Here is a 70,115-nt window from a genome sequence, read left to right as displayed (position 1 = left end):
GTATGCTAATATTAGTCAAATGTGCCTTCTATCAGGAGGATGAAGAGGACAAGACTGTCCTGGATCTTGCTGTCGTTTTGTTTGAAACAGCAACACTCCGGTCAGGGTATCTTCTACCAGACACCAAGGCATACGGAGACAGAATAGAAAGAATGCTTCGCCTCAGTTTAAACATTGACCCTGAAGCACAGGTTTGTACCCTGGGCTCTTCCACAAGTGTTAGGAACAATTGTCTCCCAATTAAGTGATACTGCTTTAGAAGTTTGTTTAGTTTTTACTCTTAGAAGTAACTTGTTCCATGTCTGAACCCCTAGAGTGACCTATAAAATGAAGGAGAAATCCCTGTCTTCCTTTCTGATAGTTTCCCGGCTTTACTACAGTTCTTATTAAAACACCCATTAGCATCTTAAACATTTTGAGAGCAAAATGAAAATAGACGGAAGGCATTTACCAGGGTCGTGGATGTCACCTTTAGGTAGAAGAAGAGCCGGAAGAAGAGCCAGAAGACACAGCAGAAGACACGGAGCAAGACGAAGAGGAAGAGGTGGATGCAGGCACAGAAGAAGAGGAGGAGGAGGAGGAAGAAACAGCAAAGGTCTGAGGGAGAGTGGGCCGACTGAGTTCTTCCCAGATGGGGCTGCGTGAGGCTAGTCACACAGGAGTAAATCCAGAGAAGTGGGCATCAGACACCAAGCTCAGAAGCTGGAGGAAATGTTTCATTCCTTTATTTTATCCAGCATTCACAAGATCTTTTTAAGCAGATTTGATACCCCACCCCACCCCCGTGCTGCTCACTGTGTGCAAACACTCGGGATGGAGCGGGATGTTGAGATCGGGTCTTTCTGTGTACTCCTGTGCTGCTGCCTCATTTTTAAAGTTTTCATTATTTAGATGTAGGCATTGATCTTGGTGGGTTCTGAATTATTTTGCCAATAAGCAACTACAAACAGAATAACAGAACAGTTTAAATGTGAGCTTTTCCATAAGGCAGGGTTAGTGGCTGGATTGTAAGTGTCTTCTGACGTTTGTTTTCACAGGAATCTACAGCAGAAAAGGATGAATTGTAAATTATCTTCTCACCACGGATCCTGTGTGGAGAGGGAATGTGAAATTTTAAAGTCCTTTCTTTTCGGAGAGACTTGTTTTGGATGCTCCCCCAAGCCACCACCTCCCCTGCACTGTAAAATGTTGGGATTATGGGTCACAGGAAGAAGTGGGTTTTTTTTAGTTGAGTTTGTTTTGTTTTGGTTTTTTTTAACATTCCTCATGAATGTAAATTTGTACTATTTAACTGACTCTTGGTGTAAAATCTTGTCATGTGTATAAAAATAAAAAAGGTCCCAAATACCCGCCGACTGTTTTCCTAACACAGCAGGATAACTTTTTTCTTCTCCCTGCCTGTTAGGTTCTTTAGAAAAAGAAGAGCTGGTTTGTTCAGGTCGGGTGGTTTGCTTTTCAGGTCATCTTTCTTACTAAACAAGTTGATACACATGCAAATAACTCCCCTTCCAGGATCAGAATATAAACTTTGAATGTGGGCTAGACTTGGTGGCAACCTTCTATAGTACACACAGGAGGGGGACACTGAATGTCATTCTTTAGAGGTCATAAAAACCTTAGACTGAGCAGTCCTCACAGGCTAGAGGAAGCTGACTGGAAACTTAGGGGAGGCCATTAACTGGGTGGTGGGGGTCAAGTGGGCACTCAGTAAGACACAGTGAGGGCCATGGGGTAATTAGAAGTAACTTGCCAGTGGTTTCTGTTTTGAAACATGCTCTCACAGCTATGTAATTCCAGCTGGCCTAGAACTCCACTTGCCTCCAGAGTGCTAGGATTAAAGGTATGCATACCATGGTAATTTTATGTTAGCTGAGCATGGTGGTGCACTTGGGAGACAGGAGTATCTATCTCTTGAGTTCAAAGCCAGCAAGACTTAGCCAGTGCCAGGAAGAAATAGACCCTGTCAAAAATTAAAAAATTGATGTGCATGAGTGTTTTGCTTTGCCTGCAAAGGCGGGCAGATCTTGAATTCAAGGTCAGCCTAATCTACTAGGACCAGCAAGGTTACATAGTGAGACCCTGTATCAAACAGAAAAAACTCAGCTTCAGAGCCACAGTCTGTTCATTAGGGTGGGCTTAAAAGATGTCGTCTGGGACTGGAGAAATGACTGCAGGCAACTTGTTGCTTACAGAAGACCTATGTTGAGTTCCCAGAGCCCACCTGATGGCTCAAAACTGTCTATAACTCATATTCTAGGCAATCTGACACCTGCCCTCCATGGCAATGCACACGTGTCCACACATTCATACAACTTGTGTAAATTAACCTTAAGGGGCTGGAGAGAGAGTCAACAGTTAAGAGTATGGCTACTCTTCCAGAGGACCCAGGTTCAGTCCTCAGTACCCACATGACCTCTCGCAAAGTTCAGGCTATCTGATGCCCTTTTCCTGGCTTCTGAGGGAACTAGGCATGCACACGCACACGGCACACAGACAAAAATACAGTCAGTGCATTCATACATAAAAGTCTTTAAAAAACAGGCCCATTGTATAAATTACTTTTTATTCTACATTTACAGAAGGGGCAAAATCTTGAAACAAGTTCACTTCCTGCAGCTGATGTAGGAAACTAGGTGGCAAGAGATGTGCTGTCACAGTTCTCTGAGGGACCAAAGTGGAGTCCAGGGTGAGCAGGGCCTTGTTCTGTGACTGCGGAATCCTTTCCTAAAGTACTTGTGTTCCTGGCTTGCGGTTCCGACACTCCAGTCCACCTCCACACAATGCCCTCCCTGCCTTTCCTCTTGTGGCATTAAGACTGGTCCCGTGCACCAGGCCCACCCTGTGGCCCGTCCTACAGTCGCAGGTACTGAGGGTTGAGGTCAACATTTTTTAGGGACGCATTTCAACTCAGCATATTCATTTAAGTTTTTATGCCATTTTTACGAAGAAATGCCCATTTTAATTTGCTTTCTCGAATTTGGGGGATGAAAGCACCTTGACAAGCTAAGTTGCTAATGCTGCAATTCCATTAGGCACACAATTCCAAAAGAACTTCAAACTTGAAATATTTTATACAGTTTGGTGCAAATATTACTTCTCAATGTTTAGACTCTAAGCATTATCACTGACTTATTGTATGTAATTTATAACAACATTAAAATCAAGCTCTTTCAGAGAAGTAAGTATCATAATGGCAGGAGACATTGCAAATACTCAGTCTCGTGTGATACTGAAGAGAAACATCTTCCCAGTCAAATGCAAGAAGCTGAAGCGGCGCTTAAGAGGCACTGGACCAAGTGTGTGGTCGTTTATACCTGTGACTCCACCATTTGGGAGGCGGAGCAGGGCTGTCTTGAGTTTGAGGTGAGCCTGGCCTACACAGCAAGACCCCGTTACAGAGGCCAGTCTGATCTCCACAGTGAGCTCCCGGTAAGCCAAGGATGCATAGTGAGACTTTAAAAAATTCTAACCGAATCATAATACAAGTCAACTTTATCAGCTCCTACCAACCAGCATTTGTCTTTGGATTAGACGTTTTAAGAAGTCGTTTTACCCAATATATGTAAAAATATATATGTAAAATATTATTCACAGAATTCTTGGCAGAGTTGTATTTTGAAGTTTCTACTGCTGTGAAACTTGAGGTTTGTGGTGTCTCTCTTTCAGTCCCAAAAGCTCCGTTTTGAGTTCTCCAGGCTTTGGTGGAATTTCAGGTATTGTCTACAACAACAAAAACAAGCCAAAAAACAGTTGCTACCACATCTGAGACAACAGGTCAATGAGATCTAAAAAGCATGAGAAAGAACAAAAAGCCTCGTGCATGCTACTCAACACCATCACCATTATGAGGACCCCTGGTTGATTTAAATTTCTTGCTGTCTGTATATTTACAGTTAAATCATCTAGATCTCGTAAGTCCACAGGGATAAATCCAATTGACTCACAATTTCAATGAGAATTTCAACACTTGGAAATTCATTCCTGCACTGTTTGCCGGCTCTCTACCATGCACCAGGCCCAGAAGATAACTAATGGTGGTTATTGTATTCAAAAGATATGAAGTGACCATCACGTGACATGCATAAAGCAATGAGCAAACATGTACAATTCTGCCTTTGAGGAAGGCAGAAAGAAATGCATGGGATGTGCAGCATGTGGATGGCTGAGTTTGATTCCCATACACAGTATGGTATAATCAAAACTATGAGTCTATCACAATAAAATTTTGGAATCTTTTCACTGCCCCCAAATAAACTCCTATCTTGTTCCCATATGATTCCCACTTTTGTCCACATATATTTGCCCATCATGTATCATGTAGTCTTTTGTGACTCGATCATTTCACTTAGCAGGTTTTCAAGGTTCATTAATGTAGGATCACTGAATGATATTCCCCTATATAGATGGTACTATGTTTTATACAGGTATTCATCAGATGTCTGCATTGTTCCCACCTATGAACATGTACAAGGTCAAACAAATTAGTATGATGACGTATGTCTTGGTGTTGGGTAGGAACCTAGAATGGGAATTGCTGGAACATAACACTGAGGAATTCTAGACTGGGTCTCAACGCAACTGCAGTTTTATAGTGTGAGCTGAGTCAAGGGTAAAAAGACGTGATGGAAGCTGTTGAGAAGAGACCAGGAAAAGCAAGAGTGGAGGGCAGAAGACAGTCAGGAAGCCACTGTCTTAACTGAGAAAGGAGCTAACTGATGGTGGCCTGAACAGGGTAGGTACAACAGTGGCTGGAGAAGTGGGCAGGATGTGGATGTATCTTGCAGATTCACAACAGATCCCAATGGGATCTGTTGAGGCATGCAGTGAGAGGAACAGGTTGACTCCGGGTCTTCAGTCTAAATAACTAAAAGAACACAGCTGTCGCTTCTGCTGTCCTTATGAGGCATGCTGGACAACTGAAATAGCATCCTTAACAGTTCTCCCTAAGTCGGCATTGTGTGCCAACCCTGGGCAGCCACCATGGTCTCTTCTGTGCTCTTTCCCTAAACCTTTTAGTTACTGTAACAGTGGTGGCTGGAATAATTCCAAAAGACTAGGTAGGCACAGGACATAAATTCCTTAAATACTAGGAACACGTCCAGCATCTGATAGCAGGCAGCCACCTTGGCCTGTAAGTCTATCAGTAAAGATGCCTGCTGCCAATGCTACCACCCAGCCAGACTGAGGTGGCCTAGGACCGTTGGTATGCCCATTTTTGAGACTGGTTTTGTGTTGCTTTCTCCCAAAGTACAGGTAGCTGCTGGTAACAAGCCCTGTACATCTCCAATAGCAATGAGATGAATCAAGTCAACCTCACAGGATCAAATTCTAGGCATTGTTTCCTTGGTATAGAGCTGCTGGTAAGTATGCCGGGAAAAGACAGACACAAAGCCGCATTTCCGGGCTGGAGAGATGGCTCAGAGGTTAAGAGCACTGACTGCTCTTCCAGAGGTCCTGAGTTCAATTCCCAGCAACCACATGGTGGCTCACAACCACCTGTAATGAGATCTGGCGCCCTCTTCTGTATACATAATAAATAAATACATCTTTAAAAAAAAAAAAAGCTGCATTTCCGTGGAAAGTTCTTGCCACTTTGTGTCTCCATTAAGTTTCTTGGCACTTCACTATGTGTCCCCCCGCCCCTCCGACAGGGATTCTCTTTGTAGCCCCAGCTGTCCTGGAACTCACTCTGTAGACCAGGCTCTAAATGTCAAGAGGGACTGAGCAAACGGACAGACAGAATGCTGGGGTGTAGCTGCGAGGATGGGCACGAGCCCCGCAGCACTCACCAGGTCAGGCTGGTAGTACCAGTGCACCATCTGGGCCCCGACGCACATGGCCAGGAGGCTGGAGGACAGCATTTTCAAGTAGGCGGACCAGGGCACGCCCCCGGGCATGGTGGAGAGCTGGCAGGGAAGGAAAGGGCACGGCGTTAGAGGGGTGGGTGGCTTTTAGACTGCCCGACAGCTGAGGCACTCGAGGTGCAATGCTGCCCTGGGGTACACGCGCAACTTCCTCCGCGGTGACCAGCGAGCGGCACAGCCGGCGACAACCGGGCAGGTGGGAGGTGGGCCCGGTGGTTCCTCGCCCCTTGAGCCTCTCGGGGAGCAGCTGCAGCCCCTCGCTCCTGCCCCCGACCCCGCGAGCGGATGACGGTACCGGGGAATGCACGAGCGCAGGACGACCCGGAGCTGACCGCCAGGGGGCCGGACCCAACGTGCAGGGGACCGGCGCCGCGCCGGAGCGGAAAGCCAGGGCAAGGCGCGCGCAGGCGCACTCGTGTGTTCCTGGCGGAAGTGAGGTGTTAGGTTACGTTTTTTCGGTTTTTGCTTTGTCTTGACTATTTCCACTCACTCCTTAGCCAGCCGGCTCCTGGTCACTGTCCCCATCCTGTCGTTTGCCGTCCCTGGCCATTGTGATGTTTACGGAATCGTTTCTCCTTTCACACAAAGGAAACGGCACGACCCCCCCCCTCCCGTGGTTAGGAGGAGGCGGGGTTTCGCAGCGCAACTCTTAGGTGCTCCTACCTGACTGAGGTCACGCTCTAGGACAGCGTTTCTCAACTTGTGGGTCGAGACCCCTTCGGGCCCACCTAAGGGTGCCATATCTGACATATCAGATGCTTACATTACAGTTCATAGCTGTAGCACAATTACAGATCAGAAGTAGCAAATGCAATTATTTTATTTATTTTACTTTTTGGTTTTTTGGAGATCATTGTTAGCATTCTCAGGCATCTGCACCGGCCTGCTCAACGGCTGTAGCCACTCAACTACAACATAACCTGAGGAATTATATTAAAGGGTCATAGCATTAGGAAGTCTGAGAACCACTGCTCTAGAAAGAGGCTCAAAGGTTTATTCTCCAGGATCCTGAGGGTCTTTGGTAATTTACGGAGAGCCACGCCCAAGCACCGTGCCTTTGAGACTCGGTGTTACCGAAAAGAGACAGCCAATCTATCTTAATCTGTGAGTGTTTTTAAAGATCGTGCTTTGATTGTGGATTCATCTTTTGTTAAGCACATTTCAAGAATTAATTCTGAAGTATTAAGGTTGCATTGTGTAACATCAAGCTTGAGAACATTTTTACAACTTTGGGCCTGAAAATGGCTGAACGGGTGAGGAGGTTTGTTGCTAAACCTGACCCCATTTTGCTCCTAGGGCCCTACATGGTTTAAGCAGAGAGCCAACTTTATGAATTGTTCTCTTCACACACACACACACACACACTTTGTGTGGTAGTTTTAAGGTCCTGTACTGGATCAGGACACCCCAAGATCAAGTTCTCAGCACCACGAAGGTTTCTCTGACGAGGAGGGACAGAAGGCAGAGAATAAGAAACAAAGACAGGAGACAGACGGTGAGGAAGAAAGATGGCAGAGGAGATGGCAGAGGGATATTTGTGGGGGAGGGAGAAGGGCAACACAGACTGACTGACTACAAAGGGCTGCCTCTCAATAGGCAAATGGAAGTTTATAAAGGTAAAAGGGGAAACCCAGTGCTAGGATGAGCTGGTTTGTTTTGATTGGGCATGTTAATTAGGTGAGCCAAAGGGGGCTTTGATGCTGGACATCAATACTTTGACAGCTGGACCTTGGTAGTAGCCTCAGGAGAAGGAAGTGTCCAAATAAGGGAATAGACCTTGGTGGCTAGCTTTAGGAATGTAATCTATCGGTTTAGGAATGTAATCTATTGGTTTTTAGCAAGGCAGAGGGGATGGGGGAAGGGCAGGGTCTGCCAGAGCCATGTTTGCTGTGCTCAGATTGGCTAGTCGATTCAGTAGGGAAAAAAAAATTATTTTTTCTTTTTTCTTTTTTTCAGTTTTAACTTCATGGTAGTATATTTGACATGATAATCTCACAAAGTATGCACAATTTTATGTGGTTTGCCATGTGGACGTTCCTAAAATCATTCCCGCAACTGAAGTAATCAACATTATGCCCAAGTTGTTTTGTGTGTGTGTTCATGTGTGTGCACATGTGCAATGTAGAGGTCAGAGGATGACTTCAGGGGCATCACACCTCAGGCACTGTCCATTCCTCTCCTTTTCCTTTCCTTTCTTATCTAGACTGGGTCTCTCATTGACCTGGAGTTCCCAAAGGAGGATGGGATAGCTGGCCGGTAAACCCAAGAGATCTGCTTGTCTCGGCTTCACTAGAGCTGGGATTATAGCCGAGACTAGTCGGTGACCTCCAGATTCCAGTCTCAAAAACAAATAGGTAAAGGAAGTGTGCAGTTTTGAATGGCCCCCAAAGACTCCTGTGATTAAATGCTTGGCCCATAGGGAGTGTCACCATTAGGAGATGTGGCCTTGTTGGAAGAGGTGTGTCTCTGGGCGTGGGTTTTGAAGTTTCATTCTCTTCCTGCTGCCTGCCAATCCAGATGTAGAACTCTCAGCTACCTCTCCAGCACCATGTCTGCCTGCGCGCCGCCAAGCTTCCCACCAAGATGATAATGGATTAAACCTCTAAACTGTAAGCCAGCTCCAATTGAATGTTTCCTCATAGGAGTTGCCGTGGTCATGGTGTCTCTTCACAGTAATAAAATCCTAACTAAGACAGTGTAAATAAACATAAGACACAGAGCAACTGAGAAGTTACTTGAGGTCAGTCTCTTGACTTCCACACACATCCACATGGGGACAAGCACACCCAAACAAACACATGTATACAACACACAGACAAAGCAAAATGCATCATAATAGCTCAAGCTGGCCTTGAACTTACAGTGATCCTCCTGCCTCAGCCTCTCAACTGCTAAGATTATAAGCATGTGCCCCCATCCCCTGCTCTGGATCATAGACTTTCATATACTTATGTTTCCTTCGGTGAATTATCTGTTCAAATCTCTTGCCCATATTTTTTTTAGATTTATTTAATTTTATGCATATGAGTGTTTTGCCTGTATATATATATATGCACCATGTGCATGCCTGTGCACTCAGAGGTCAGAAAAGGGTGTTGAACTCTGGAACTGGAGTTACCGATGACTGGGAACCATCTGTATGCTGGGAACCAAATCCCAATCCTCTGCAAGAACAACATGTGTTTTTTTTAAAAAATAACTTATTTATTTTTATTTTATGTGCATTGGTGTTTTGCCTGCATGTATGTTTGTGTGAGGGTGTCAGATCTTGGAGTTACAGACAGTTGTGAGCTGTCATGTGGGTGCTGGGAATTGAACCTGGGTCCTCTAGAAGAGCAGTAAGTGCTCTTAACCACTGAGCCATCTCTCTAGCTCTCAATGTGTGCTTTTAACTGCTAAACCAATTCTCCAGCTCAACTTACCCATCTGTTTATCGGAATGTTTCTTCAAAAGTGTGGAAATGTTCTTTATTTTGTATACGAGCCTTTTATCCCATACACTCTGCAAATATCTTCTTCCAGTCTATGTGTTGGGGAATATTATTTTAAGGTGTGTTACTTTTGTTTATGTTGCATTTGGTTAACTCTGTGAAGCTGTATTATTGTGTCTGTCTAAACACCTAATGGTCTAATAAAGAACTGAATGGCCAATAGCAAGGCAGGAGAAAGAATAGGTGGGGCTGTCAGAGAGAATTAATAGAAGGAGAAATCTGGGAGGAGAGAAGGAAGGGTCCAGAGAAGGAGGAGGACCCAAGGGGCCAGCCACCCAGCTACACAGCAAGCCACGGAGTAAGAAATAATGAAAGGCATACAGAAACAGAGAAAGGTAAAAACATAAAGGCAAAAGCTAGACAGAATAATTTAAGTAAAGCTGGCAAGAAACAAGCCAAGCTAAGGTCGGGCATTTACAATTAAAAATAAGCCTCCGTGTGTGCTTTATTTGGGAGCTGGGTGGCGGGCCCCCCAAAAGACCAAAGACCAACCAACATCTATGCTTTGTCCTTTCTTTAGTAAGCATACAGAAAAGTTTTTAATTTTAAATAAATTCAAAATTTATTAACCCCCCCACCCCCTTTTTGAGACAAGGTCCCTCTATGTAATCCTGGCTACATAGAAGCAGGAATTCGATATATAGAGCAGCTTGGCCTCAAAGTCACAGAGATCCCCTGCCCCTGCCTCCCTAGTACTAAGATTAAAAGTGTGTGCCACCATACCCAGCCTTTTTGAAAACTGATTTTTTTTTTATTTTTAATTACAAGCATATGAGGTATGTGCATGTGAGCACAGTTGCCTGTGGGATCCAGAAGTTTGGAGCTAGAGGTGGTTGTTGTTAGGGTCCTGGAAAAGTCCCACAAAAGACCACCATCCCACAAAAGACCACCATCCACATATGCAATCAACAAGAGCATTTATTATTCCAGCATGCTGGAGCCATCTATCCCACACAAAGACAAGATGGTGAAGACCCTGAGAGAGACATGTGAGCTCCTTTTAAGCATAGCCAAGAGGAGGTCCTAATGTAGTTAGGTCACTTTAGATATGATTGGCTCAAGCACGTTACAATCATATCAGTACGTTCTAATTGGCCAGGGCTAGTTAAAGGCTGGTCAGGGTACAGTTTTCCATTTTGAAGCAGGCTGGAAAAGTCCCTGGCTCTGTCCTTGAGCTGCTGTGGGGGCTGGCTGGCCTAGCACATACATACTGACTGTGAAGGCTGGCTGGCCTAGCACATGCTGACTGTAGGACTGGCTGGTCTAGCACATACTGACTGTAGGGCTGGCTCAGTGGCCCAGGTTTGGTGGGTCCTATCTCCCTTGTCCCTGTTGTCTGGGGCACCAGTGATTAATTGCCCTTTGTTTGTGGCTCTTCATCAGAAACTGCCTGCTCCATTCCATAAAGCAGGGACCAAGGCCTGATCTCTGAGAGAAGACCCAGCAGCCTATTATGGCGTCTGCTCAGTCCTCTCAGTTGTGAGCTGCTAAACTTCCTTATAGTCCTCGACAAGAGCCCTGCTCACTCTTAAAAAGCTGAACCATTTTGTAACAGGGCCCCAGACCTTAGCACAACTGACTCCATGATGGATGTACTGTTCAGGCTGTAAAACTCAGCACATGGACAGCACCACCTGCCAAAACTAAAACAAAGACCTAATCCATCAAAGTCCATAGTTTAGGGGAAAAACATCTCAAAACGAACTAACTTGCTTTTGGGCTTCTGTAGTTCTGCTTCTGGCTAACCGTTCTTGTTAACTGAAGTATGTGAACCTGGAACATGGTTTTTGTGCTTAAAAGCTCACACTGAGGAAGGCTCGGGGCTATACTGGGATTCTGAACATCCAGTATAGTTGTCAGCCTTTGTTTCTATTGGCTTGAACCCTTGTCCAAGCAGTGAATACCCCACAACAATTTCTCCAGCCCAAAAGGCCTTGCTGTTCTAAGCATGTATTTTATTATTTTATATGCATTTTACCTTACGTATGCATATGTTTTGACTTGAGGTTTGTATGTGCACTACTTTTGTGCTTAGTGTCCCTGGAAGTGAGAATGAGTGTCAAATTCTCCAGGACCTGGAGTAGGAGACACTTGTGAACCACCAGATGGGCACTGGGAACAGAAACCAGTATATCTGAAGAGCAGCTAGTACTCTGAAGCGCTGAGTTATTTCTCCGGTTGCCAACAGGCTTTTCTTTCTTTCTTTTTCTTTTTTTTTTTTTTAATTTTGTGTTGGTTTTTTTGTTTTTTGTTTTTTGTTTTTTCGAGACAGGGTTTCTCTGTGTAGCTTTGCGCCTTTCCTGGGACTCACTTGGTAGCCCAGGCTGGCCTTGAACTCACAGAGATCCACCTGGCTCTGCCTCCCGAGTGCTGGGATTAAAGGCGTGCGCCACCACCGCCCGGCTCTTTTTGTGTGTGTGTGTGTGTGTGTGTGTGTGTGTGTGTGTGTGTGTGTGTTGTTGTTGTTGTTTTTTATTTTGTTTTTGGAGACAGGGTTTCTCTGTGTTAACCGCCCTGGCTATCCTGGAACTCACTTTGTAGACCAGGCTGACCTCGAACTCAGAGAGATCCACCTGCTTCTGCTTCTTGCTGAGCGCTGAGATTAAAGGCCTGCACCACCACTGCCCATTGGCTTTTCTTTAAAATACCCTAGAATGAAAGACTCATGGAGCACAAAGCCATGGCCATCTCTGAGCTCACGTATCACAGGAGTGAGAAATTGTTGTAAGTTGACAAATGAACCTCTGTTGTGACTCAAACTAGACAAGTCTAATTCATAAGCCATGCTTTTCGTCATGTAACCTGAAGAATCAGGCAAGCCTATCACTAGAAGAGTTGTCTAACGGAGTCTCACATAAACACCCATGACAGACATCAAGAAACAAAAACCCACTCCGAGGACCACCAAAAACCAAGTGAGGTGGCACATGCCTGTAATCCCAGTCAGTACTCAAGAGACTGAAGCAGGAGGATTGCCTTAAATTGAGGCCAGCCTGGACTACAGCCGCCAAGTTCTAAGCCAGTCAGGGATACAATGAGATTGTCTCAAAAACCCAAGGAACCGCTGAGAAGTAAAAGCGGGATTGGTGTGTAAGACTGAGGGAGGCCGCGACGGACCTAGCCTCATGGATTTAAAAGGTTAGTGTGCGTCCATCTACAAAGAGCCTCTTTACAGATTAATAAACTGAGCCCCGAACGGTAGTGGCCCCCAACTTGTAGGTTTTCCAATTCCAAACGGAAATGCCCTAGTCCCCATCACAGGAAACTGACAATAAAGGCAGTTTTCTTGTTGTTTTGGTTAAGGTACAGTTTTAATTTATTTAACACTATGATATTATTATTATCACTATTATTATATTATTTTTGGTTTTTCGAGTCAGGGTTTCTGTGCTTAGCCCCGGCTGTGCAGAAACTCGCTCTGTAGATCAGGCCGGCATCGAACTCAGATCCACCTGCTTTTGCGCTTTTCCACGAAAGCGCGTGCGCCACCACGCGGGGCCACGACAGGGAGAGTTCCCGATCGGCACAAAACCCGGGGTGGAGAGACAATGCACTCGCCACCCGGCATGACCGACCGTCCACCTACAACATCCCCAAGGGCCGCCGCCTAGCCGGAAGCTCCAGAGCCCACCAAAGCTGACGTCAGCGGGGCGCTCCCCGGGCCACCTCCCGGTCCTCCACGTTTCCCGAAAGGCTAGGCGGCGGACGGGGCGCCCCCGGGAGCCGGGGAGGACCCCATTGGCACGGCCCGCGTCACGTGACGGCGAGCCTCCCCGGAGGGGGACGGAAGTGCGCCTGGTGATGTAGCGGCGAGGGAGGGGCCGAGGCCAGCGCCGTCCGTCCGCCGGCCGCCGCGATCGATCGTGCGGTGAGTCCGCGCGCCGAGCGGCAGAGCGGGGCCGCCCGTGGGCCCGGCAGCAGCGGCCGCTCCCCCCCTCCCGCTCCCGTCGGCGGCGCCGCCATGGACGCGGAGGGCGCGCGCAGGTAACGCGGACGCGGGCGGCCGGGGTCGGCCGGGGCCGCGGCCCCGCACAAAGGCCGGCCTGCGCGTGCGCGCTGGGGCCCGCGCTCCCTCCCCCCCCGTACCCTCCCCCCCCGCGCCCGCGCCGGTGCTCAGGCCCCGGTACCCGCGAGCTTTAAAAGGCGGTGTGCGCGGCCACAGCCTCGATCGCCGGGAACTGGAAAGATGGGGCGGGTGCCCGGGGGAGGGACCGGGGGCGGCTTCCTCCGCATCCTCTCGGGAAAGCTCCGTGAAGGTTCCCCGGGTGGATGCTCTTGCTGTGGGGTGTGTTTACGTGTACAAGGCGCAAGGAAGGCAATCTAGAGATTGTGCCTTTCTGGTGGCCCTGAGATGGTCTTTAACATTGTCCCTTAGGGGTGCTGAGGATGTCAGGGGGTGTTGCCAAAGTACAGGTTTGGAGATTTAAACTCTTGACAGAAAGCGAAATAAGAAAAACAAGATGGCAGGGCCTCCGCAGGTAAACGGAATGCTGACTTACTATTAGGCCTGGTGAACAATTAGCGTGCCTCTCAGTGGCGAATGGACACTGAACTTAGGGCAAGGCAACTGTCTTCAGCCCGCCTCCCTTTTCGACCACTGCGCGTCGTTCATCTCTGTGAGTGAGTTGATGGGGGCTGATGGCAGTTTGTGGGGGTGAAATGAAAGCCTGGTTTACAACTGAAAGATTCAAGGGCACTCTGCAGAGGGGTCTCTACTGACAGGGCTTGTAGATCTAACCCCCAGCTGTTCCTCAACAGTTTACCAATTGCAGGGTGCCAGTGGCCTGCTGGTGAAGAGTGTCCCAGCCCAACTTGCAGAGGGGTTTGTAGAACTGATTGAATGAGAGTCTACATAAATAAATGCTAAATGGATGGAGCAGTGAGTCATTAACAAAACGCGGCACAGTCTTATACGGAAGTTCAGAAAAAACTAAGACAGTAAGGCACGTCGGCAGTTTTCATATAATAGGTTGTGTAGTTTGTCTCTGGAAAGAACGTAACTAACTGCTCAATTTCATGCCTGGTTCAATTTCATGCTGATGCTGTATTTGATGTATTTGGTGTGTGTGTGTATGTGTGTGTGTGTGTGTGTGTGTGTGTGTGTGTGTGTGTGTGTGTGTGCAAGCACAGGCACACACACACACTCCTAACCAAGACCAAATAGTGGGAGAGAGGAGAACCTTGATGTCATACTGTTGAAGTGATATTTAAATGAACCAAAATAAAATAAAATTATTTTTATTTGGGAGGATGTGATTGGGGATTGAGTCCAGGGCCTCTAGTATTCGAGGTAAACACTTTACCACAGAGTCATGCCCCCAACCAAAATCTTGGTTTTTATTTTGAAACGTCTTGCTGTGTAACCTGGGCTAGCCTTGGATCAGTCTGTAAGCTTAGATGGACCTTAAAGTTATGGGCCTTCTGCCTCAGCCTCCCACATGGCTGGGATTATGGGCCTTTACTACTGGGCCTGGTTTGAACTGGAAATTCTGGTTGGTCCTAAGTCTTTATGCTCACTGCCTGTCGTAACTAATGCACAGTTATGTGCACACAAGCACAGTCAGCAGCAGACTTGTATGTGGTATCCCTTCGCAGTGCCCATTACCAGCTCCCCAGCCCATTAGCACAGGTCGTTGCTTTGTGAGCACTCAGTGTGATACGTATTTGTTCAAGTGAGATGACTAAAGGTATTTAGAAAATGGCAACCTGGACCCTTAAAATAGTGTAAAATAACTGAGAAGTAAAGGAGTTCCTCATTGTTTCTAGAGAAAGCCGTAAAGATTTAAGACACGGCAGATCTGAATTGTTTTAACTATCCTTTTTTTTTTTTTTTTTTTTTTTTTAAATCTTTGAGACAGTCTTGCTTTGTAGCCCCAGGCAGGCCTCAAGCTTATGTTCATCCTCCTGCCTCTGCTTTCTGAGTGCTGGGATTACAGGTGTACAATGTGGTGACTTTCTTAATCACCTGTGTGTGTGTGTGTGTGTGTGTGTGTGTGTATGTGAGTGTGTAGAGACCACGGACAGCAATGGGAACCAGTCCTGGGAACAGGAAGTAAATAGGAGGGGGTGGAGAAGGGGTCTAGGAGAAGCAGCATGAGAAGAAGGAAAGAGGCAGTGGGGGGTAGTTTAGACCAGCAGATAAGGGAAGAAAAGAGACTGGGACGTCTTCATCAAGCTTTGAAGTTTCACACAGAATGGAAGGTCTGGGACCTGTAATAGTTCATCACAACTTGACTTGGAGTCACCTAGAAGACACACTTCTGGATCTGTCTTTAGAGTGTTTCCAGAGACGTTCCCCTGAATGTGATGGTCCTGTCAGAGGACTTTCCATTTGCAGACCTCTGCTCAGTGAAGCTGGATCTTGGGCTGAACTACACAAAAGAATGTCAGGATGAGAAAGCGCAAAGCAGATTTCGTAAGCTTGTTAGGTAGTGGTAAGGGATTGTAAGTACGCACTTACTTATTATTTTATTTTTAGCATTTTACTGTGTGTGTGCACTCATTCACTCATGCATGTGTGTATATGGGGATGCCCATGTTTCACAGCCCCAACCAATATGGAGGTCAGAGGACAATTTTCTGGAGTTTATTTTCTCCTTCCCCTTGTGGGTTCCAGATGCCAGACTCAGACCATCAGTCTTGGTGGCAAGTACCTTTGCCTGCTGAACCATGTCACTGGCCCAAGCATGGCAGGGCGGAGCTTAGTTTAAAAGGACAGTACACACCTAAGACATGGAAGTCCACAGGTGTCTTCAGTGGCTATGTGTAAAATCTGTGTCTTTCTACTGCATTGCTCAAGGGATGTAATTTACAGCTAAGCTTAAAGACTAAATGAAAAAAAGATATATACATTTGTCTTAGTTACTGTTCGATTGCTGTGAAGGGACACCATGACCAACTTTCATAAAAGAAAGCATTTAATTGGGGGCTTGCTGACAGTGTCAGAGAGTTAGTCCAGGACGGCACTGGAACAGTGGCTAAGAGCTTTGTATCCTGACCTGAAAACAGCAGGCAGAGACAGACACTCGGCCTGGTGTGGGCTTTTGAAACTTCAGAGCCCACCCCCATTGACACACCTCCTCCAACAAGGCCACACCTCCTGATCCTTCCCAAACAGGTCATCGACTGGGAACTAAGCATGCAAATATACGAGCCCATGCAGACCGTTATCATTCAAACCATGGCACTGGTTTGTTTTCCTCTTAAAGAATTTCCCTTGTAGGTAAAATTGTAAGTGGTTTTATGAGGTGTGTGAAGGATGACTTAAGGTGATTTATAAGGATGTGAGAGGAGTCAAAACTTAAGGCCACAAACACTCTGGGCCTGATTAAGCTTAGTTTCTTGTTTTTAATACCCTTACTTGTGATGTACTTAGAAAGACAGGCAATCCCTGTAGGGAATTGTGATTTTTGTCAGTTGTGTTGACGTTCTGACTTATAGCCAAACTCTGGAATAAAAGACTTCCCCTTCTGGTGTTCTTTAATTTTTCTGTCCATCCTTCTCTGGGCTGGGTCCCAGACTGGGGAAAAGGAAAGAACCTGCTAAGTGCTGGCATTCCCCTTCCTCTGCTTCCTGATCAGCACCATGGACCAAGTGGCTCTGGCTGCCACGCCTTCCCCAGCCTGGTGGACTGTGTTCTTCTGAACTGGGCATAGGAACAAGCCACGCCTTCCCCAGCCTGGTGGACTGCGTTCTTCTGAACTGGCATAGAAATAAGCTCTTCTTCCATTAAGGTGCCTTTTTTCAGGTATTGGCCACACCGACCAGGAAAGGAGGAAATACAGGATCTGTTCAGATCTCAACAGATTTAGTCCTGCGTAGTGTAGAAGCTGCTAAATCTAATTCTTCATTAGCGTAGCGAGGGAGGGGAAGGTGGACAGTAGGTGTGACGACTCGGTTCTCCCTGAGGCTGCCCCTCTCCTGGAGACGTAACAGGAGCACTACAGAATTCTATCCCAGGGAGTGTGTGTGTGTGTGTGTGTGTGTGTGTGTGTGTGTGCACGTGTGAGACAAAGGTATTTCTGAAATCTTTTGAGCAGGGAGTTAGAGAGATGACTGAGCAGTTAGGAACACTTGCTGCTCTTGCAGAGGACGAGTTTCTCCCCCATCATGAGCATGGTGGCTCGTAACTGCCTTGCTCCAGTTATGGGGGCACTGACTCCCCTTCTCACCCCCACAGACATGCACATAGACTCACGTAGACAAGCATAGGTACAAATAAAACTCTGGTTTTCTAGCATTCAAGTTTAAGAAGGTTTTTCTGTACATGTACTGCTTTCTTCTGCCAAGTAACAATGTTACAGAGGCAGAAGCAGGCAGATCTCCGAGTTCAAGGCCAGCCTGGTCTACAGAGTGAGTTCCAGGACAGCCAGGGCTACACAGAGAAACAAACAAACAAAAAACCAGGAACAAAACCAAGAAACCAACCAAACAACAACAACAAAAGACTGTTATGGGACTGGGGAGATGGTTTACTTGGTAAGGTGTCTGCTGCAGTACCTATGTGAAAATCCGGGTGTGTGCCTGTTTTCCTTCCACAGGGGAGGAAGAGGCGATCTGTGGTTTGCTGGTTGGTTGGTCTGGGAGCCTCAGGTTCAGTGAGACCCTGTCTGAAAAACTAAGCTAGAGAGTCCTCGAGGGCACTACCTGATACTGACCTCTGGCCTCCACATGTTCCCACGTAAACAGTGTTACATTCCACCTTTTGTTTGGGGTGTTGGGAAGCTAGTCACATGGTACCACATTTAATTCTCATGGCCAGGCACGATCACACATGCCTATAATCCCAATACTTGGTAATAGAGGCAGGAGGTGTGTGTATGTGTTCCTATTTTTCCTCACTGGTGCCGATCCTCCTCTCCTGCATCCCTCCTTGAAGACAAAGTGCCTATTCGGTGGGATTGGGCCTCTGTGGTCTTGGAGCGTGCAGCACTCTAGCTGTGTTCTCACGGGTAGTCTGTTACCCTGTGTCCCCTTTGTGACCTGTGCTGAGGAATTGAAGTTGATTTCCAGATTGAACAGAACCGGGGGAGTCTATACAGTCCTGCTCAAGAGTCCTCTTTCAGGCCTTGTGTGATAGCTCAGGGTTCCAAGCAGGGACAGAGAAGCAATAGTCAACATCCAGAGTATTTCTCCTCACTTTCATCAGGTGTTCTTGGGGCAGGTGTTCTTGGGGTATGGTGCTCTCACATGGGCTGAGCTGGGGAAGGTGTTCCCAGGGGAGTAAACAAAGCTCTAAGGGAGCAGAGCTCTCAGCCAGGCAGTGTGGGAAAATCTACTGTTACCTTTTATGGGATGGGGTGGAGGGGAGTGGTTTGAGACAGGGTTTCTCTGTGTAGCCCTGGCTATCCTGGAACTCTGTAGACCAGGCTGGTCTGGTACTCAAGAGATCTGCCTGCCTTGTTGCCAGAGTGTTGGGATTAAAGATGTGTGCTGCCACTTCATGGCAGTTAAAAGTTACCTTTTAACTTGGCATTTTACTGAGATAAGACTTAATTACAGAATTGACTCATTTGACCTTTGCTTTTTTATTTATGCGTGTTTGTGGGTAGATGAGAATGTGTGCACCATCTCTGTGCAAGTGTGTTTGGAATTCTGGAAGAGGGTGTCCAGTCCCCTGGAACTAGAGTTACAGGAGATTGAGAGCTGCCTGATGTGGGTGCTGGGAATGAGCCTGGATCCTCAAGAGAGCAGTGAGTGCTCTTGTCATGTCTCTCCAGCCCCTGTCTCAAAAACAAACAAACAAAACAAAACAAAACACACACACAACCCAAAAGAAAACCTAAGTTATATTGTTAGGATGGGGAAATCCTTGTGCCAAGATGGGAAGTAGTGTTTGTGGGGCTATAAATTGTATTTGTGAATATTTTTAATTCATATGGATTGATAGCCCTTCAAGACTATCTACTAGAAAGTTCCTATGATCTTGTTTCGGGGACAGTGTAGGCACCTTGAGAGGACTGGCAGGTTTCATTGGTGGCACATTGGGCCACCATACACTGTAAGAGTTAACGTTTGTGTAGTGAGTGCTTGGTAAAGGTCAGGGAAGAACGTGCACTGGAGAGTAGGCCTTCCTTCTCTCTTGTTATCTTTGAATAATGACGACGATCCATCCGGCTATAAAATGGTTGGATTCTGAAGACTTGAACACCTGATTATTTAAACTCACAGCTTGTACCTAATTGTTCTTTCAGCTATTCGATGGAGCAAGTTCAAGCTTTCTATTCATTTCCATTTCAACAAATGATGGCTGCAGCCCCTAACATGGCAGTCACGACTGAAGCGCAGATGCCGGCAGAAGCTCCTGCCCAGGAGGAGCCTGCACCAGGTAGTTCGTACCACGCTGCTTTAAAACCGTGGGCCCGTCCCGAACGCCTCCTCCCCTGGTAAAGCGGTTAGTAATGTTCCACATCTGCACACTGAGTGCTCCGGGGTGGGGGGTGGGGGGAAGATGGGGACCTGAGACCTTAGCACTAGCATTTAACTTGGTCCAAGGGCTCTGAGTGTCAGGGCAGAATGACAGCCCGTGAACAACAGAGGAGGGAAGGTGCCAGCTGAGGGAACAGAGTTGAGGTATGGCAGCCAAAAACCTGAGTGATTGTGTGGCTTCTGGAGTATGGAAGGAAATGGTGGGTAATGGGGCCAGACAAGGCAGTCAGGCTGTGTTGATCCTGAGGAGTACACATTCTATTCCCAAAGCAATAGAGCTGTCGAGAGGTTGGGAGCAGAGAAGTGACTTAAATGGGCATTTTTTTTTTTTTTTTTTTTTTTTGGTTTTTCGAGACAGGGTTTCTCTGTGTAGCTTTGCACCTTTGCTGGAACTCACTTGGTAGTCCAGGCTGGCCCCGAACACACAGAGATCCGCCTGGCTCTGCCTCCCGAGTGCTGGGATTAAAGGCGTGCGCCACCACCGCCCTGCTTAAATGGGCATTTTAAAGGCGGTCTGGAGGGTGTTTTAAGAACAAGACAGGCTTGAAGGTGGGGAGTGGAGTAGAGACTTTCTGTAAGCTGGGGAGGATATGGAGAATATTGGAGAGCATGGAGAGAGTTGGGCAATACTCGAGGTAGAATTACTTGACTGTAGTTATTATATTTCGTGTGGATGCTGAGGGAGGAGGAGGAGAAACCAGCAAGTACCTGTCGTAGTCCATTACATGATTATAATGATTACTTGAGGCTGGGTGACACTTTTATTGTGGATTGTTTTTTTTTTTCATTTTACATGCCAACCACATCCCCCTCTCTTCACTCATCCTGCTCCCCAGCCTTCCCCCTCAACCCACCTCCTATTCCCTCTTCCAACAAGGTAAGGCCTCCCATGGGGAGTCAGCAGAGGCAGGTCTAAGCCCCTCCCCCTGAATCAAGGCTGTGCAAGGTGTCCCACCATAGGGAGAGGGCACAAAAAAGCCAGGTCATGCACCAGGGGTGGATTCTGATTCTACTGCCAGGAGCTCCTTAAGCAGACCAAGCCACACAACTGTCTTACTTATGCAGAGGGCCTAGTCCAGTCCCGTGGAGGCTCCACAGCTGTTGGTCTAAAGTTCATGAGTTCCCACTAGTTTGGTTTGGTTGTCTCTGTAGGTTTCCCCATCATGATCCTGATGCCCCTTTTTATGGTTATTATTATGTTTATGTTTATGTGTGTGTTGCCTGTGTGTATGTCTATACACATGTGTACCCAGTACCCAAAGAAGCCAGAAGAGGGCATCAGATCCCTGGAACTGGAGTTACAGACTGTTGTGAGCTGCCATGTGGGTGCTGGGAATTGAACCTGGGTCCTCTAGAAGAACAACCGATGTGCTCTTAACCACTGAGCTATATCCCTGCCCCGAGTGACATTTTTAAAATGTGTGGTTTTGATTGTTTAATGTTCTATGTGTATGGGTGTTTTCCATGCATTGTCTGTGCACTGCTTACATGTCTGGTACCTTCGGAGGCTGGAAGAGGGTGTGGCATCCCCTGGAACTGGAGTTAGAGATGGTTGTACGCTGCCATGTGAGTGCTAGGTCCCCTGTAAGAGCGGCCACTCTTAACCACTGGGCCATCTCTCCAGCTCTGAGGACGGGGGTGTGTGCACAGCTCTGAAGGTTCAGGAGCATAGCACCAGCATTTGCTCAGCTCTAGGGAAGACCTCCTGGCAGTTGGCACCACAGTGGCAGAAGTTAGTGTGAGAGAGAATCCCATCCCCAGACAGGAGGCCACAGCGACAGACAGGCACTCCCCCAGTTAACCCAAGGACCCTTGCGTGGCCCCACCTCTTAACGGTTCCACAGCTGCCGTGGGACGAAGCATCCAAACACAGGAACCTCTGGTGGACAAACTCGAGCATTATCCAAAGCATTCTTAGATTTCTGACGGGCAGTTGGTTGCAGGAAGTGCCACACACTGAGATAAAGAATTAGAAGAGGAGTCAGAAGATTGAAGTGTGGAGGTGGGGTACCAGCAGCAGTAGTTATCGTAGGAGTGTGCTCATAGTTGGTATATAGTCCCAGGGCTGCACCTAATTTATCAGCCCGAGCTGCCTCCTGCCTCGCTTCTGTGTTTGCCGACAGGGAGCTGGCGTCCCCAGCTGCTGGTCTATGGTGGTAGAGCCCTGGTAGGGAGTAGCTGAAGCAGCCTTCCAGGCTTGGTGGAACAGAGGCCTGACAAAACAGGAAAGCATCCAGAGAATGAAGGCTGAGGGAACGAAGGGTTCCTGTTGAATAACCTTGTGTCTGTGTTTCTCAGCCTCAGGAGACGTTAGCATCGTCAAGAGACGCTTGACCGTCAGGACTGTCAGGCAGAAATGACAGGTGGTGTTACTCACTCTAATGACCAGATTTGCCCTCAACACACATCGTTCAGCCTTAAAGTCAGTTAAAACCTCCCTTTGAGGACAGGGTCTCACTGTAGACCAGGCTGATCTTGAATTCATAGAAGTTCTTTGCCTGCTTCTGCTTCTTGAATGCTGGTGTTAAAGATGTGCACCACCTTGTCTGGCCTTGTTCAGAAATTTGTTTACTTAATTATTCATGTACTGATCGAATTCCTATAAAGTGGTTCATAGATCCCTGGAGAAAGCAGGAAGCCAAGTGAGATTGTACAGGAAATCATCCTGTGACTGTCACGTGTGCCTAGATGGAGGGAAAAGGAGGGAACACACTGCAGCCCAGTGTTGGGAAATACAAGGCCGAAACTGGAATCCGATAACGTGGGTGGAATCTCCTGCAGTTTCTAAATTAAAGTTTTCTGCAGCCACATTCTGGAAATCACTGTGTTTCAGAGGCTCCAAAAAGAAGGAAAAGGAAAACCAGAGCATCAGAACCCAAGGACCCAGTGGAACCCAAAAAACCTGCTGAGTCAAAAAAATCTGGCAAGTCCACAAAATCAAAAGAGAAGCAAGAAAAAATCACTGATACCTTTAAAGTGAAAAGAAAAGTGGACCGTTTCAATGGCGTTTCTGAAGCGGAGCTTCTGACCAAGACTCTCCCTGATATTTTGACCTTCAATCTGGACATTGTGATCGTAAGAATTTTTGTCCTTGGTAGACAGTGAATGTCACTAGAGGATTAACTTAGAGTGGTCCTTACCAATAGCATTCTTCTGAAAAGAGGGTCTCTGAGACCCTTCTGGGGGTGAGTGGTGTTACCTTCCTGAGGTTGAGTTATGTGGGGGTGAACAAGAGGTGAGTCTGAGGTTGGGACTGCCTGGGTTCAAACCTTCCAGCAAGGGAAGGCCCTGAGCAGGCCTTCATCTTCACAGTATTTCATTGATAAAACGTGTGCATGCCTCCCCATGTGAACCACTTAGATTGCAGGATAGTTGGTAGTACTCAGTACTGGTACTGGATTGTTTTTGCTTTTTGGTATTTTGAAATACACTCACTGTGTAGCCCTGGCTGGCCTCAAAATTGTAGCAGTCCTGGTGCCTCTGACTATTACAAGCCTGTGCCACCACATCCAGCCAGACAGTACTAAATCTGAGCTTCTGTCTATAATGTAAGAAACACTAGAACCTAGTGAACATCGGTGGACAGCTGTGTAGGCGTTCTGGAGAGAAAGTTACTTCCTGGGATGCTGGCAGGACGTGGCTCGGACTGGCTGCTGGAAGACCTGCATCTTTCCTGACTGCAGGCAGCCTGCCTCAGTGGGGGTCCAGTTGGTTCTTTGAAAACAGCAGCAAATTTTAGAAAGGAGTTTCTCTATGCTGCAACAGTTATAATCAATTCCGTTTTATCTGCCACTCCTGCATAAAAGCCCGAAGGCTTAAGGCTGACTTCTTTCGTTTTTTAGCATGTAATAATTGCACAACATACCAGGCTTCATTGTTTCATACATGTACATGATGCACTTGGTGTTCACCGCCCAGTCAACCTCTTGTCCTTCCTTCCTCATCTTTTTTCTTATCAAATAGTCTACCTTTTCTTTTTCCTGTCTTTCTTCCTTTTCTTTTTCCTGTCTTTCTTCCTTTTCTTTTTCCTGTCTTTCTTCCTTTTCTTTTTCCTGTCTTTCTACCTTTTCTTTTTCCTGTTTTTCTTTCTTTCTTTTTTTTTTTTTAAAGATGTATTTATTTACTATGTATACAGAAGAGGGCGCCAGATCTCATTACAGATGGTTGTGAGCCACCGTGTGGTTGCTGGGAATGGAACTCAGGACCTCTAGACGAGCAGTCAGTGCTCTTAACCTCTGAGCCATCTCTCCAGCCCTTTTTCTGTTTTTCAAGACAGGGTTTATCTGTGTAGCCTTGGCTGTCCTGCAACTCACTCTGTAGACCAGGCTGGCCTCGAACTCAGAGATCACATGCCTCTGCCTCCCTAAAGGCATGTGCTACCACAGCTTGGCTTTTTTTCTTTTCTTTTCTTTTCTTTTTATTCTCTTACATATTATATCTAGACCAGTTTCCTCTTCCTCCCCTCCCCCCCAAGTCTGTCCCCCTCCTCTCCCCCCCCCCAATCCACCCCCATCTCCAACTCCCCTCAGAAAAGAACAGGCCTCCTGGGGGATATCAACCAAACATGACATAACTAGCTACAATAAGACCCGGCACATACCATCACATCTAGGCTGGACGAGGCAGCGCAGTGGGAGGGAAAAGGTCCACAAGTAGGCAAAAGAGTCACAGACAGACAGCCCCCCCCCCCCCCCCCCGGCTCGTTTTTTTTTTTTTTTTTTAATAGAGAAATTTTTTTTTTAAGGAAAAACAAAATAATTTAGTATATTGCATAGTGTAGGGGATGTGGCGGTAACAGAACAGCCTGCCTTTCACCTGGATTTTGCATATGAAATAAAATGTGATATTTGTCTGAGTTAAAGCTAAAACTAGTTAATTATTCTGTTTTATAGATCGGCATTAACCCAGGACTAATGGCTGCTTACAAAGGGCATCATTACCCTGGACCTGGAAACCATTTCTGTAAGTGTCTACTTCTGAAAAGGCCCTTTTAGAATGAGATCTTTCTTTAGGATTCGTTAGAGTTTTACAGTTATGAGAATGATACAGATAACATGGACTCAGATTGCACGTTTCTCTGAGTCTATACATGAAGGTCAGGGGTCTGAAATGGTGTACCATTGTTCACGGTTTTATGTGCTAGGGAGCAGAAGGGCAGGGAACAGAACTTTGTGATGGTTTCTGTGGAGCTGGGGATCAAACCCAGGACTTCGAGCATGCTAAGCATGTATTCTACACCTGGCTGACCTCCCTACCTTCTTTCTCTTTGCTCAAAATGTTTTCAAGGTTTTAGATTCGTATTTATTATTGTTATTTTTATTTATTTATTTTTTAATTGAGACAGTTTCTTTATGTAATCCTGACTGTTCAGGAACTACTATATAGACAGCTGGCTTGAACTCACAGAGATCCTCCTGCTTTGCCTCCCGAGTGCTGGGATTAAAGGCATGTGGCACCATGCCTGGCCTTGTTTTCTTTTTGGTTTTTTTTTTTTTTTTTTTTTGGTTTTTCGAGACAGGGTTTCTCTGTGTAGCTTTGCGCCTTTCCTGGAACTCGCTTTGGAGACCAGGCTGGCCTCGAACTCACAGAGATCCGCCTGGCTCTGCCTCCCGAGTGCTGGGATTAAAGGCGTCGGCCACCACCGCCCGGCTTTTTTTTTTTTTTTTTTAAGATTTATTTATTTATTATGTATACAGCGTTCTGCCTGCATGTATGTCTACATGCCAGACGAGGACACCAGATCTCATTATAGATGGTTGTGAGCCACCATGTGGTTGCTGGGGATTGAACTCAGGACCTCTGGAAGAACAATCAGTGCTCTTATCCACTGAGCCATCTCTCCAGCCCGTTTTTTTTTTAAAGAAGGGTGTGTGTGTGTGTTTATCCCACAGATACAGTAACAATAGTACTTTGCTATGACAGTGTAGACCTATGGGTCTTTGGCAAACTTCTATCTCCAAAAATATTTACATTACAATTCATAACAGTGGCAAAATTACAACTATAAAGTAGCAGCGAAAATAGTTTTATGGTTGGGGGTCACCGCAGCAGGAGGAGCTATTAGGAAGGTTGAGAACCACTGGTGTAGACAAAAGTATTGGTGTTCCTAGATTTTTGTAAGTGTTATTTCCTTTGAGAGAAGAAAAGTATTGATTGTGGAGCTGGAGAGGTGGCTCAGCGGTTAAGAGCGTTGGCTGTTCTTCCAGAGCACCCAGATTTGATTCCCAGCACCTACATGATGCCCTGTTTCGGCACCAACACCACATATGGTGCACAACACCCTAGGCAAAACACCCTGTTACGGTTGTTTTTATTTTTATTTTTTGTCAGTGTGACACAAACTCAGAGTAATTTGGTAAGAGTTGAGAAAATGCCACCAGATTGGGCTGTGGGGCATTTTCTTGATTGCGAGGGTCCAGCTCATTGTAGGTGATCCCACCCCAGGCAGGTGGTCCTGAGTTGTGTAAGAAAGCAGGCTGAGCAAGCCAGTAAGGAGCATCCTCCATGGCCTCTGCATCACTTCCTGCCTCCAGGTTCCTGCCTTGAGTTCCTGCCCTGACTTCTTTCAGTGATGGAGTGTGACCTGAGAGATGTAAGTTGAAATAAACGCATTCTCCACTAATTGCATTTGGTCATGGTCTTTATCACAGCAATAGAAACCCTAACTAAACACACCCATACACATTAAAAAAAAAAGTTTCTTAAAAGAAATTGATTTTTAGATATCAGTTATATATAAAATGCTTTGGTATGAGACATTCTAAAGACAGTTCCTTTAGAAGAAAATAGCGAAGACTCATTCTTTGATAGCGAGCTTTGAAAACAGGTGCTGCTACTGTGCTGCTCTCCATATGAAGTTGTTCATAGAGACCCTTTACCACTGCCTACTAGAGCAGCGCGTGTCCTCAAAAAACACTGCTTATCTAAGAGTAGGATTCCAGATGTTTAGGCTAGGTACTAGTGTACTAGTGAACCCAGCACCATACTGTCCCTCTTATTTTTAATTCTGAGAAAGTGGGTCTTAGTTTCCTCCACTCGCAGGGTGTTTTAATTCAGTCTGTGGGGTAGTCCGAGGGCAGATGGTGACGTTACCAATAACTGGGCGAGAACACGGTTTGAAGCTATGGTGCAAAGAAGATGATAGTTTCTTGTAGGAAAATGACGGTTATTAAAATCATAGAGATTAGCATGGTATCCAGCCTGCTGTCATTGCTCAATAAGGTATTAGGCCTAGGTACTGATTTTTAATACACTTTTAAGTCCTTTATCTCCCGTCAGTTTTAAGAACAGGATGTAGACTATTCCATCAGTTTTCTGGTAAAAGCTTTCCACTTTCTGTGGAAGTGACAGCGTCTTCTTTTCACAGGGAAGTGTCTGTTCATGTCAGGGCTGAGTGAGGTTCAGCTGAACCACATGGACGACCACACCTTACCCGGGAAGTATGGCATCGGGTTCACCAACATGGTGGAGAGGACCACGCCGGGCAGCAAGGATCTGTCTAGGTAGCTATAGAGCACCTGGTGGCGAGGCTCTCGCGTGACTTAGGAGCACTGCGTTTTATTGAGTGTGTGATGTTTATTGAGCAAACACTGCTGTGTGTGTGTTCCTCATTGCTGCTTCACTCCATTTCAGTAAGGAGTTCCGGGAAGGAGGGCGGATCCTAGTGCAGAAGCTGCAGAAGTACCAGCCACGCATAGCCGTCTTTAATGGGAAATGTAAGATGTACTTCTGCATCTTTATCTTCTCTCTGCCGATGTCAAGGGCAGCGTTGAACGTGTGTGGTTTTCTATTTTAGGTATCTATGAAATTTTCAGTAAAGAGGTGTTTGGAGTAAAGGTTAAGAACTTGGAATTTGGGCTTCAGCCCCACAAGATCCCCGACACAGAAACTGTAAGTCCTCTAAGTACATCTGTAAACCAGATCCACAGGGACTTCCAGCTAGCTGGCCTTTTCATTTGTCTCAGACATTGTCATTTTTGCCATGAAAAAGCCATCTGTTGTATTAAATCATTATCAGCTTACACTTTCAGACGCAATTAGAGTTTTATTTAAAAAGTATTTGTTAGCTAAATATCAGAGGAACTGGCTCACACTACATTTAGAATATCATCAATGGCAGTTACTTAAAAACTCAGATGTACATATAAACACAGTCTTCATTGGTAAAATTAACTACTTTATTTGTATATTTAATCCCAGCTTAATTTTTGAGCCATACATGGTAAACAAACATCCAGCCAGCCTTCTGTTTGGTACTGTCACACTATCAAAGGTACGAGACAGCCTGTGGTTTTCTCTTTTTTTAACGTTTCATTTATTTATCTATTTTTATGTGTATGGGTGTTTTGCTTGCATATGTCTGTGTACCACATGTGTGCAATGCCAATGGAGGCCAGAAGAGGGCACCAGATTTCCTAGGACTGGAGATAGAGAAGTTGTGAGCCACCATGTGGATGCTGAGAATTGAACCCTGAGTCCTCTGTAAGAGCAGCCAGTGCTCTTAACCACTGAACTATCTCTTCAGCCCCGTATAGTGATTTCAAACTAATTTCTGCAGAGTATCTGCAGACATTTGGTTCCAGTTTTGTTTACTCTTCTTTTTTTAGTACTTAAGTTTATAGGTTTTTGGTTGTCTTGTTGTGCTGGGGATCAAACCTAGGTCTTTGCACATGTCAGGCAAGTACTGCCACTTAGCTATACCCTGGCCTGCTTACACATAGTTTTCTATACAGCTTTCTTTTGTTATTCAGTTGAAGAGGTCAGGGTAATTGGGATTGAACCTAGGGTTTCTCACATGCTAGGCAAGTGATCTACTACTGAGCTATGTCCGCAGCCTTCTTTTTACTTTTTGTTTGGAGACAGAGTCTCACTAAGTTGCCCAAAGTAGTCTTCAAATCACTCTCTAGTTCAGGCTGGCCTTGAATTTGCCATCCTCCTATTTCAGCCTCCTGAGTAGATGATGGGATTAGAAACCTGTGCCACCAGGCCTACCCTGAACACAGCTTTCTAAAAACCACACGGTGCACACTGACGCAGAGGCAGGTGGATCTCTGTGAGTTAGAGGCCAGCCTAGTCTACAGAGTGAGATCCAGGACAGCCAGGGCCACACAGAGAAACCCTGTCTCCAAAAAAAAAAAAAAGAGCCTCAAATCTCTCCCTCTCTGCTTTCCTATAAACACTTGATTGGTGAGCATCCTAGTTTGTACTCTCGCTGTGATAAACACCATGACCAAAGGCGGCTTGGGAAGAAGAGATTTATTTCCACTTACAAATCACACACCGTCGTCGCCGTCGAGGGAAGCAAACTGGAAGAACACTGCTGGCTTCCTCCGGCTCGCTCAGCTTGCTTTCTTATGGAACCCAGGCTCTGGGGCTGGAGAGATGGCTCCGTAGTTAAGAGCACTGGCTGCTATCCCAGAGGTGATCTGACACCTTCACACAGACATACATGCCGGCAAACACCAGTGCACATAGACTACATCTTAGAACAAAACAGGCCCACTAGGGATGGCGCTCCTCCTAGTGGGTGGGGCTCTCCCACATATTAGCAGTTAAGAAAAGGCCTCCCGGGGCTGGCAGGTTGGTTATTGAGGGTTATGACATTTGCTGCCAAGCCTTACAACCTGAGTTCAGTCCCCAGACACACATACTGTGGAAAGAGAGAACAGACTCCCACAGGGTGTCCTCTGACCTCCACTTGTACACACACCACATGCCCCTCCACCACCACCCCGCACCCCAAAATAAGAAAGTGCCTCACAGGCAAGGCCCAGGCTAGTTTGATCTGGATAATTTTTCAGGTGAGGTTGCCTCTTCACAGGTGATTGTAGATCTGGGTCAGTTGATAGCCAAGAAGTAACCGTGGCAACGGTGGCAGTCCTCTTGGCCCTGCATTTATCTTAGACACTATACTCTTTACCATAAACTAAGAAGCTACTGATGTTGCTAGTGATTTAGCTCAAAGAGAAAACAGTTTACTTTCTTTTCTTTTACTTTGTGTGTTTGTAGGTCGGTGGGTGGAGGGTCTCACTATGTAGACTAACTGTTCTCAAACTTACAGAGATCCACTTGCCTCTGCCTCCTGAGTGCTAGGATTAAAGGTGTGCTGGTGCCAGTAGACTGTCTACTCTGGGTCATTTTAATTGAAGAATATCTTGAAAATGTGCTGTTATAAAACATGCTAACATACTCACCTGCATGTCTGTATCAATTAGGAATTTCTCTAAACATGCTATAGTCAAAGCAAAATAATTATAATATATGATAAGGAAACCAACTTTAAAAATCACCATAGGTAGAGTAGTCCATTGCCTCACTTGTGTGTAGAGAGGACAGAAGCAACTTCTGCCCTTTGAAGGACAGTTTGTCACCGACCAAAATGATAAATGTGTCTTTCCCTGTAGCTATCTACTTCTGGTAATTGTTTGTTTTTTTGTTTTTTGTTTTTCGAGACAGAATTTCTCTGTGTAGTTTTGGTGCCTGTCCTGGATCTTGCTCTGTAGCCCCGGCTGGCCTCGAACTCACAGAGATCCTCCTGGCTCTGCTTCCCAAGTGCTGGGATTAAAGGCGTGCACCACCACTGCCCGGCTACTTCTGGTATTTTATCCAACTTCTGGGAAAATCTCCAAATTAATGATGTATAAAGCTTCTTCCTATAGTCGATAAAAGAACTCATAACAACCTAAATCTACAATTGGCTTGAGTTAATAAGTTATAAAAGGCCTGGATAACTTTGTTTAAAAGGCTTTTTTTTTTTTTCCTTGCTATATGGTCAGAACATCTCTGCGATACACCGTTGAGTGAAGAGAAGAGCAGGGTATGGGGAAGTAGAGCACATTGTGCTTGTATGTTATGAAAAGGGATGTGGGGTAGTTGATACCCTAGATGCCTTGGATTGTCCACAGACACCTCGGGGACTCATGAGAGTGATTGTCTCGGCAAAGGAAGCTGAGTGGACAGAGAGCTGGGAGGGTAAATGTCAGCATAAATGCTGCACCCCTTTGTTCCTCTTGAATCATGAAGTGTGTATTTACTAAGGAAAGAAAAGACTTGATTGATAGAGGAACACTGTGGGGAGCCATCTCTTAATTTAAGTATCAAGTTATTATGCCAAATAAAGGTAAGTTTTTCTGACCACAGTGTGAGTAGTTTCAATCAAATGTTAAGATCTCTGAACCTTTAAAACTTGTTGATCCCAGCTCTGCTACGTCATGCCATCTTCCAGTGCCAGATGTGCTCAGTTTCCTCGAGCCCAGGACAAAGTTCACTACTACATTAAGCTGAAGGATTTACGGGATCAGCTGAAGGGCATTGAGCGGAACACAGACGTGCAGGAGGTGCAGTACACGTTCGACCTGCAGCTCGCACAAGGTTTGCTACCGTTCCCTTCCCTCATCAGTGATCTGTGTGTCCGCAACAGAAAGGAGGGTGTGGATTTCAAGCAGGAAGAAGGGAAATTTTATTGGAGCCAGATGCTCTGGTAACGGATTTTAGTGTCTGTTCGGGTCTCCTTGTACCACGGTTTCCCCCTGTTCTGGATCTAAGGACCGCCTCCCTGCCTAAAACTGAGTGTGGTGGATTTTTCCAATTCTTACAACCTAATTTAGTATATGCTCCAAAGAATTGTTAGAACGACAGCAAATGGGGCTGGGGAGGTTGCTCGGGGGGTAAAAACATCTGTTGATCTTGTAGGGACCAGGTTCGGTTCTCAGAACCCGCCTCAGGCGGTTCACGGCCACCTGTAATTCAGCCTCCTCGGTCACCTGCATGCATATACACTAATGCAACACACACACACACACACACACACACAAATAAATAAAATAACAAGTCTTTTAAAAAAAACTACAGCACATTATGTAACTCAGCTGAATTTATAGAAAACTTCTACAACACCAGTTTCAGCCGTCTTTACCTTTCCCACAGAGGACGCGAAGAAGATGGCTGTTAAGGAAGAAAAGTATGATCCCGGCTACGAGGCAGCGTATGGCAGTGCTTACGGTGAAAACCCATGTAATAGTGAACCTCGCAGCTTTCCTTCAAATGGGCTAAGTATGTTCCCATCCGGATTTGTTCCTTTCAGAGGATTGGGAGGCGATGGGGATGTAATAGAAAAAGAAAGTAATTGTTGGAGATTTAGGGATACTAATCTAAAAATGTAGTTAAGTGACTAAAGATTTTCACATCATTTTCTTAATTCATGCCTTCTAAACAACCCCCTAGCATCTCCCTCCCTGAATAACAAATGATGATTTCTCAGTCCTCGAACTGAAAAACTAGTAGAAACTTAACACTGTTTTTAAAAACTCGCTCAGTATCTTAATAACTCTTTAATGCACTTTAAAGATCTCCCGATAGGATCAGTTGAAACTTGACAATGAACTAAGATTCTTTCCCTTCCCAGCAGCCGACGGTGCAGAGCTAAGAGGAGAAGCGGCCCCTGGTGACGTTCCAAATGGGCAGTGGATGGCACAGTCATTTACAGACCAGATCCCCTCTTTTAACAGTTGTGGGACCCACGAACAGGAAGAAGGAAGCCATGCTTAACGACGGTGCTGCTCAGCTCTGCCTCAATGCTGCAGTTTTAATGCAGTTGGCAGGACCTCGAACCTCAGTTTCCTAACTGAAGAGTTAGTATTCATAGTACTTTACGCTAGTGGTGTAATTATATGTGGAGCAGTTACATGGTAGGGTCAACTGTATGAACCTATGTAGTCTGGAAGGAAAAAAATAGGGTGTTTTCTACCTGAGTTTTGTATTTGAATTACCCATCATCCCAGCTTTTTATATACTATATTTCATTTATGAAGAAACTGGTTTTCTTTGGGGAGTTACTTTGATGTAATTTTAAAATGCAACAGTCTAAATATTTATAGTTGATTCTTGACTGTACATACCTATATATGCCCTTATCCCTTTTAATGCCTCAGAAGGGCATGCTAATAAGAATCAAACTAGTAAAAGGCAGATGTGCCGATTTCCATGGAAGAAGCTAACCAACCCTCAGTGGAGTCTGGTTAGTTTTGGAAGCTGGGGGTAAACTCAGAACTTCCTAGTCACACTCTCCAGATGGTGTATATGGCAGTTGCTTAGTAATAGAATCAGAGTGTGGCCTGACCTGATGGGCCTAAGCCCTGCCTTCGGCCTCCCACTCCTGTGTGCCGGTCCTCTCAGAGACAGAAACTGTTCTGAGCTGGTAGGTTCCTGAGAACGCAGTAGACCTTTTACGTTTGCCAATTGTGTATTTACTGAATTTCCCCATCAGTGTTTATCACTGTTCTAATTTTATCCTTGACTGGAAAGTGGTAGGAAATGAACTTTCAGGGAGAGCAACAGAATGCTGGAGGTGTTTGATAATTCTGTTTAAACTGGTGCTGTGTGTACATGGGATGTACTAAGATAATGCAGAATTTTTCTTGCTAGTTAAAACTAATGAGTCAATAATTTAAAAATGACTGTCACTACTGTTTGTTACTGTGGACTAAGTGAACCTCATGAAAAGGTTGGCTAGAATTTGTACCTTTATGGTTTCTAACGCATTTTCCATGGTGCTACAAATAGTCTAGCCCGTTAGGTCTGGTGGATATTAAAACTGGGTATTCAGAAATACCTATTACATTCAATCCTGATCACTCATGAATATTCTGACTTGATGCATACCCAAGGAGCATGCTGGTTTTGCAGTATGAAATGTCTGTGCGGTGTTTATATTCCACAGAGGTTAAGTAGTCTGCAGAGAAGCAGTTTCTTGTGAATCTTAACATGCCTTTTAGCTGTGGCAATGATGGATTTTATTTTCCTTACGTCTAGTCGAGCCGTATACGAGTCATGTTATTTAAAAGGTGTACTGCACTGCTGTTTACATGGACATTTTGTGCGGGTGCTTTGAAGTGCCTTGCATCAGGGATTAGGACCAGTTGAATTATTTTTTTTCATGGGACTATGTAAAGCATGTAACTAGGTATTGCTTTGGTATATAACTGTTGTAGCTTTCCCATAGATTTCCTTGAGTAGAGAAATACCTTTAAATTATGTCACTCTGGAGAATGGGTGTGAGGGTCTTCCGAAACAGCTCAGCGTTTTTCATTGACCATGGCAAATGAGTCGTACGTGTTGATGTATCCTGCACATGACAGGATGGCGTTTTCTCCATTATAATACTGGGATTTTAAATTCATATGAAATTCTGTGTGGTTTTTACAATAAACATTAAGAATGGCTATGCTTAAGGAACAGGCTTTTCTGTAGAAAGACTTAATGGTATTCTTCGCTTTAAACCTGAAGACAGTTTACTTTCTATTATATTTAACTTGTAGAGTAATACATGAGGAAAACTTGAATATTTTATTTGTACAGATATCTTGTGTGTGTGTGTGTGTGTGTGTGTGTGTGTGTGTGTGTGTGTGTGTGTGTGTGTGTTTTGTTTGTTTTTTGAGACAGAGTTTCTCTGTGTAGCCCTGGCTGTCTTGGAACTCATTCTGTAGACCGGCCTGGCCTCTAACTCAACAGAGATCCACCTGCCTCTGCCTCCGCCTCCCAAGCTGGGATCAAAGGCATGCAACACCACCAAGCGATATTTATATTTTTTTAGTTTTAATTTTTATAAAGGCCAAAACTGGCAGCCTGTTAAAAAACAAAAAAAACCTGCAGCCAGGCATGGTGGCACATGCATTTAATTCCAGTACTTAGGAGGCAGAGGTATGTAGATCTTGTGAGTTTGAGGCCAGCCTGGTCAATAAGTGAGTTCTAAGCCAGCCAGGGCTATATAGAGAGATCCTATCTTATGCAAAATCAGAACCAACAAGAACAGCTACAAAAATACCTAACTGTGAAAAATTAGAGACTTTTAAAGTTTTCTGATGTAACTGTCATTCAAGTCCAGACCAGCCTGGGGTACATAGTGAGACCCTGTCTCAAAACACCAAGAAGAGAGGGGAAGGGGGTGAAGGGCCAGTCATCATTACCACTTGAACTTCAAGAATTAGGTCTGCCTTTGGTCCACGGTTGAACATGTAACACAGTTTTTGCTTCTTCCATTGTAGATCTATGTGTCCGAGGTGCCGTTCCTAAAGAACAGGGCTAGGGGAGGGTACAAAGGGTGATTCCATTTTTGTCCAGGGAATACTTGAAGTGTCGAGGTGTGTCATCTGTTGTGATGGAGTTTAAAGATCCCCGCAGGGTCAGGAACAAACCAGCTTTCCCATAAGTCGTTGTGAACACTAGGAAAGTCCCAGGGCTTATGTCTTCCGTTCCAGTGGAGTAGTTTAGCGTCCTGCAGAAAACGCTCCGAATATCTTGCATCAGGGTTCCAGCCTTCAGTGTGTGCAGAGGAGAATAGGCTTGTTAGTGAATACAGTTTCCAGGAAACACTGGACACAAGCTCACAGTAAAGGTTTCCACTTAGCAGTCACACCTCAGATGAACCTCACTGGTGTGATACTACAGTGCACACAGCTTATAGAGTAAATAAACCACAGGACTATACAGTGAAGAAATCTTAATACTGCCATTCCTCGGACTATTCTACAGGACTTCGAGAAGGTCATGCACATAGAATTTATAAAAAATACATATCCTCACTGGGTGGTGGTGGCGCACACCTCTAATCCCAGCACTCGGATGGTAGAGGCCACCTAGGTCTACAGAGTGAGTTCCAGGACAGCCACGGCTATACAGAGAAACTCTGTCTCGGGGGAAAAAAATACATATCCTCTGCTGCTAAGTTTCTTTCCATAACTGAAACTCTATTGAGCAGAAGAATGATTACTGGAAGCTGTTCTGCTGCTGCATGCCAGCAACAACAGAGCCTGGCTTCTGTCACTCATTAGCACAGATGGGGCTGCAGCTGCCTGAGAGAAGCTCCTCAGCCTGTGGTTAGAATGACCAGCTTCCAGCCAGTCTCCACAAAGGAACCCACATCTGGGAGGAGGCATCACTTCACCTCAGCTCCATGACACTCTGGAACTACCCCAGAGTCTGAGAGATGAAATTACTTCTAACTAATTTGTTTTTTATATGCTAAGTCTTTCTGTTTAGACCCAGACTTAGTGCATCATATCATTACTGTTGCTTCCTCGTCTAAAACAAAACCAGATCACTTTTCAAACCATTGCTACATAGACTGACTACAGACCTTGCCTGATTCAGACTTTACAGAGGAAAAGGGTCATTTTCCTAGGAAGATTATGACCTTCTTGAATGTCAGTAGTTGGTCATTCGCAAGGTGTGATTCTGAGTCTGCTCCAGATCACAAAGTGCTTGCCTTTTTCTTTTGTGCACATGTATCTGTGCATGTGGATGTGCACATGGCCATGTATGGAAGGCCAAAGTTGACATCAGCTTTCTTATAATTTCTTTCCAGTTTTGAAGCAGTGACCTCTCACTTAAACCCAGAGCTTGCCAGTGTGGCTGGTCTAGCTAGCCAGAGAACCCCGTCTCTGTCCCCTGAGTCCTGGGATTGCTGGCTTTGTTGGCTTTCTAGGGTCCTGGGGACTGGAATTGTTCTCATACTTGCATGGCAAGTATTTTTATGCCCTGAGCCATATTCCCAGCCCGGCTTCACACAGCTCCTCTTACAAATATTATTGATCTCTGCTTTTGGTGGGATTTTTGTCTATGGAAATGGTGAGAGTTGACCTAATAGCAATAAAGTGCCAGGTATCTAAGGTCATTGTGTGCCATTATACACCAGCAGGTTCTGTCCACGATGTTCGGTAGAACCTTGCAGAGTGGAAGTTCTATGCTAAGCATCAGTCTGTACGCTTTTCTTTTCTTTCTTTTTTTTTTTAAATAAATCTTTATTGTTTTTAAATAGATTTTTATTTCATGTGCATTGCATGTCTGTGTGAGGGTGTCAGATCCCTTGGAACTGGAATTACAGACAGTTGTGAGTGGCCATGTAGGTGCTGGGAATTGAACCTGGGTCCACTTAAAGAGCAGCCAGTGCTCAGGAATCCTAGAATGTACCGTCTGGCAACTAAAGAGAGCAGCTGCATTTGAAGATTCTGAGCCTAAGGGTTAAGGAGGTGGGGTGACAGGTTTCAAGCCCTAGGCTATAGGCAGCGCGGTGGTGGTCACTGGGTGAAATGTGCACCTCCCTTGCTTCCTGGCACTACTTACCAAGGTGCCGAATGTGCCACAGAGGGTTGATGGTGGAATACTTCCCATGAAACACAATCAGCATCGGCGAGGTAGCCACTCCTCCTCCCAGGGAGCTGCTGTAGAGGTTTTCTCTAAGAAATGAGATAGAAAACCGACATTGGGTCTGGAGCCTTCACAGACACCAAGTCAATGATAATATGGTCGTTCAAAAAAAGATGTGAGGCTTTCCTTTCCCACTTCTCCCCAACTTTTAATTTTTAGCTAGGGGTTTTGTTGTTAGAAACGGTCTCCTGTGGATCAAATTGGCCTTTAAGTCCCCCTATAGCTGAGGATAGCCCTGAGTCAAGCCTGCTGCCTTCACTCCGACACGCTGGGGTAGTAGGATGTACTGTCACACCTACCTCCCAATTTTTTTTTTCTTACTTTTAAAACTATCAAACTTCAAAATGTAGACAACCAGGAACTCCCGTACACATCATGTAGAATCACATGACCCATGCACATGATCCAGAGTCACAATCTCCCATGTATGTCCCCTGAGGTCACGCTCTCATGTCCATGAGGTCACACCCCTCTGCATGTCATCTAGACTGGCAGTGTTCATACTTGTTAATATCTTTTTTTTTTTTTTTTTTTTTTGGTTTTTCGAGACAGGGTTTCTCTGTAGCTTTGCGCCTTTCCTGGATCTCGCTCTGTAGACCAGGCTAGCCTCGAACTCACAAAGATCCGCCTGCCTCTGCCTCCCGAGTGCTGGGATTAAAGGTGTGCGCCACCACTGCCCGGCAACTTGTTAATATCTTGTCACTAATGCTCAAGGTTTTTTATGGTCCGCACAGGAGATCAAATTCTGATCCTATATTGAAACTGCTCACAAGTTCAGTGTTAGGATGGCATTAAGACACAGGAGAGGGGCTGGAGAGATGGTTCAACAGTTAAGAGCTGGTGCTCATACAAAGGACCCATCTTCAAGACTCCCAGCCCCCAGGTGGTGACTCTCAGCCACCTGTGACTCCAGTTCCAAGGATCCAACACCCTCTTCTGGCCCCCAAGGATACCAGGTATGCGTGTGGTGCATAGACGTACAGGAAGGAAGCAGAACACCACACACATAAAATTAAAAATAGTTTTGTTTTTAAAAATTGGGGGAAAAATCAAGCCAGGTGTAGTGGCACATGCCTTTAATCCCAGCACTCGGGAGGCAGAGGCAGGTGGATCTCTGGGAGTTCGAGGTCAGCCTGGTCTACAAAGCAAGTTCTAGGACAGCCAAGGTGGTCGGCTACACACGAGAAACCCTGTCTTGGGGGAAAAAAAAATCAAAAGGATTTTTAAAAAAATGCAGGTTCTATGAAATTTGACTTAAAAGTAGGTCTAGGGCCGGGTGTGTCGGCGCACGACTTTAATCCCAGCGTATTGGTGGCAGACGCCAGTCTGGTTTCACAGCAAGTTTCAGGCCAGCAGGCCAGGGCTACAGAGTGAGACCCTGTCCCCCTCAGACAGCAGACTATAAAAGAAACTCAAAATAAATGAAGATTCCTCAGTGGAAAAGGTTCAACTCACATTACAAAGCAACTTACTAGGAAAATGGAATGAACCCTGATCTCACAGCATCGTTTTTTCAGATTTCTATCATTTGGGGAAAGATCTTCATCCAAGCCCCTTTTCTTGGCCAACAGGTTCTATGAACGTCTGACCTCAAATTTTTGTTGTTGTTTTGTTTTAACTCTTGAGCTATACAAAAATTAGCTGAGCCATTTTTTTCCCATTGGGATCAATGCTGGCAGAGAATCCCGCGCATACATACTCCACGTTCTTTTGCATCCATTTTTCCAGCTGCTTGGTGATGCGCTGATGTTTCCACTCGGTCATGTTGGCGACAATCACACCAGGATTGAATGAGCAGGTGCTGGGGCTGATGCCAAGGTCCTTAATGGTCTTCTTCCGGTAGTCCAGATAGCCCATGTATGTGTTCTGCAAAAGAGCGGGATGGGGGTCTGCTGTTTCTGCTGTTTCTCTCAGAGCTGTTGTGCAGCATCCCTGGGCTTCCTCCCGTGGCACGAGCAGCTTGCTTTTGGTGCGTTTTGTTGTTTGAGGTAGGGTCTCAATATGTAGCTCTGGCTGTCCTGGAACTCACTATGTAGACCAGACTGGCCTCAAACTTACAACAGAGACCTGCCCGCCTCTGCCTCTCCAGTGCTGGGATTACAGGCATGTGCCACCGTGCCCAGCGTGGGTGTGTGTGTGTGTGTGTGTGTGTGTGTGTGTGTGTGTGTGTGTGCGCGCGCGCGCGCGCGCGTGCGCGTGCGCATGCGCGCACGCACATGCCACAGTGCATGTGTACGTGTCAAAGGACCGGCTTCCAGAGCAAGTGTTTTTACGCGCCGAGCTAGCTCACTGCTCTCCATCGCTGTTTGTGCCTCTTTTTCCATCTGAATACTCAGTGCCCCGCTCCCAGTCCCAGCACCTGTCATTTTTTCTCACTCCACTGGCAGCCCGTCCTGTTTCAGGCCTCTAAATTCCATCTGTCTGACACTCCGGTCTCTCTAGCCTTCCAGCTGCCACATCTGCCTAGTTGGTGTTGCATTTTTTTCTTGTTTTTATTTTATTTTATTTTTATTTTTTTTCCAAGATAGGGTTTCTCTGTCTAACAGCCCTGGCTATCCTGGAACTCGCTTTATAAACCAGGCTGGCCTGGAACTCACAGAGATCCACCTGCCTCTGCCTCTGCCTCTAGTGTTGCTTTCTTGATGCTTAAGCAGCTCCAACAGGCAACATGTACCAAGTCCTGTCTTAAAGCTGGCTCCCTGCCACATGCCGCCTCAGGAAATAGTGTTTCTGTCTGTCTTGTTATTTAAGCAGAAGCCCAGGGTCATTAGACCATCCTTAGCTGCTCTTTATCCAAACCTATTACTCCTGTTTGTCCAGCTTGAAGATGCCTCCTGACACCAGCCAGTCCCCGCACTCAGTGCAGCCTTCAACACGGGTGCTATGCATTGCTCCCTTTTAAAATGGTCTTATTTTTATCTTATGTGCATGAGTATTTTGCCTGTATGCATGTTTATGCACCGTGTGTGCCTGGTGCCCAAGGAAGCCAGAAGAGGGTGTTGGGTCCCCTGGAACTGGAGTTACGTAGAGTTGTGAGCTGCTGTGTAGGTACCAGGAACCCAGGAATGGCCTGTGGTGATGCGCAACACAGCAGCCATCATTTTTAGGGCACTTGCCATACCCCATTGCAGCTCACAAACACAACAGGATAGATAGTGCCCGTGCCATGTTTCAGATCAGGAAAGTGAGACTTAACGGTTACAGAAATGGGCCCGAGTGGGTGGAAATAGAGCCCCTCCTACCATCCCGGTCCCCTGGAAGTTCCCACTGGCTTTGGATGGAGAGATTGTGATAATTTTGAGTTGTGGAGGAGGAATAGAGGGCCAGAGAAGAAGGGTAAGGTAGGATTTCTAAGAGAGCATGCTCACCTGCAGCCCCACGATTCGGTTGTTGTCTTGAGCGGAGGGCAAATCACAGTCATCCGAGAAGGCCGCTGCATGGCCCAGAGCCAAGGTGGTGTCGTACAGTTCCTGGATGTCACCTGCGTTCAGGAGGATTAGCAATTAAAACACAGCAGGTAGCCGGGCGGTGGTGGCGCCTTTAATCCCAGCACTCGGGAGGCAGAGCCAGGCGGATCTCTGTGAGTTCGAGGCCAGCCTGGGCTACCAACTGAGTTCCAGGAAAAGCGCAAAGCTACACAGAGAAACCCTGTCTCAAAAAACCAAAAAAAAAAAAAAAAAAATTATCTTGGGGCTAGAAAGAACCTTAGCTTAGTGCCTAACTTCAGTAGAGCAGAGAATACAGGGTCCCGCTTTTCCCATGCGTGGCGGTGTTAATAACAGCTCATGCCCATTGAGGGAACCACTACAAACAGCAGATGGGTGTTGGTCAGGTCTGTGGCTGGTAGTTTCTGAATGCTTATCTAACTTGCACATGGAAGAGAACAAATACAACATGCACACACGCAGCCAAGGCCACTACCAAGCGCCCTCAGTGACAATTATTTCTACATGTTTTAGGAATGCAGAGAAGATGCTACCAAGGTAATTAGAGCAGACTTGGCAGTCAGAGAGGTTGCCACCGGATGACCCAGGGAATTATCAAACCTTGCTTGCAAAATAGGCCCAGTTTTACAACAATGCTGTGTTCACTTCACAAAGAGTCGGAAGCCAGCCAGCTCCATGGAAAATGAGGAGAAAGTATGTCGCTCTCCTTGGGAGCGGTGCCCTTGCAAGGGTTCTGGGCGGTGAGTGAGTGTACCTTGCACAATGACATCATCGTCCAAATAGATGACCTTCTCATGTTGATGGATAAGCAGAGGGAGATAAAATCGAACGAAGTTCAGCTGTTAAAACAAGAGAAACAGGTGGGGAAAGGCATATGGCTCAAGGTTGTCTGGTACCCACAAGTCAGCTCTGACCATGGCCCGTTGAGCCCCAAGTGTGGAACGGAATAAAATGGGCTAAAGTGATGCCTCATCCAGGCTTTCAGCACCCGGTCCTCCGCGCTCTGAGGATGAGGCCAGGCTGGCCCAGAGAAGCTCTTCTAAATCCAGTCCCCACCTCTCTCCATCTCCTTCTCCCTCTCCCTCCCCCACCCCCCACGCCTCAGTAACAAGCCCAGCCTTTTAGCGTCTTAATCCAGAAAACAGAAACATGAGTCTGTAGGGTTTTCATTAGTGCCATTCAGTTATCATGATCAGCTAACAGTAGAGCCTGTCACAGGCAGAGGCTTTAGAACTTAATTGGAAAGGATGGATTTACGTGGACTGTATACAGGAGGAAGCCAGTTTCTACAAATTGCCATCAGAAACTGCTTTTGGACTGGAAAGATGGCTCAACATGTAAGCATGAGGCCCTGAGCTTGGTACCCACTTGGTAGGTACCCAGCACCCACATGAAAAGATGACTGTAGCATACTTGTCTGAACCACCAGTGCTGGGGGAGGCAAGGTGGGGTTGGGAGAGGGGTGAGGAACTAGGGGGAGGCTGGAGAAAGGCTTGCTGGGGTTCACTGACACATAAGCATATCACAAACACACACACACACACACACACACACACACACACACTTCCGCTCTTCATGAAGGAGAGGGACTCTGTGGACACTCTTGCGAGAAAAATGACCCCCATAGCTGGCAAGAGCACGGATGTCTCCTGAAATATGATGTGGCCATCACTGAGGCTCATAGCTGTACACTGCTGGGTTTCCTTGGCTTTCGGAAGAATACGAGCTAACTAGTAATTAAGCACAGAAGATACAAGAACGGAAGTGCTTGGGAATAGTTTTGCCCACCTCCCTCCCCGGCCCGCCTCCCTCCCCCACCCATAGCCATCCTCACACACACAAATGTAGTCTACATTTTTATGCCTCATTTCTTCCCAGTAGCTTCATTGTGCTTATATAAACCATCTTAAATCCTTCCTGGAGCAGGTGGCTGCTAAGTTATAAATAAGCAGAGCTTTGTGGGGATCCAGCACTCATGAGTCTGAAATATCCTGTGTGCACCAGATGGTGTGCTGGCTAGTCTTATGTCAACTTGACACAAGCTAGAGTCATCCGAAAGGAAGGAGCCTCAGTTTAGGAAAGGCCTCCAGAAGATCCAGCTGTAGGGTATTTTCTTAATTAGTGACCAATGGGGAGGGCCCAGCCCATGGGGAGTGGTGCCATCCCTGGTTGGTGGTCCTGGGTTCTATAAGAAAGCAGGCTGAGCAAGCCATGGGGAGTAATCCAGTAAGCAGCACCCCTCCATGGCTCCTGCATCAGCTCCTGCCTCCGGGATCCTGCCCTGCGTGAGTCCCTGTCCTGACCTCCTTCAGTGATGGACAGTAATATGGAATAAACAGTTTACTCCCAGCTTGCTTTTTGGTCCTGGCGTTTTGCCACAGCAGTAGAAACCCTAACTAAGACAGATGGTGAGGCCAGGCATGGTGGCGCACACCTTTAATCCCAGCACTCGGGAGGCAGAGGCAGGAGGATCTCTGTGAGTTCGAGGCCAGCCTGGTCTACAGAGCGAGATCCAGGACAGCCAGGGCTGTTAGACAGAGAAGCCCTGTCTCGAACAACAACAACAACAACAACAACAAAGACAGGTGGCTGGGGATCTACAGTGTCCGTGAACTCAGGACTGTCCCCACCGTGGGTATGACTCTTACTCACAGGCTGGAGCAGCTCAGGCCTCGATGAGTCTGGTCTGATCTTCCCCTTGAGGACTACAGGGTTGAACTCCACAACTCTGAAGTTTATTTCTCTCAGTTTAGAATGTTCGATCCACTTTCTAAAGAGATGACCAGAAACCTCTAGTACACACTTCAGATCTTTCCTCCAGTTAGCTCGCATGCCATCCCAGGGCTAGTCTGTTCTGGCCTTAGAAAGTTAAGTGTCTGTCAACAGTTTTCATGCTATAAGTCCTTCTGATTCCTTCCCCATCTGGTCTAACTTCCCATCCCCCCTTTCCCCACCACCAATCTAACTCTTCCTGCAAAGGAAATTAACAAGACAGTAAGAACCAAGTATATTCCCACGTCCAAAAATCCTCCTGGGAAACTAGAGGAACACGACGTGTTCCTTCCTTATCAAGCTGCCACATGCCCCTGCTGAGACACGGGCAGCCCAGCCTGTGACTGTAGTCTTGTTCCCTCCTCTGACTCCAAAGGACGATGTCGCTCAGTCCCCTCCGCTGCCTCACCCTTCTTCTGTCCCCCACCCTCTCTCCTTTGTCACTCAGTCCCACAGGGTGTCTATCTTTCATCTGATTCGTTATGAGCATAGAGTGGTAGAAATCATCTCAAAACAGAGTTGGCGATGACCCAAGCCACCTACGGCAGCCTTTGCTGTTGATGGCAAATTGGCAGAAGAGGGCTGGGGGTCGGTGTTCGGCGGCAGAACTCTGGCCACTGGTGCTGGGAACGTGGCAGTTGTTCCGGAAGTGTATTTGCTTGTGGTGACTGACTGAGAGGTACAGTGGGTCCATACCTCTCTCTACTCTTGTGTTCTCCTTCAATAAGGACTGGTTGTAAAATAGTTAAACATTGCGGGGGGACCCACAGCCAGGAACTGGGAGATAGCCCACTCTGTTGACCATCTATAACTCTGTGAATGTGTGATCTATTCTTCTTTGGTTGGTTGGTTGGTTGGTTGGTTATTTGGCTAGTTTGGTTAGTTGGGAGAATGCCTCCCCGTGCAGCCCAGTCTGGTCTCTAATCCACAACCCTCCTTCCTCAGCCTCTGAGTACCAAGCACAGTGTTGGCCGTTGGTGGTTGTGTTGTTCATAGAGCTGGGGATGGAATTCGGGGCCTTGGTGTCTGTTCATAGTTTATGTTCATTTTCCCACTAAGTTTAACATTTAAAAGTTTTTTTCAACAATTCTTCATTATAAGCCATACTTTTTACTAATGGATTTTATAACTAATCTCACTCACTGTTCTTCATTATTCAGAAGTTCTTGTGTTATACAGGGAAGTCTGTCAGCTTTTTCTTCTAATTCCTGGGTCAGGGAGCTACTGTCCCAGATTACACAGTTATCCTGCATTTCTAAAGCACATTTGAATTTTGATTTTCTGTTGATTTCTTCTTACTCTACCTCCAGTTCATTTTTTTTGGTATGGCATGTCATAGGGAAAATAAGTTCAGAGTTACAATATGACCTATAAAGTTATATTACTGCAAGTTTGCTGTTCAAACATTACAGGTCAGGTGAGATTCGGTGGTCGAGCCTGTGTTTAATCTGTGTGAGACATGGATTGAATCTCCAGCCCCTTTCCCCCAAAAATATAGTTAGTAAGGATTATGCAAATATTCTCCTTGGTTAGGAAAACAGAGGGGAAATAAAAAAAACATTTTTTTCCGTCCTCTGCTGGGAATTGAACCCAGGTACTCACATACGCACTCTAACACTCAGCTACACCCCTACTCTGTTTTTACTTTTTATTTTGAATTTGGATCTCATAAAGTTGCCTAAGCTGGCCTTCCCTCTATAGCCCAGAGTGCTCCTCCAGGCTCCACCTCCTGAGTAGCTAGGATCACAGGTCTTCATCAACCTAGCTAAAAGAACAAATATTGAAAGATTTTCCGGTAAGCTGCTCCAGGACTGGGGCTCTTTAGTTCCCTAGACAGTTCACATCTACAGAAATCCCTGTCGTCCTGCTTGACTAATGAGGTTTTGATGACATTTGCTCATCTAGAAACACATTAGTCCAGCACAGTAAACCCAGGACTTCCTCTCAATAATTCTAATGACAGCTGTCAATCTAGAAGAAGAGGAAGGAGGAGGAGGAGGAAGAGGAGGAGGATGAGAAGGAGGAAGAGGAAGAAGGAAAGGAGGAAGAGGAGGAAGAGGTGGTGGTGAAGGTGGTAAGGGCCCATCTAAAGAGAAAAAAGATAAAAGAACATAGAACATTGCAAAACCACAGCATACAAACTACCGTATTCGAGTCAGAGTGTTCCGCAGTCCAACCACATAGAACACAATGTTGGCATCCGTGTTGCTGTAGATGCTGTTGATGGCGGCCATGGCCGCGCCCATCCTCCCTGCGGCCGCACAGATCACCACTGGAATCTCCTCCTCCATGTCCTCGGGGGACTCGGAATCATCATCTGAAAAAAACATCGACATCAGTAAGGAAGGTCCCAGGAGAGACATCTGCTGGGGAGGACGGCTTTCCAACATCCAGGCTCTCCCCAGCCCTTGGAAACGAGTGTGAAAATTTCAGCTCGCACATGGCCAAACACTAAAACTAATTCCCTTCCTGCAAAATGTGGTCAAGTTGGACAAATGGGAAGCTGTTTTAAGTGATGTGTGCATCTGTAGGGTCTGCACCCCAGAGTAATGCTCCATGCCAACCACCCTCCCTCCCCTGCCATGTTGGTATGATGTGGTGAAGACCTTCTTTGACTGAAAATACCTAAAGACATCAGAACCATAAGGTACCAAAGGACTTTGATCTGAAAGGCTGTGGAATCCACGCATCAGATTTTCAAGTGAAGACAGGGTAAACTTCTAAGTCCCTATTGCTCCGGGCCTCTTTTTCATATGCCAGCCCACGGCCTCCCACACATACAGCTGAAACACACAGAATGCAGAGCCTCACGGGCCCAGCATCGGAACTTGTGTGACCTGTACTGCTGTGGGTCTCTGCTGCTCTCCACTCCGTAGTCAAGTGTTAGCAGCAAGAGGAAGGAGTAACTAAGGGGCGTGGCTAGCACTCGTGAATGACCAATCATACTTCAGCACCAGAAGAGATGAAACACTGATGTTACCACATTATATTTCGGTGGCACAGTGAAAAATAACCAGTCTGTGTACAGCTGAGTTTTACTAAGCTTCCTCTCTCTTTGCAGACAGTTTTACAAAACCCCTCTTCTCACCTAGGTCCAAGGTAGTTACAGCTGATATTTAATTCAATAAACACTTACTGAAACAAATTACCAGGTGTATTTTGTATAACTTAATAAACATTAAATGGCTTCTCCATCTCTTTATATTTTTTTCTATCCACTTCTGTTTCTGCTACTAGAAAAAAGAACGTTCTCATGACGTATTTCCTGACTTGAGAGGATCTCATAATATACTTTGAAGGGGAAAAGAATATAAATTCTTAGCTGGTGTGTTGGCACATGGGGAGGCAGAGGTGGGTGGACCTCTGTGGGTCTGAAGCCAGCTTGGGCTGTATCATGAGTTCCAGGCCGGTTGGGGCCGAACAGTGAAACCCCGTCCATAAATAAAGAAATAATTCTTTCTGGTCTTTGATCCCAATGTGATACATACACTTCTACAAATTTATCTGTGGCTACTTATGAAATTGTAAGTGACTTTAATTTTGCTTCCTTGTATTTCTTACATTTTTTTTTTCAAATTCTCTAAGTAATCATGATTTTTTTTTTTTTTTTTTTTGAGACAGGGTTTCTCTGTGTAGCCCTGGCTGTCCTGGGACTCACTTTTCTAGACCAGGCTGGCCTCGAACTTACAGAGATCCACCTGCCTCTGCCTCCCGAATGCTGGGATTAAAGGAATTATTATTTTTTTAAATAAACAAATGAAATAATGTTTTGGAGGTAGCATCTCACATAGTCCGTGCCAGTCTCAAACCTACGCACAAGGATGACGTCTTCCCAGGTGGTTAGATAACTGCATCCAGTTTGAAAAAGCAAACCAGAGCAGACTTGTTTACGGACTGTTCACTGAGGGGTACACTGTCACCGGGCAGCTGTGTGAGGAGATCTAACTGATGCAGGCTTGGCTGTGCAGCTCATCACTGGTGGTTTTTCGGCAATACCAGACTCCTCCTGATTTCCTCAACACCAGGAGCACACGTGTGCATGTGTGCGTGCGTGCGTGCGTGCGTGCGTGCGTGCGTGTGTGTGTGTGTGTGTGTGTGTGTGTCTGTGTCTGTGTCTGTGTGCCTATGTCTCTGTGTATGTCTGTGTCTTCTAACAAGCCCTCCATGTGACATAGGCTACATTTTGAATGGCACTGATCATCCCAGAGCATAACCCAGCTGCTGTCCTGGGGAAGATGTTTTACAGGCTGCCCCCTTCACCACGTTGTCATTTGCCCCCAGCCCAACCACTGAAAGGACCCCGTGGAAAACATCGAAACCACCTTCTGGGGTGTCTTGTTGACAGACCCCATAGGTACTCACCTGCTTCGTTCTTGAGGACAGCTCCCTTATGAACTTTCTTGTACAGAATCCCACAAAGGGTCAGGGCCAGAAGGAAGAGCAGCACCTGATTAACTGAAATGAAGAGGAAACACATCAAAGTCTGACCAGTCAACCTCAAACCACTAAAAAAAACATCCTGAACGGCAGCGTGGGCAGACATACAGAGGACATGGCAGTCTGGGGCTGAGCACAAACAGCATGTGGAGTACTGCATTGATCTGGTGTACTGTGGCCACTTCCTCAAAGCACTAGGAAGACCCAGACCCAGGCAGTCTGATGGCGGAGGCCTCAAAACCAATCATCACAGGAGGCTGCCTTGCATGAATATTTGATCCGTAGTATAAACAGCTTCATTTCTAGGATGCCTCTTACGAGCTACTGCTAATTCTGAACAGGCTTAAAGTTGTAGACGTTAGTTGCGTTTCAGTTGATTCAGATGCCAGTGGAGGATGACGTGCAGAAAAGCCTGGCTCCGGGCCAGGACCTCAATGCTTCCAGTTCTCAGTCTCCACCTGTTCCACATTAGTGATGAAACAGGACGGGGCAGGGCAGCATTTTTTGAGTACGGAACACACATTGCTGGTTGTTGGCAAAATGACTGGGGGCATTTGTGTTCACAGAGTTAAGCAATATCAAATCATGTGTGGAAAAGCCAGTCTCTGATTTCAACGCTGCAGCCAAGCAACACAAGGTCTTCAAAACTGAACATTCTTCTAATTGAATCTATTTTACAAACCATCTTCTTTTTGTGGTGGGAGATAGATACTTCCCCATTTACAGAAAGGATAGAAACTTCCTGTTATGAAATGTGCCTCCCAATATTAAACAGGAATGAATTTAAAGAAACGTGGAAGACAGAAGGAACACAGACGACAAAAACTTCAGAGATGGTACTTGGCCACAGGACAGGCACAGCGTGGAGTGTGGTGCGTGACCCAGGCCCGTGGCCCAGGCCCGTGGCCCAGGCCCGTGACCCGTGACCCAGGCCCATGGCCCTGCGCTCACCAGGCAGGGGCAGGAAGTCACAGGGAGTCCAAGCCTGCCCGAGCTACCCTGGAACTCTGTCGTGGGGAAGGGAAGGCGCTGGGACATGAAGTCAGATCCAAACCTCCAGTCAGATCTTACCCTCCCCCTCCCCCCAGCTGCGCAAACTTAACTTCCCCGAGCCTGGGGTGGGGGGGTGTTCTCTGATACAAATAAAAATAATACAAATCTAAAATATTTCTCTGAAGGTAATCATTGGCTTCATGCTAGCTTGTTTTTTGACCTTCTGGCTTTTGTGTTCATATTTGTAAAAGAAATGACCTAGAGAGTCTTAGATTCCCCCCCTCCCCCAACTACACCCTGCACTTCCTGATGTCTCGGTCTCGCTAAGGTTCCTGCTCTCCTTCCTGCCCTTTTTGGGAAGATTCAGCCATGGATAGCTACAGGGCAGGAAGAAGTAAAAGGTTCTGTAGGTCTCAGGAGATCTGATGACTACTCACCTGCCACTGTGTTTAGAGAGGTGACACAACACCTGACCTTCCCATGGCTGTTACCACCGACAAAAAGTTGCCAGGAAAACAGAATTTTTAGGTTAAGTATGTCCCATGCAATATTTGGAACATACACTAAAAATAATTCCTCATTTATGTGAAGTTCACATTTAATTGGATGCCTTTCATTTTCATTTAAATTAGGCGACTCTAAGAGTAATAGAAACAATATTAGGTTACTGTGTTTTTCCTCAAATTAATAACGTTCTATTTAAATCAGAAAAATATAGGTGTTTGCAAGGTCTGGAGATTTGATGTGACCCTTTAAGAACAAGAACAGGCCGGGCGGTGGTGGCGCACGCCTTTAATCCCAGCACTCGGGAGGCAGAGCCAGGAGGATCTCTGTGAGTTCGAGGCCAGCCTGGACTACCAAGTGAGCGCCAGGAAAGGCGCAAAGCTACACAGAGAAACCCTGTCTCGAAAAAAAAAAAAAAAAAAAGAAAAAAAAGAACAAGAGCAGAACTTCAAAAATGCATAGGCATGAATGAGGAATACTTATTTAGAGTGAGGAAATGATTGTAAGAGCAGGTTTTATTTTAAAAGATATGATCCAGGCCAGGCGGTGGTGGCCCATGCCTTTGATCCGAGCACTGTAAGCTGGAGGCCAGCCCGGTCTACAGAGCTAGTTCCAGGACAGTTGGATCTACAAAGAGAAACTCTGTCTCAAAAAACCTATATATATATATATATATATATGATTCATGATAATATATGATTAATGATAAGTCCATTTCTAACCAAAATCTCAACAGCATCCCACAGGAATCCTCAAATTCCCATGCCAAAATTGCTTGTGGGAAAATGATCTATGAAAATCACACACACACACACACACACACACACACACACACACACACACACAGAGAGAGAGAGCATCATCATCAGAACACTCCTCTGAAACATCTTTCTTTCAAGTTCTTTTCACAAGTTCAATTCTTACTTTTTCGTAGAAGAGCCATGTGTATCCACCTGGATAACAACCAGGACCTGTGAACTGAAGAGTAAAAGTCATTAAAAAAAAAATCAATGCCAAAGACATAAGTTGGTTAAGAACTGCATCTTCCCTGGAAATATGGTATGTTATGTTATATACCACCCATTACTGTTCTGGATTTCAAATTTTAAGGAGAAAATAACTATTTCTTGAACGTGGTCTCAGTTTCTTGTTGCTGTGATGAAATACCCTGACAAACGCAACTCAAGAGAGAACGGACTTGTTTTGGTTCACAGCTCAAGAGTTCTGCCCATCACAGCAAGGAAGCAGGTGCTTGAAGCTCACACTTGAGGTCACATCGCTTCCACAATCAGGAAGCAGAGAGCGAGGAATACTTATGCAGCTCATCTTGTCTGTACAGTCCAAGATCTTCTTAGCCTAGGGAATGGTGCCACCCACAGAGAACAGGTCTTCCTACCTCCATTACCACAGTCAAGATAATCCCCACAGGTGTGCCCATAGGCCCGTTTCCAATGTGAGTCTAACTTGCAATAAGTTGACAACTGAGATAACCATCACACACATACAGCCTGCTTCAAGAGTCATGATTCTGGCTGAACAAATGGATCCAAGTAGATGATCATTTCTCTTCAGTTTTTTTTCCCATCCCTCCCCAAAAGGAACCCTGTTACCTTTCTTGGCTATCAGAGTAGATGGGACTATACAGAAATGTCATTTAAGGAAGACTCTTTGCTCTAGGATGCATACCCCGTGCTTGTCTTTAAAATAAGGGAGTGTTTCCATTGTCTGGATTCCCTGGTAGAAAGAGACCATCCTGGAGTGGGCAAACTTCACACTCAATCCAATCATCTGTTCAGTTGTTGAGTTCTTACGAAAGGCCCAGCCTGTGATGTGCTGGGAAAACACTGATGAACCAGAAGGACCTGGTCTCCATCCCCACGGAGACTTCACCCCAGTGAGCAAACAGGTGTTAAGACATAGCAGATAAAATAGCTGGGGTAAGTGCAGAGAAAGGGACAGACCTGAGGAGAAGGCGCTGCGTGGGAAGGACGAGCAGGAGTCAGTCAAAAGGAGGGCATGTGGAAGAGCACCCCAGCAGGCTCTGTGGCTGGAAAGAACTCCAAGTGTTCTGGGAACTACAGGGTAAGTGGACACACCACCATGAACTATGGGAGGAACGGATGGGAGGGCCTGACGAGGGACCAAGGGGACAGATACAGTGGTGCTGGCATTTAACCCTCTCCATCAGTCTTTGACCACACATTAAAGCCCTCAGACAGCAGGTTTGCATATTCCCAAGGGTGCTGGAAAGATGGTTCTGTGGGTGAGAGTGCCTTCTGGGCAAGGGTGAGGATATGGGTTCACATTCTCAGCACCCACACATCTGGCTAGATGTGTCTGCAATCCCAGAGTTGAAGGCAGAGACAGGTGGACAGTGGTGTTCTCTTGCTAGCCAGCCTATTTGGAATGCCGGGCTTCTGGTTCATTGAGGGACCCTGTCTCAAGGCGATCGGGCAGAGTGATGGAGGATAGTCCTCCTCTGACCTCTACATGAGTGTACATGTGTGCATGCACCTGCATTCACACACACACACACACACACACACACACACACACACACACACACACACTTTAAATTAAAATGAAAATATAAACGTCCCCAAGGAAAATCTCATGGTAGGAGAGTGGAACTCAAGGTCATCCACATTGGACCAACACTCTAAGTTTGCAGCTTTCCTGCCAGATTCTCATGAACAGTACAAGCATGTAGCAGTGGGGAAAACATCATTCCTTTGGTTGTTGGAGAGTTCCCCTGGGAGAGAGCATTGTCTTGCTTATTTAAGGATTTAGAGCTGTTTCCAGTGTCCTGCGGTTGTGAACAGTGCTTCTGTAAACACTTGGGTACAGGTTTTTGTGTGAATGTGAGGGTAAATGCCCAGGAGTGCCATGGCTAAATCATTTGGTAGCTGTTGCTTAGCTTTCTAAGAGACCACCGAGCTGTCTCCTGAGTGGAAACATTGCCGTTTTTCATCCCCCCTGGCAAGGTAAGAGTTGCTGTGGGCTTGCCAGCACTTTTTATTCCGGCTGTTATTTCAACCGCTGTACATACATTACATTGCGGGTTTCACTTGAATTTCCCTAATGACCCCTGATACTGAGCATCAGTATTTATTTTTAATTTATTTTTACCACATTCAGAGAGAGAAGTGTCTGTTTAAATCTTTCCACTGTTTTTGAAGATTATTCCTTGGTTTTGAATTTTCAAAGTCACTTATATATTCTGGAGACCAATCCTTTGTTGGATATGTGATTTGCAAATACCATTCTTCAGTACATAGCCTCTTTTCACCCTCTGGCCAAATTTGGCAATTCAGCGTCTTGCTATGTAGCCAAGGCTGGCCTCCAACTGGCAATCCTCTTGCATTAGCCTGCAGAATGTTGACATTACACATGTGCACCTCCACATCTAGCCTCATGTAGCCCAGGCTAGCCTCAAACTCCTGATCTCTCCACCTCCACCTCTCAAGTTCCAGGATTACAGACATGCCTTAATCATGGCTGGTTTTATTTGGTGCTAGAGACAAAACATAGGGCCTCTTGTATGCTAGACAGACACTCTACAAGCTGAGCTACATCTCCAGCCGTTCCCAGCCAGATTTTGATTAGGTCCAACTCATGATTTTTTTCTTTATGGATTATGCTGGGGTGATATATCTAAGACTGTTTGGCCTACCCTGAGGTCTCTGAGAATTCTACAATTTAACAGTTTTTTTTTTGGTTTTTCAAGACAGGGTTTCTCTGTGTTGTTTTGGTGCCTGTCCTGGAACTCACTCTGTAGCCCAGAGATCTGCCTGGCTCTGCCTCCCAAGTGCTGGGATTAAAGGCATGCGCCATCAAAATTCCATTGTTTTAGGGGATGGAGAGCTGGCTGTTCTAGGGCTCTTTATTAGTCTATTCTTCCTATGGAGTTGAGTTTGTAACCCAGTATTTCTCAAGGATGAAATGTGTCCTGTCAAAAAGCAAAAGGCGTGCCGGGCGGTGGTGGCGCACGCCTTTAATCCCAGCACTCGGGAGGCAGAGCCAGGCGGATCTCTGTGAGTTCAAGGCCAGCCTGGGCTACCAAGTGAGTTCCAGGAGAGGCGCAAAGCTACACAGAGAAACCCTGTTTCGGAAAACCAAAAAAAAAAAAAGCAAAAGACAGTCAGCAGAGCTTTGGGATTCTCCTACACTTTGCATAACAATGACCACAGATCCAGACAGAAGTGAGTGGGTAAAAAGCTAAATATATATAAGCTAAATCAGCAAATAAAGACCCAATAATGGGCCTGGGAGATGGCTTGGCAGGTAAGAAAGCTTGCCACTCAAGCCCGAGGGCCTGAATTCAAATCCTAAGAACTCATAAATATCTGGCTGTGGTTGCACGTGCACCAAAAATACACAGGAAGACCATCACTAGGGTGTGCTGACCGGCCAGCCTAGCTCTACATTCAGCGTGAGACTGTGTCTCAAAGGAATAAGGTGGGTAGTGGTAGAACAAGATGCCCAACAGCCTCAGGCCTCCTGGTGCAACACGGGCACACCTACCACACACACACAGACTCTCCCACAATCATCTAGAAATAGCCTCAGAGTAGTGTCAAGGTCAAGAGGGCAAGGAAGGGGCTGAACCAACATGAAAAGGATTCAGTTAATCATGCCCCCTAGTTCAAGTCCCATCACTTCACAATATCCTTGAATGGTTTTTTTGTTTGTTTGTGTGTGCACTGAATTCGAGAGTATCTTAGTTAGGGTTACTATTGTGGTGATGAAACACTACAACCAAAGCAACTCTTATAAAAGAAAGCACTTACTTGGGGCCTTGTGTACAGTTTCAGAGGCTTAATCCATTATCATCATGGCAGGGAGCATGGCAGCATGCAGGCAGGCATGGTTGGGGAAGTAATTGAGAGCTTCACATCCTGATCCACAGGCATCCAACTTGGTGTGGGCTGTTCAAACCTCAAAGCCCACCCCACAAGTGACACACTTCCTCCAACAAGGCCACACCTACTAATTCTTCTAATCCTTCTCAAACAGTTTCACTCCCTGGTAACTAAGCATTAAAATATATGAGCCTATGGGGCCATTCTTATGCAAATTACCGCAAAGAGTTAACAATGCCTCTACTCAAATAGACCTCTATGATCATCCTCCCTGGTTTTCCCAGGTTACAGTTTTATCTGTGTACTTACTAGAATGTCTTAGATACTCCTACAGAAGAGCAGGGTATTCCATGAGAGAAAAAAAGTTTAACCATTAGAAGCTGGGTGTGTTGGTGCACACCTTTGATCCCAGCACTCGGGAGGCAGAGGGAAGTGAATCTCTGAGTTCTATGCTAACGTGGTTACAGAGTGAGTTCCAGAACAGCCAGGGCTACACAGAGAAACCCTGTCTTGAAAAATAAAACAGCAACAACAAAAGTTCAACCATTAGATACCATTTTGAGACAGGGTCTCTCTGTGCGGCTGTCCTGAAACTTGTTCTTTAGATCAAACTGGTCTCAAACTCACAGAGTTTCACCTCCCTCCCTCCCTCTGTCTCCTGGGTACTGGGACTAGAGGCATGTGATACCACACCTAGACTCTAAGTCTGAAAGTCTGAAATAAAATTTTGCCACACTTATATGTGCATTTCCTTTTTTGTGATGTTTTGCTAATCACTCCAGGAGATGGAAAATGATTTCTTATTTTTTCAAAGTTAGTTTACCATAAATAGCAATTTGTTTTGGAAACTCAGTTTATTATAAAATTAAAGGGTTTGGTCTAATGTATGGTCCTTCAAAAGAACTTCTGACCTTGACATTTGACTGGAGGCTGTAGACAGTAAATAATAAGTTCCAGGAAATATCAGCAGACAGTCCAAGGGAGGGAAATGAGATGTGATGTACGCTAGGGTTTCTGTGCTAGAATGTGGTGAGAATTTGTTGGCAGTGATCCAGGCATCACCAGATTTGAGGCAAGTCTTTAATTCACTATAAATACTCAATCACACTGTCCTTTCTATTTCCCTGGCATTTCAAACACCCAGGTACATCTGGGTGGCCCTCCCCTTCCCTTACTGAAACAGCACATTGCTTAGGATTTCTCGGAGAGATCTCAGATAATTTTTATCCATTTACACCTCCAAGTGGTATTCATCATCTAACTTCTGGGGTAATGTCATCTCAGAATGGTCTTTGGCCACACGGTTCCTCCTTTCACTTGCTGAAGGAAGCCATGTGGTACCCAGGGAGAAACAGAGACCAAGTCCAGAGTTCCAGAAGAAAGTTCCTCCCTGGGCACTTCTACTTAAGCCAATAAATTTCTTCTTTGCTTGAACAAGGTTCAGTTTCTTCCTTTTCTTCCTTTCTTCCCTCCTTCTTTCCTTCCTTCTTTCCTTTTTCCTTTCCTTTCCTTTTCTTTTTCCTTTTTCCATGTAACCCTGGCTGTCCTAGAACTCACTGTGTAGACTAGGTTGGCCTCAAACTCATAGAGATCCACCTGTCACTGCCTCCTGAGTGCTGAAATTAAAGGGGTGTGTCACTATGTCTGACTAGGTTCAATTACTTGAAAACAAATACATTTGCTATGGCATGTGTGTGGGGTCACTGGGTCCACTGCCTCCTTCAATTCTTACAATTCTTTTTCAAGTGGAGACATTACTCTTCTTTGAGTGAGGAAATGTGGCTCAAAGACTCCAGTGCACATCCTGCCTTTAGAATTCTCCCCCATGGAGTTCCTGTTTCAGGTTTCTGAATCTTCTTGTTCCCTTTGCTGTCTCCAGCTTCCAGTCAAATGTCAAAAATCACACAGTTGGTCAGTGACAGAACAGATATTGACCATTAGAGCTTTCCAAATGCACGAACCACAAAGTTCTGGAACTCTCTCTGGGGGCTATTCTGATCCCACCAGGGGCCAGTGAGTTTGGCTCCAGGTGGTGGAGTTTACTATGCTGGTGTTCCATTGTACACACATAAATTGAGCAGGTTACTGGGACTATGAGACCCTACTAGTTACTATCAAGTGCCGGCACAGCTACAAAGGGGCCTCATCTTTCCCTCTTGGGCTGCCCACTCTGAAATCTCCATAAGATAAAACAAGCAACTTCAGAAAATTAGCACTGGTGTGTCTAATAACAAGGCACTACAAGGAGTTGAGGAGAAGGGATGTTCCTGATGATGATGAGGAGGGATGCTCCTGATGATGAGGAGGGATGCTCCTGATGATGAGGAGGGGTGTTCCTGATGAGGAGGAGGCATGTTCCTGATGAGGAGGAGGGATGCTCCTGATGAGGAGGAGGGGTGTTCCTGATGAGGAGGAGGGATGTTCCTGATGATGATGAGGGATGTTCCTGATGAGGAGGAGGGGTGTTCCTGATGAGGAGGAGGGATGTTCCTGATGATGATGAGGGATGCTCCTGATGAGGAGGAGGGGTGTTCCTGATGAGGAGGAGGGATGTTCCTGATGATGATGAGGGATGTTCCTGATGAGGAGGAGGGATGCTCCTGATGAGGAGGAGGGGTGCTCCTGATGAGGAGGAGGGGTGTTCCTGATGAGGAGGAGGGGTGTTCCTGATGAGGAGGAGGGGTGTTCCTGATGAGGAGGAGGGATGTTCCTGATGATGATGAGGGATGCTCCTGATGAGGAGGAGGGGTGTTCCTGATGAGGAGGAGGGATGTTCCTGATGATGATGAGGGATGTTCCTGATGAGGAGGAGGGATGCTCCTGATGAGGAGGAGGGGTGCTCCTGATGAGGAGGAGGGATGTTCCTAATGAAGAGGAGGGATGCTCCTGATGAGGAGGAGGGATGTTCTTATGAGATGGAGGGATGTTCCTGATGAGGAAGAAGGATGTTCCTGAAGCAAACGGAGTGTGGGAAGCCCTAAGCCACATGGCATCTCCTTGAGAAGCAGAGAGTTCCCACAGAAAGTCTGCTTTACACAAAGGGTGGAATGTACCTCTGCAGTAGAGTGCTTACCTAGCATGTGCATAGTTGGGTCTGTAGCACTGGGGGTGTGAGTGGGGGGCATGTGAAATTGTACCCTCTTCTCCATCTTACAACTTCATCTCCTCTCTGATAGCATGGCTTCATGGGCCTTACAATCCCAGTGGTAAATACAACAGAAACGTCTGCAGTCATAGACCAAATAGAGGTCATTCTCCAATATGGCCGGCATGCTACTAGGTTAGAGGGGAACCCTGTAGTCAGATGAACCAAGGTTCAAATCCTAGCTCCACCATACATAAGACCTCTGCCCTAGGAAAGTTAAGATACCGTACCTACAATACCACTTTGCAACTACCATGCTTAATAACTAATTAAAAAAAAATATAAATCTCAATAATTTAGTGAGAGGTTGTTGGGAAAGAAACTCATAATCTCAAAGTATCAGCTGATTAGTTATTAATTGCAAAAGGGACTTCTCAAGAATTGAAGTGGAAAACCCCATTTCAAGAAAGTGAATGGACTCAGTATCATCAACAACAGAAAAAAACTGAAACTCTGTGCCTCAGGAAGTGCGGGACACCAGGATATTCCCTCCAACGGCATTTCATCTTCTCTATCAAAAACAGGGCACTGTCAAACCCAAACTGTGCTTCATTCTGAACTCTCTGGGCCTCTTTGAACATGTGGATGTCTTGACAGAAAACAGAAAGGCTGACTGTTGTCAAGAGAACACAATGTGCTTGTCAAACCGCCTTCTAAACATTTACGCTTCTCCATTGACTGGCCGGCTGTCAGTTCTGGTCAGAGCAGCAGCTTCTGCAGTGGTAACAGTCGAACTCACAGTACCTCAGAGCATTGGCAACAAGTGAGTTCTGAGTGCTTGGCCATAAACGGGACACTTACATAACCCACTCCAAGCTCAAGAAACATCATGGAACAGGGGGCGGGAGGAACGTAAGAGCCAGAGCAAAGAGTCGGGTACTGTGGATCACGGTCTTCCAGGCAGCACGTGACCTGTAGAAGACCTGCACAGGATGGGTCTGTCAACATTCTGGCATAGACGGGAGCTCTCACCACTCCCTTAGGGCTTATAGGCAAGGAGTGGGTGGGAGGGGGCAAGAAAGGGTTAAAAAAAATCTTGGGGCTGTAGAGACCACTCAGTGACTGGACTAAATCTGAATTCAGTCCCTGCACTCACGTTGGGCAGCTCATGACTCCCTGTAACTCTAACCTAGGGGATCTAAAGCCTTTGGTCTCCTCAATAAATAAAAATTTTTGAAAATACTGGAACATCTCTAGAGACTTGACATGAGATTAAATAAATGACCCTTGGCTGCATATTTAAAAACAGGGATATCTGGGGGTGGGTGGGTGGCATAGGCCTTTAATCCCAGCACTAGGAAGGCAGAAGCAGGCAGATCTCTGTGAGTTCGAGACCAGCCTGGGCTATAGGCTAGTTAGTTACTGTTCTGTTGCTATGATAAAACACCACGGCCAAGGCAGCTTGTAGAAGAAAGGGTTTATTTGGGTTTATGGCTCCAGAGGGCTACAAGTCCATGATGGTAGCACTCTGTGAGTGCTCATGTCTAAGAGTCCCAGGACAGCCAGAGCTACACAGAGAAACCCTCTCTCAAAAAAAGTGAGTAAATAAATAAATAAAACCAGTGATACATTTATTATCGGAAAAGGTAAGGAATACCATTGTATCAATGTTACATTTCCTTAGCGGATAGCTATGCAGTTACATAGGAATATCTCCTTGAACACAGGAGACACATACGTATATTTAGGGGTGAAGGGATAGAATGTTAAGGGATGTAGAGAAAGAAAGTGATGAGCAAAGCCATTGTGACACAGTGCTAATGATTAGTTGAGTTGGTAATTAATGCTCACTATACACTTCTGCTACACTTTCATAAGGCAAAATTTATCTCAGCAAAAAGTATGGGAACATCACATGAGCAAGCTTTTTTTTTCTTTTTTAAGATTTATTTATTATGTATACAGTATTCAGCCTACATGTGTCCCTGCAGGCCAGAAGAAGGCACCAGATCTCATTGCAAGTGGTTGTGAGCCACCATGTGGTTGCTGGGAATTGAACTCAGGACCTCTAGGAAGAGCAGTCAGTGCTCTTAACCTCTGAGCCATCTCTCCAGCCCCATGAGCAAGCTTTTGTGAGGATTAAATACAACAATCCCAGAACACTCTCTAACCCTCCTGTGGCAACAGCAGAAGCCTCGTTAGTAAGAGGCGCTGACTGGGTGATCCTGGGGAAGTCACTCCTCCTGCCTCGAGTCTCGTCATGACATGTAAAACAGGTAACTCTTAGCGAGAACATCCTAGAACTTGACACAAATCTTCCTTCACATAAATTGACTGAGATCAAAAGATCCAGTCCTGTCAAGATGTCTATAAGCACCACCAAGAGAGCTGCAGGTTCGACATACCCACTAACAAAATTCCAGTGGTGTTTTCTAAGGAAAAGTTTTCCTAAAATCCACACAGAAGTACCAGGTGCCCCATGTAGCCAAAATCTCCCTGAACAAGAGCTAATTGTCATACTTCCTGATGTCAAATTATATCCCAAACCACCGATTCCAAAACAGCTTGACATTGACATAACAGACACAGACAGGGGCATACAACAAAGAACTCAAAAATAAACTACACACACACACACACACACACACACACACACACACACACACACACAGGCACCGTCAATACTTAATGGGGAGAGTATTCACAGTTCAGACATAAAGGTGGAAGGAGAGAACCAAGTCCCCAGAGTTGCCCTCTGACCTCCACAGTCAGGCTACGGCAAGTTCAGTGGTTAGGGGCACTTAGTGTCCCTGCAGCTCAGGTCCCAGCACCCACATGGCAGGCCCAGGAACTCCAAGTCCAGGTGATCCAGTGCCCTCTGCTGGCCGCCACTGGCACTGCGTTCATTTGCTACACTTACATACATGTAGGCAAAACACCTAGACACACAATATAAAAATAAAAAATAAAAAAAAGCCACGTAGAGAAGGAGGCAGGAACCCGAGTCCAGCAGAAAATCCAAGGTCTGAGGCTGTGTAGTGAATCTTTTTAAACATTTCATTATTTTTAATTATACGCATGTGTGTACCTGTGTACATGAATGCCAGTGCCCATCGAGGTCAGAGGCTTTGGATTCTCCGGGAGCTATTGTCACAGGTGGTTGTGAGCCTGTACCTAACATGTCTTCTGTGCGGTGGTTTGAATTAGGTGCTCCCCATATTCTTGGACATTTGGTCCCCAGTTAATGATGCTGTTTGGTTGGTTTAGGAGGGATGGTCTTGTTGGGGAAATTATGTTACTGGGAGCAGGCTTTCAGGTTTTAAAGCCTTATGCCATTCTGTGTGCTCTGGAGCGGGCTCATGACATGGAGACTTATTGTTAATTATGAATGCTCAGCCTTAGTTTAGGCTTGTTTCTCGCTAGCTTTTTTTAAACTTAAATTAACCCGTTTTTATTAATCTATGTGCTGCTCTGAGGTTTGTTTACCTCATCTATACACTATACTATACTATACTACACTACACTACATTATACTATACTACACTACACTATACAATACTATACTATACTACACTACACTATACAATACTATACTATACAATACTACACTACACTACACTATACAATACTATACTATACTACACTACACTATACAATACTATACTATACAATACTACACTACACTACACTATACAATACTATACTATACTACACTACACTATACAATACAATACTACACTATACTACACTACACTATACAATACTATACTATACTACACTACACTATACAATACTATACTACACTACACTATACAATACAATACTACACTATACTACACTACACTATACAATACTATACTATACTACACTACACTATACAATACAATACTACACTATACTACACTACACTATACAATACTATACTATACTATACTACACTACACTATACAATACTATACTATATTACACTACACTATACAATACAATACTACACTATACTACACTACACTATACAATACTATACTATACTACACTACACTATACTATACTATACTATACTACACTACACTACACTACACTATATTGTCTATCCTGCCTTCCTGTTTTCTCCATGTCTGTCTGTCTGGCCCCTGGATGGCTGGCTCCCAGCTGGCTGGCTCCTCTTTTCTCTCTGCCCACCAGCCCTGCCTATCCCTCCTCTGCCTAGCTATTGGCCGTTCAGCTTTTTATTAGACCAATCAGGTGCCTCAGGCAGGCAGGGTGAAACAGCAACACACCTTTATGTAGTTAAACAAATGCAGCATCAACAAATGCAACACATCTTTACATAAACAATTATTCTGCAACACAAACAAATGTAACACATCTTCACGTAGTTAAGCAATACTCTATTCCACAACAGTGCTCTCTCCACTTTGTGCTCGTGGTTCACGATGTGAGCTCTCCACTGTGTTCCTGCCCTCACGCCTGCCACTTGCTGCCATCATGGACTGGAAGCCCTCTGGAACCATAAGCCCAAATAAACTCTTTCTCCCACAGGTTGCCTTGGCCACGGTATTTTATCCAGCAACAGAATAGTAACCCATACACTCTGCAAGAGCAGTCTGTGCCCATAACCACCGAGCCATCTCTCCAGCCCCTGGGGTAGTTAATCGTGATTGACAGCTTGACAGGATTTAGGAGTCACCTAGGAGACACGCCTCTGTGGCTGTGAGGATGTTTCCAGAGAGGTTTAACTGAGGCAGACTCACTCTAGGAGCGGCCCCATCTCATGGGCCAGGGTCCCACACAGGATAAAAAGGAGGAAGAGGGCGGAGCACCAGATCCATCGCTCTCTGCTGCCTTCCCGGTCCATGACCATCCCACTGCCTTCCCTGTGGTGACGGCCTGAACCCCATGAACCAAATCAACCCTTCTTCCTGGATTTGCTTTTGTTGGGTGTTCTGTCTCAATGGCAAGAAAAGTGCCACCGAGGTACAGCCTAAGAGGACTAGGTCTAGGTCATTAAGGTCCGTGAACGCTAGAAGATTCTATGAGACGCATTCCTCAGGGGTATGCTCACTCCCCTCCTCCACACACTCCCTGAACACCATCTATAAAAGCTCTTATTTCTCCACCCTTCGGGAGGTGCATGTTCAATCTCTTCTACTGTCCCAATCTCTCTCTCTCTCTCTCTCTCTCTCTCTCTCTCTCTCTCTCTCTCTCTCTCTCTTTCTTGTGGCAGGGTTTCTCTGTGTAACAGCTCTAACTGTCCTGGAACTCACTCTGTAGACCAGGCTGGCCTTGAACTCACAGAGATCCTCCTGCCTCTGCCTCCCAAGTGCTGGGATTGAAGGTTTGTGCCGCCACCACCCGGCTCTGTCCCGGTCTCTTTAGCTCCCACCTCCTGAACGTCAACAGGAACATGGTGGAACACCCCTGTCTATGGTCTCTTTTCTTCTCTTCTCTTCCTCCTGAAGAAACCCTACCATGTTTTAAACATTCACAGTTTTAAATACTATTTACGTGACAACCACACTTACATTTCTGTCCCAGCTCAAACCTCCCATATGGACTCCATATGCCTAAATCCCACTGGACACTTGACATCCCTGTGCGAAGGCATCTGCATGTTCCGATCTGATACTTCCCCGAAGCACCCATCGCCCAGGGTCTTCCCCATACCAGTTATCCACAACCTCATTTTATAATTATCCCAACAAAAAGCAGACATGCTGTCTTCAGCCTCTCCCTGTGCCGACGTGTAGACTGGCGACACATTCTCTTGGTTTTGCTTTCAGAATACACCCAAAATTGTCACCACCCCCGGGGCCTTCACCCTGGCCGACCGACACCATCTTTTGACTGTATCATCGTCTTACAGAAGTACTGCCTTATCTGCCTTCAGCAGGTCTACAGCCAAGCAGCTGTGCTGAGCCTGAGTCACACTGTGCCTGGTGCTGGGCTCTGCCCCAAAACCCTCCCAGGCCTTCCAGGCTCCCGGGGAAGAGCCAGAGCACAGATAGTGCCTCCCGTGAAATATCACATGACCACCCTGCCCGCTTTGCCAGGCAGACTCCAGCCTCAGAGTCCTTCCACTTGTCACCCCCCCCACCCCCACACACACCAGTCCCCTCCCCCGACAATCTGGAGTGTTCTTCAGGAGCTTGCCACCTCTCCACCCTGCGACTCTTCATCTCCTCAGTAGTCACCTCCAGCCACCAGGCTGCCCCTGCCGCTGTCCCCTCCCCCACTCTGTTCCCCCAGTGGAACATCAGAAGCTGTGACTTGTGTCTCTGTTCACTGACCTGTGTTCAGCATCTAGCAATATAATCTCTCAAACACACCAAAGGGCCTGGATGACAGTGCTGCCCTGTTACAGGACGACCACAAACCCTGTGTGTTCATCATGAACTCCGCGCCTCAGGCCCTGCGGGGACTGCTTGGCTGCACCCTGCCATCTTCTTCCACGTCTTCCCTCACGGGAGCCATCACTGGCTCTGGTGAGTTATACCGCCTAACTCGTACGTAGGTCCTCCCTCCCATCCTGTTTCATCTCACCCCCTTACTGACTCTGCAGTGACTTCCCATCCAGCCTTCCTGCCCCCTCCCCTTCCCCAATCAATCTCTGACATAACCGCCTCGTGGATTCTTTTTTGTTGTTTGATAAGTATATAAAGTCAACGTGAAACACATATGAAGCTGCAGCAGCCTCATTTTTTTTTTCTTTTCTTTGTTTCACTTGAAACAGTTCAAGTTTACAAAAGTTAAAAGAATAAATTACCCATGGGCTCTTCACCAGCTCGCTAGCAAGGTGTTGCATTTGCTCAGCTGCCCTACCCATAAGCACGCGCGTGCATGCACGCTTTGAAGTTGCAGGCACTGTGCGTGGGACATCACCCCTTAATATTTCAGCACGCCTCTTTTAGAATTTTTTTGCTTGTTTGTTTGGTTTTCGAGACAGGGTTTCTCTGTGTAGCCCTGGCTGTCCTGGAACTCTCTCTGTAGACCAGGCTGGCCTTGAATTCACAGAGATCCTCCTGCCTCTACCTCCCAAGTATTGGGATTAAAGGCCTGTGCCACCGTGCCTGGCTCAGCATGACTCTTGTAAAAAAATGAGGGTAGGGTAAGGACTGGGGAAATGGTTCTGTGGTTACGAGTGCTGGCCACACAAGCGTGTAGGTCTGAGTTCAACTCCCTAGCACCTACATAAAAAGCCAGGCACGTCCATGTGTGCCTATAACTCCAGTGTATGGGAACAGAGAGAGAACAAGCCTAAGACATCCTCCTACAGAACCAAAATGCCATGACCACATCTAAGAAAAATAACACTAATAGCATCACCCAATAAGCAGTCCATACTCAACTTCCTCTGTTCCGAGCTGGTGTTCTATAGTGTGGCTTTCTGTCTTTAGTGGCTTTTACTCGTAACTGGTGCCATTCCCACTTTTTCATTTGTCACAACTCTGACAATTTTAGTGTGCTTTAGAACTGTACTGGGTAGATGGAGACAGTGTGGCTAAGCGGTGCATAGGTGCGGCTATATCGGGGAAATAACATGTAACATCTGATAACATGGGGTAACTTCAGCTGACAGCACACAGTTGTACATAGCTAATGATCTCAAACATTTCCAATACGTAGAAACAAGGTAAGCCGGCCGTGATGGTGCACACCTTTAATCCCGGCACTTGGGAGGCAGAGGCAGGTGGATCTCTGTGAGCTTGAGGTTAGCCTGGTCTACAGAGTGAGTTCCAGGACAGCTGGGGCTACACAGAAAAAAACCTGTCTCGGAAAAAAAAAAAAAAAAGAAAAGAAAAGATTTTTGATTGATGTGATAGAATACCAATTTAGCCAGCTAATCACTTTACACATGAATCGAAACATCACACTGTACCTTGTAAAAATACACAGTTATCTGTCAGTTTTAAAAATTAGCCTACCTCCCCTGCTAACTCTGAGCATTCCATTCTTGCTTAAGCCCCTCATGGGTACCACCGAAAATTAAGGTGAATCAACTCCACTGACTGTCACACCTCTGGCCATGCTGAACAGCTCATGATTAGGGTCCACCAGTCAGCCTATCCACACCCAACTCTACGGTTTCTTGTCCTCAGCCTAACTCAGGCGGCATCTCTGCCCGGAAGGCTTTTTCCTCGCCTCCTTCAGGCCGTGAGTGCCTTGCCTGGTGTTCTCCCGGTATCCATCGGTGAACTCTCCATACGGTTTTCTTTCTTTTGTTTTCCCTTTTGGTTTTCAAGACGGGGTTTCTCTGTGTAGCCCTGGCTGTCCTGGAACTCACTCTGTAGCCTAGGCTGGCCTCGAACTCACAGAGATCTGCCTGCTTCTGCCTCCAGAGTGCTGGGATTAAAGGTGTGCGCCACCAGTGCTCCCAGCCTCCAAACTGTTTTCTGAAGTCATGCTGTGCCTGTCTCCTTTCATGATGGCCGAGGACAGGAGTGTGACACCCCTCTGGGTCTGCCTGTCCTGTCCCAAGGATAGTGTGAAAGAACAACAGGACAGAGAAAGCAAGGGAGAGAGGCTCTGGTTGCTCTGCTTGTCACCCCCTGAAAGAAAGGAGTCAGCTCATCAAAGATAAGCCAATGGTCCCATTCCAAGGATGGAGGCAGAGGGTTCTGGACAGGAAGTCCCTCAACTTTCACCTCTATAAGCTTTTCTAGGCTGACCGACTTCCGAGTCACTGTTTCTGTGGTAATAACAGTCCACTCTCTAGTGTAGAAAAGCCTGTTGGCCTGTCTTCAGACAGTCAGAGTTGGGAGTTAGTAAATGTCAATGATGGAACAAGGAATTCCCAAAGCAAGGTGCTGAACAGTGACAGCTTCAAAGAGGAAAAAAAAAAGAGAGAGAGAGAGAGAGCAGAGGGCTCAGGCGTAGAGAGCTAGGCTAGACGTGAGGAAAGATGGAGCGTGTTCAGAGCACCACCCCTGAGGACGCTGCAGGGCGGCTGCTCTGGACCCGAGAAGAGTGCTTTCAGACCAAGTAGTCGCCAAGGAGCTCAACTCTGCCTTGGAAGAAAAGGCGGGACGAAAAAGGCCTCAAAATTCAGAGCCCCAAAGACTTATTTTACATGTCAGCTCTAATGAGTTGGTAGAGGAGTTGGAGATTGCTAAATGAAGGAGACTTCTAAAGCCATCACCAGGCTCTTGTTTTAAAAGGGTAGAGACGATGACTGATTAATCGGATCTGCCCTGGGTGCAGGTGAGCTGGGAAAGATCTGGTAGTGCACAGGTGGAAGGGAAATAAAGGCAAAAGTGCCCAAAAGCCGTTGCTGAATGATTTAAATATAGGAGGTTGTGTTCAATGCTGGGAGTAGAAATACCATGAGCGCTGTAGCCGAACAAGGGATGCCTTCAGTGATGTAAACACCTCCCACAAGGCATCATCCCTCCTGAAATCACTCCTATACCAACTCCCAAAACTGACGTAAGGATCAAGTCTTATGCACTTGAACGTTTGGATCTGAACTACAAACCATATCCAAACCATAGCAATAGGGGAGGAAGAACAAGGCAATCCCTTGCATGCTCATCGAGAGACCCCTTGCGTGCTCACCGGGCGACCCCTTGCACGCTCACCAGCAGTGCTAAGAGACAGGGCTTCATAATAGGAGCCAAAATGAAGACACGCGTGATCAGAACAGCAGACCCCAGAGCGTGCTCCAAGCAACGTTCACTGACATGATAAAATGGCTCAACTTTGGGAACGACTGTGCTAAATGCCCACTCTTAACTGATAGTCTTTGTTGTGACATTTCTCAGGACATTTAAAGTGTTCTTCTACCTTTGGGCCCGTCAGTCAGGGGTTTGTGGAGCTCCTTTCCGGTGGGACTGTGTCTTTCTGAACAGTCTTTGGAAAACTCTGACATTAAAGCAGCGATGTAAGAAACGGAGTTCCTTGGGAATAAGAAATGAGAATCGTGGTTTAATAACTACGCCTTTGTCTCCAAGAGGAAAGATGAAGCGCAAAGACGGAGGGGAGGAGAGCGAGCTGGGGGTAGGGATTTGAGGGGAGGAGTGGAGAAAGCAGGGTCCTGGGGAGAAGACATGGTGGGAGACCAGGAGAACCTGAAGCCACCAGAATGTCAGAGGAAGAACGCATCAAGACAGGGACCTGCCCGGTGCAGGATGTATGGTCGCTCCGGTCCCCAGCACCGTCACCCGCAGCTCTGCCAGGGAAGCGGGGCACCCCGTGTGTCACACATGACATTATATCACTTTATTTCCACTTTACAGACGAGGAAAAGCAGGCACGTGCAAAGTGATGTGACCAGAGTCAAGCTTATAAAGCTCCTCCCGGGCACACAGCTCACGCTGTCACTACTGGAGGGCGCAGCTCTGTTGTTGGCTGTATCAGAGGGAGGACTCGAATTCCGTTATGTAACACAAACAGGATACTGCACCGAAGTGCAATACCAAAACATTTCGAGAAAAATGAAAAGCCAAGACCAACCCACCAGCGTCACACCGGCTACCGGGCTGCATGGGCCAACCCCTGCAGGACTGATGTCCACAGCACATTCAGGCATTTAGACAGAATCTATGTTCTCTCTCTTTTCAAACGCTGTGCTTACTATCTCGTCTTAACTTCTAGCACAGATTACCTGTGACTTATCTATGGACTTATCTGAGATATTGCATGTACTGCTACAGAGAACATAAGACAGTTTTGGGATGCTAAAGCAAACAGCAAACACCGTGACTCTTGTGCTACAACAAAATCACAGAACCCTACGGTTGCCAGCTCTCTTACTGGGTATGGAGGCCCCAAAAGAGTTTCTGAGGACAGATTCCAAAAACATGAATCATAACTCAGTTAAGTCATTTTGGCTCCAGAAACAGACTCACGTTAAACGCTAACATTGATCTCTGTCCTATCTAACTCCTGATGCCCATCCTTAAAATCCAATGCAAACAAAGAAAAACAAACAAATAATCACGCTATTAGGGGCGGGGTGGGAGGATGGGGATAAACTCTCCTCCGCAAAAGCAGCCCAAGATGTGAAAAGTTTGTACACTCAACATCATGGATTTGTCGTGATAGCAAAGCTTCCGTTAGGATGCTACCATTTCAAAGCAGGGGGCTTCTGGAGGCTAACTCTGTGGATCGGGCAGTTTGAAGCCTCTGATGTACACATCTTTGAGTCCACAGCAAAATAAACAAGCGCTGTAGATAGAGGAGGCGAAATAGAGAGAGTACCTGGCTCGCAAATTGCTCTATTTACCTGATGGCTGGTGAGGGAGGCTTTGGGTTCCTTGGTCCAGAACCCAGGCAGGGCGGAGCGTTCAAATTGCCGCTGGCCTCGCAGGGGCTGCTGAGCTTCGCTCCTGCTGCTTCTAAGAGCCCATTGGAAATCCCTAGGGGCCCGGGGAGCCCCGAGGCCAATACACAGTTTCCAAGAGAGTGTGCCTCGGCTGTCCACACCCACCTCCGCTTGCGTTGACTTTGAATGGCTCGGGTTTCTTCCACTCCTCCTTCCCTGGCTGGGAATCCGAGCCTTGTGCCCAGAGGCTGCTCCTGAAACCTCTTCCAGATGTGCTCCCAAGGCAGGGCAGGCTGGCTAGCTGGCGCGGACTTCCTCTCTCAGCTTTCTCTTGCAGTCTGTGTGCGAAACTCTCTCCAAAACGAGACTGTTCTGGAGTAAAAGATTCAAACCCAGGGAAAAGCAAATGCTTGGAAAGAGAATTTATTCCATGATGTGTCTTATGTAAATTTCAAGAGAAAGCAACAGTCAGGCTAGAGCCGAGAATCTTTTAAATATCCTGGACATTGCAATGTTGCTATGGCAAATCAAGACGCAGACAACTGCGGTCTTCTACAGAGGCTGCGATAAAGACAGACGCTTCCAGACAGAGTGCATTTCTGCCCGAAGTGGAGAGGAATCAGGCAGGGAGAGGGCAGACTTGGTCCCAATCTCTGCGCTCTGTAGTTTTGCAGGTGGTGATCCCCAGAAACCCAGGAATGGTACCAGCGCTTTGCCCAGGATCACGGAACATATTCCACAACAGCCCCTCTCGGCTGCCGTAAAGAGGTCCTTGCTGGCTGCCTCCGTCGCAAGCGGTCCTTTCCTTCATAAATATAATGCAACTCACACTGTAACTTCAAATTTCCAAGACTCCTCAGTAAGAACCGCGGTGGGAATGGAGTGGGGGGTGGAGTGGGATGCCTGTAATCCTTGGGCGATAGAGACCGTAGGGGTCAGGAGTTCAAGTCCAGCACAGGCTACATGAGACCTTGCCTCAAAAATAAATAGATACATAAACAAATAAATAAAAGTTAAAAAGGATCATCCATATTAATAAAAGTATATATAAATATAAATATAAATATAAATATAAATATAAATATAAATATAAATATAAGTATTTATATATATAAAAGTTTATTTTAAGCCGGGCGGTGGTGGCGCACGCCTTTAATCCCAGCACTTGGGAGGCAGAGCCAGGCGGATCTCTGTGAGTTCGAGGCCAGCCTGGGCTACCAAGTGAGTCCCAGGAAAGGCGCAAAGCTACACAGAGAAACCCTGTCTCAAAAAAAAAAAAAGTTTATTTTAATGATGTTTCTTACTTTACTCAATGTACACAAAAATTTTAACCAACAAGTAGTATCAAATATGTAAAAGACACCTTTTTTTTTTGGTTTTTCGAGACAGGGTTTCTCTGTGTAGCTTTGCGCCTTTCCTGGAACTCACTTGGTAGCCCAGGCTGGCCTCGAACTCACAGAGATCCGCCTGGCTCTGCCTCCCGAGTGCTGGGATTAAAGGCGTGCGCCACCACCGCCCGGCCAAGACACGGTATTTTTTAAAACATTATTTTTACTAGGTCTTTGAAATCTGGCATGGATTTTGCATTTTCAGCAATCTCACTTCGACATTAAATTTTTTAATATACATTTAGATTTCACAAACTGAACAGTAGAACACGGGATGGGCGTGGCAGTGTGGGCCTGTAATCCCAGCTACTGGGAGGCTGAGACAGGAGGATTGCTTGCTAAAGGCATCTGGGATTCAGTGAGAGTTTGAGGCCAACCTGGGGA

The 70,115-nt window shown here is 46.2% G+C and overlaps 4 protein-coding genes across 8 annotated transcripts in view; 2 read left to right on the top strand and 2 right to left on the bottom strand.

Annotated features, from left to right (window-relative positions):
• Hsp90b1 (heat shock protein 90 beta family member 1) overlaps positions 1-1,347 on the top strand; it is a 13,289-nt gene extending 11,942 nt beyond the window's left edge. Inside the window, exons 16-18 of the mRNA XM_052753015.1 lie at positions 36-191; positions 476-595; positions 1,038-1,347. Of these exons, the coding sequence (XP_052608975.1) occupies positions 36-191; positions 476-595; positions 1,038-1,067 (306 nt within the window). The 3' untranslated portion in view covers positions 1,068-1,347. The remainder of the gene's footprint in view (positions 1-35; positions 192-475; positions 596-1,037) is intronic.
• A 1,199-nt stretch (positions 1,348-2,546) lies between these two features.
• LOC128119634 (protein BRAWNIN) lies at positions 2,547-6,261 on the bottom strand. Its single transcript, XM_052753016.1, has 3 exons — positions 6,160-6,261; positions 5,790-5,906; positions 2,547-3,720 (listed from the first exon to the last, which is right to left on the bottom strand). Exons 2-3 carry the CDS (start codon positions 5,895-5,897, stop codon positions 3,625-3,627), a joined length of 204 nt encoding a protein of 67 aa, XP_052608976.1. The 5' UTR covers positions 5,898-5,906; positions 6,160-6,261; the 3' UTR covers positions 2,547-3,624.
• Positions 6,262-13,086: 6,825 nt separating this feature from the next.
• On the top strand, positions 13,087-34,010 carry Tdg (thymine DNA glycosylase). Of its 4 annotated transcripts, none has more exons than XM_052753009.1 (10): positions 13,087-13,222; positions 19,548-19,681; positions 22,616-22,857; positions 24,675-24,744; positions 27,149-27,284; positions 27,415-27,497; positions 27,578-27,672; positions 30,981-31,152; positions 31,708-31,833; positions 32,186-34,010. In XM_052753009.1, the coding sequence occupies exons 2-10, from the start codon at positions 19,555-19,557 to the stop codon at positions 32,326-32,328; spliced, it is 1,194 nt and encodes a 397-aa protein (XP_052608969.1). In that variant the 5' UTR covers positions 13,087-13,222; positions 19,548-19,554; the 3' UTR covers positions 32,329-34,010. The 4 variants fall into 4 exon arrangements, with proteins under 4 accessions (XP_052608969.1, XP_052608967.1, XP_052608966.1 ...); XM_052753007.1 differs by lacking the exon at positions 13,087-13,222 and adding an exon at positions 13,228-13,338 and having other exon boundaries at positions 32,189-34,010; XM_052753006.1 differs by lacking the exon at positions 13,087-13,222 and adding an exon at positions 13,228-13,338.
• A 598-nt stretch (positions 34,011-34,608) lies between these two features.
• Positions 34,609-69,240, bottom strand: Glt8d2 (glycosyltransferase 8 domain containing 2). 2 transcript variants are annotated; one of them, XM_052753012.1, is made up of 10 exons: positions 68,509-69,240; positions 50,061-50,114; positions 47,565-47,657; positions 45,348-45,519; positions 43,083-43,200; positions 41,185-41,269; positions 40,353-40,465; positions 38,684-38,850; positions 36,901-37,013; positions 34,609-35,094 (listed from the first exon to the last, which is right to left on the bottom strand). In XM_052753012.1, exons 2-10 carry the CDS (start codon positions 50,077-50,079, stop codon positions 34,925-34,927), a joined length of 1,050 nt encoding a protein of 349 aa, XP_052608972.1. In that variant the 5' UTR covers positions 50,080-50,114; positions 68,509-69,240; the 3' UTR covers positions 34,609-34,924. The 2 variants fall into 2 exon arrangements, with proteins under 2 accessions (XP_052608972.1, XP_052608971.1); XM_052753011.1 differs by having other exon boundaries at positions 68,305-69,239.
• Positions 69,241-70,115: the final 875 nt, after the last annotated feature.

This window comes from Peromyscus californicus, unplaced genomic scaffold (assembly GCF_007827085.1).
Source record: "Peromyscus californicus insignis strain IS unplaced genomic scaffold, ASM782708v3 Scaffold_24__1_contigs__length_46423439, whole genome shotgun sequence".
In the NCBI taxonomy this organism is placed as follows: domain Eukaryota; kingdom Metazoa; phylum Chordata; class Mammalia; order Rodentia; family Cricetidae; genus Peromyscus; species Peromyscus californicus.
Note: the sequence above shows the minus strand (reverse complement) of the source record. Positions and strands in the feature narration are given on the sequence as shown.

Coding starts and splice junctions, on each gene's coding strand:
- Glt8d2 (XM_052753012.1), bottom strand. Junction 37,014..38,683: donor TGGATGCAAAAGAACGTGGA/GTATGTATGCGC, acceptor CTCATTTCTTAG/AGAAAACCTCTACAGCAGCT. Junction 35,095..36,900: donor GTGGCACATTCGGCACCTTG/GTAAGTAGTGCC, acceptor CACACACTGAAG/GCTGGAACCCTGATGCAAGA.
- LOC128119634 (XM_052753016.1), bottom strand. CDS start 5,897: ATGCCCGGGGGCGTGCCCTGGTCCGCCTACTTGAAAATGCTGTCCTCC. Junction 3,721..5,789: donor GGTACTACCAGCCTGACCTG/GTGAGTGCTGCG, acceptor TTGTTGTTGTAG/ACAATACCTGAAATTCCACC.
- Tdg (XM_052753006.1), top strand. CDS start 13,316: ATGGACGCGGAGGGCGCGCGCAG. Junction 19,682..22,615: donor CCAGGAGGAGCCTGCACCAG/GTAGTTCGTACC, acceptor ACTGTGTTTCAG/AGGCTCCAAAAAGAAGGAAA. Junction 31,153..31,707: donor CGACCTGCAGCTCGCACAAG/GTTTGCTACCGT, acceptor CCTTTCCCACAG/AGGACGCGAAGAAGATGGCT.